Genomic DNA, 72089 nt, shown 5'->3' on the forward strand with positions numbered 1-72089 from the left:
CCAAATCTCCTCTCGCTTCCTCCCCTTCCTGAAGGTGGGGAAGTCGAGGAAAGGGCTATTGTCACCAACGACAACCAAGATGCTCCCTCGTTTGTGAATGAACCAGTGGATTCTCTAAAATCTGCGGGATCTTCTGAAAAGGAAGCTGCCTCCGAAGGCACTACATCGGCACAATCTCCTCCTCCTGCTGTTTCTCCAAGGCACAAAAGGAAGAGGAATAGTGTCGAAGATTCCGGCACCTCCAAAGCTGAAGGAGTTGGTCCTTCACGTCAAAAGCCAACTTATGATCCATACCTTGGATCCCTCATCAGCTCGTAAGTCGTCTTTATTTCCCCTTTTCTTTGTACTCGAAGGTTTTTGTCTATCTTGCTTTTTATGCTGTCGTCTTTTATTCGCAGTGATGATGAGGAAGAATTACCAACTCTTGATGTGGCTGCTCGAACGAGTACGTCACATACTTTAGTTGTTTCAGAGACGCCGGTCGAAGGAGAGGAATCCTCGCCTCCTCAACTAAATGTTGGCGCTCCCACTCCACCTTCAAGCCCTCTTGTCCCTTCACCAAAAAGGAGAGCTAGGCTCGTATCCACAACATCCTTGAGTTTACCTTGGTGATCTTCATCTTGAAGTGTGGGCGTCGAAGGCTTCTTGGTGGCTTGGGCTTGTAGCTCGTCGAAGTAGAGCGTCTTGGCGCTTGGCGTTGTGCATTGCCATGCCTCATGACCCTTGGCCTTACACACCTCACATAGGAGATTGGGACATTCCCGTGGAGGGTGGCCTTGTTGCTTGCACTTGTAGCATCGGAGTCCATAGGCATGTGATGAGGTAGAGGCCATTGTGGTGGTGGCACTAGAGGTGGAAGTCGCCGTATGAGGAAGGTATGCGCGATGTGCACTTGCCATCCTCGGAGTGGTAGACACCGTATGGTGGTGGTGGTCGTCTTCATGTCGAGGCTCTCGTCTTCGGGCATCATCACCATGGCTTGAGTGGTGTCGTCGAAGATCCGTGGAAGATGTTTGTCGATGGCGCTCATGGGGTGGCTCGTGTCGGTGAAGATCACGCGGTGACATGTGTTGATGGAATCCATGAGATGGTGGTTGGCGACGACGATCATGTGATGGTGTGCGTCGATAACGATCCTCAACATGCGTAGATGATGGCTCATGTGGCTTGGCATGTCGCTTGTGGCGCCTTGTGGGGCTTGGAGAAGAGTGTCGATGACGATCATGTTGGGGACGCTCTTGATGCTCCACATGACGTACTTGAAGTCGACGATCTTGTGCATAAGCACTCTCATGATGGCGCCTTGTGGAGCTCGTAGAAGTGTGTCGATGACGCTCATGATGTGGACGCTCTTGATGATGCATATGATGGTGCCATCGTGGAGGTCCTTGATCCTCATATGTAGCTCCAATGGCCAAGTGGTGGTACGTGGGAGCATCGTCGTTGCTCCTTGTGGAGACTAGGTGAGGCTCCGCCATGGTGTCGATGTCGTAGGCGTGGTGTTGCTCCACCAAGTCGTCCATGCTTGAGGAGCCATTGTCGATGTAGAGCTCCTCGATGTCGGTCATGTCGGTGATGCTCGCGGAGCCAAAGTCGGTGTAGAGCTCCTCGATGTCGGTCATGTTGGCGATGTTCGCGGAGCCATAGTCGGTGTCGAGCTCCACATGTTCCTCCACATCCGCGGTGCTTGAGGAGGTGTCCTCCTCGGAGTGCTCCGTGTACTCCTCCGTATCCTCATCTTCGCTATCCATGTTAGCACGATGGTATGTATATGGTGCATGTTAGTGGAAGAACACTACCTCGCAATCTTACCGTGGTATGATCGGGGCGATCCAACAAGCCGTGGTCAAAATCAATTGTATCGGGCACTCACACAAAGACACACGCAAAAGCTAGCAAATATGGTGTTAGGTGAGTGTGGTGGAAAGCCAAAAGACGAAATCCGAAATCAAGTTTGTTGTCAAGAGTGGGTGAAATCCAAAGTCAAATGTCAAAAGTGGTGATCTATGTCAAGGAAACACGGAAAAAGGTATGGAACTCACACACGAGATGAACGGGGTTAGTGCGACCAAGGAATGAGCGGAAAAGGTGTAAGAAGCCCGAAAGCAAGGGTGCTCGGTGTCACACTAACACAAGGAGAGGCAAAGCTTTGGTTGCAAACGAAGAGACAACAAGATTCACACGCGGCCTCTCTTCTCTTTTCTCTCTTTTGCTTAAAAGCTTTTTCTCTCTTGTATTTGGTGGCACTTGACACTCTTTTGTATATGCTATGTATGGGGCACTTGCACACTTTTGCTCTTTTTGTGTTTTGGCGGCTTTTTTCTCGCACTATGTTAGCGTTTGCTCGCTTTTGCTATCTTGCCACACGAGTTTTGCTTAGAAGCTTGACTCCACACGACACACACACCTCACAATCGGGGCCACGTGCAATGTCTCGCAACACTCAATAAGCAATGCTCGATAGGATAGATCGCAAAAGAAGAGGGGTTACAAGGTGGGGAGCAAGTTATACCTAGATGAAAAAGTTAGGCGGTGTCGGAACACACAACTTGCGATGATGGCGACGATGGTGTTGTAGTTGCGCCGGAGTCCGGGGTGCCGAAGGTGTCGCCGCGGTGTTGATGTAGACGCGGAAGCTTGATGGACAATCCTTGCACTCCAAAACGGAAACCGGGCAAAATAAATCAATGCCCGAAAATTTGGGTCAAAACGAGCGGTCGAAAGTTGGGCTCCAAAAATTTCGGAAAAGGTGTCAAAATTAGAGTCACGATATTGTGAGATGGCTGCAAAAGTTTGGAGTCAAACGGGCTCCGGAAAGTTGTCAAAATTTGGGGCAAAAAGTGGAGTCAAAATTGGACGAAAATTGAAATCCGGTCAGGCGATCGGTTTGGCCGGATCCTGGGCCGGACATCCGGCGTGCGGCCCGGTTTGGGCCCGGTCCGAGCAAGTTTTCCCGGTTGGCGCCCGGTTTGGATCCGGTTTCAACCGGGTGCGCCGGCGTGCCACCCGGTTTGCTCCGGTTGGTGAATTTCTTGCGCAGAACTGGGAAGTGGTCTGGGAATCTTGCGAAATCCTTGCGCGAGCGTGGCCTGCTGCTGGTGTGAGATATGAGGCAAGCTGGAACGTGGTTGCTGGTGGATTTGCTGCTGCGCGCAGATGGATGGAGAGGAACTGAGCGGAGCTAGCGCGCGGGGAGGCAGGGCCGTCCGGCCGGTGGGCACGACCGCGTGCGGGTAGTGATTTGGTAGCTGGTTGGCTTGCTCGCGTTGGTGGCTTGGGGCCCTGGCGAGGTGAGCGGCGGTGAGTAGGAGTTGGCCGTGGCCTAGAGCGGGGGCGGCGGCCGGGCCTGCAGGTGGAGTGCGGCGGGGGCGCAGGTGAGCAGGGCCTGTGTAGGGCGGAAGCTGGCGGCGTTTGGGCAGCTGGTGGTGGCGTGGAGGTAGGCGGAGCCAGGGGCAGGGCGCGCGCGGGCGTGTTGCTGTGCCCGCAGCAAGGAGGCGCTGCTTGCAAGCGAGGCCGGGCGGGCGTAGGCGCGCGTGCGTGGAGTCTGGCAGCGGGGCAGCTCGAGCGAGGGGCGGGTGGTGCGGGCGAGCGGCGGTGGGGCCAGGCGGCGCTGGGTGCACTGGTGGAAAAACAGGTTTCCGTCCAGCCCCATAAGTCGCGAAGGTGTAGGAACCGCGACTAATGGGACCTTTAGTCGCGATTCGGGAGGCGAACCGCGACCAAAAGCCTGGGCCCAGGGCGCTCGGTGGCCAGCTGGTGCACGTGAGGGGCTTTACAAACTTCACAAGTGGGTGTTAGGTTTGCTTTTGGTTCCTCTTATGCACATAAGGTGTTTGATGAAATGCCCCAAGAGAATGAAACAAACATGATATGAAGTGTTGGAGCCACACTTGAGCTTTCTCATTTATTTTTTCCTCCTCGATCGCGGTTAGCAACTTGAACCTTTGATGTGTCATTGATAAAATATGCATGTGTGTAGTTCATTGTTTAATTTATATTGTTTGTAGCTAGTTAGTTTAACAAATGCATGATGGTTAATTATATATTTTATATTATAATAATGCAGATGAATCGGCAATGGATGTACGGTAACCGACTCTCCGGCGAGTTCACTACGGGTTTGAAAGATTTCCTCGTAGTGGCTAATGCGAACAAGCGGGGGGGTTTTGTTATCTGTCCATGTGTTAACTGTAAGAATCAGAAGGATTACTCTTCCTCAAGAGATGTTCACATGCACCTGCTTCGGCACAGTTTCATGCCAAGCTATAATTGTTGGACCAAGCATGGAGAAAGAGAGGTTATAATGGAAGAAGATGAAGAAGGGGATGATTTCATCGATGAAAGCTATCTTGCTCATTTCGGTGATACTTTCATGGAGGATGCTGAAGGTGAAGGGGAAGGTGAAGAAGAGGCACGTGATGATCCCGTTGATGATCTTGGTCGGACCATTGCTGATGCACGAAGACGCTGCGAAACTGAAAAGGAGAGGGAGAATTTGGATCGCATGTTAGAGGATCACAGAAAGGCGCTATACCCCGGATACGATGATGGTCTGAAAAAGCTGGGCTGCACACTGGATTTGCTGAAATGGAAGGCACAGGCTGGTGTAGCTGACTCGGCATTTGAAAACTTGCTGAAAATGTTGAAGAATATGTTTCCAAAGAATAACGAGTTGCCCGCCAGTACTTACGAAGCAAAGAAGGTTGTCTGCCCTCTAGGTTTAGAGGTTCTGAAGATACATGCATGCATCAACGACTGCATCCTCTATCGCGGTGAATACGAGAATTTGAATGAATGCCCGGTATGCACTGCATTGCGTTATAAGATCAGAGGCGATGACCCTGGTGACGATATTGAGGGCTAGAAACCCAGGAAGAGGGTTCCCGCCAAGGTGATGTGGTATGCTCCTATAATACCACGGTTGAAACGTCTGTTCAGGAACAAAGAGCATGCCAAGTTGTTGCGATGGCACAAAGAGGACCGTAAGTCGGACGGGGAGTTGAGACACCCCGCAGATGGAACGCAATGGAGAAAGATCGACAGAGAGTTCAAAGATTTTGCAGCTGACGCAAGGAACATAAGATTTGGTCTAAGTACGGATGGCATGAATCCTTTTGGCGAGCAGAGCTCCAGCCATAACACCTGGCCCGTGACTCTATGCATCTACAACCTTCCTCCTTGGTTGTGCATGAAGCGGAAGTTCATTATGATGCCAATGCTCATCCAAGGTTCGAAGCAACCCGGCAACGACATCGATGTGTACCTAAGGCCATTAGTTGATGAACTTTTACAGCTGTGGGGCAGACCTGGTGTCCGTGTGTGGGATGAGCACAAAGAAGAGGAATTTGACCTACGAGCGTTGCTTTTCGTAACCATCAACGATTGGCATGCTCTTAGTAACCTTTCGGGACTGTCAAATAAGGGATACAATGCATGCACGCACTGCTTACATGAGACTGAAAGTGTACATTTGCCAAATTGTAAGAAGAACATGTACCTTGGGCATCGTCGATTTCTTCCGAAAATTCATCCAGTAAGAAAGAAAGGCAAGCATTACAACGGCAAGGCAGATCACCGGCCGAAGCCTGCGGAACGCACTGGTGCTGAGGTATTTGATATGGTCAAGGATTTGAAAGTCATCTTTGGAAAGGGTCCTGGCGGACAATCAGTTCCGAAGGGAGCTGACGGGCACGCAGCCATGTGGAAGAAGAAATCTATATTCTGGGAGCTAGAATATTGGAAAGTCCTAGATGTCCGCTCTGCAATCGACGTGATGCACGTTACGAAGAATATTTGCGTGAACCTCCTGAGCTTCTTGGGCGTGTATGGGAAGACAAATGATACAAAGGAAGCACGGCAGGACCAAACTTTATTGAATGGATCATGTGAATTATATTACCCGTGATGTGTTTGGTGTCCATTTTCGAATGATTGATTGATTCGAGAAACCACACTGATGATACATGAAATTTGGAGTGATTTAGTCATACTCCTGCCTAGGCGTATAATATGCATACTCGTAGCCTTCATAGCCGCCGCCATTGTACTGGTAGTCGTCGCCAGAGCTGGTCATCTAACCTTTAGTCCCGGCTGGTGGGTGCAACCGGGACTAAAGGTGGTTTTGTATCATCTAACAAAACTGTCGGTGGGATAAGGACGTCTGGGTAAGCTTTAGTCCCGGCTGGTGGGTGCAACCGGGACTAAATGTGGTTTTTATGTCATCTAAGAAAACTGTCGGTGGGATAAGGACGTTTGGGTAAGCTTTAGTCCCGGCTGGAGACTGCAACCGTGACTAAAGCTGTCGGCAGGATAAGGACGCGTGGGTGGACGCACTGCTCGATGAGATAAAGCATGTAGCGCACGACACCCTGTCGGAGGAACAAGACAAAGCAGCAGCGGCGCCGTGCCTATAAAAGGAGCATCGATACGCCTTGGCAAGCAGACCAACAAGCCAACCTAGCAGGTAGGGAGAGTTTCATCCCCATGGATGGAGTAAAGGGTTGGAAAATCTCTCGTGGCGCAACTTCTCGAAGATGTCGTCGGTGCACACGCCCTACGACATCTTCGGAAGTTGCTCCTCGGGAAAATTTTCCTGCAAACCCGTGAAAGACTACATCTCCTCTAACAGTGCTAGGTAAAGGGTTGGAAAATCTCCCGTGGCGCAGCTTCTCGAAGATGTCGTCGGTGCACACGCCCTACGACATCTTCGGAAGTTGCTCCTCGGGAAATTTTTCCCGCAAACCCGTGAAAGACTCCATCTTCTCTAACAGTGCTGGGTAAAGGGTTGGAAAATCTCCCGTGGCGCAGCTTCTCGAAGATGTCGTCGGTGCACATGCCCTACGACATCTTCGGAAGTTGCTCCTCGGGAAATTTTTCCTGCAAACCCGTGAAAGACTCCATCTCCTCTAACAGTGCTAGGTAAAGGGTTGGAAAATCACCCGTGGCCAGCTTCTCGAAGATGATACATGAAATTTGGAGTGATTTAGTCATACTCCTGCCTAGGCGTATAATATGCATACTCGTAGTCTTCATAGCCGCCGCCGTTGTACTGGTAGTCGTCGCCTTCTAAGTTGCCGCCGTCGTCGCCGCTGCTGTCGTCGCTGTCATCGGGCGGCGCTCGTGGCTCGAACTGAGGGTAGCGCAGGCGGGGGATATCGCCGGCCGTGATGTAGTCCATGACACTCTGCAGAGTCCGGCCGTACCACCATAGCCGACGGCCGGCCTCGTGGAAGTTCCCAGGAGGCAGACCGTCCTCCTCATACCTGGCGAGCGCCCTCTCACGCCGATTGATGAAGAAGGCGTCCCAAGTATGCTGGTTATCGGGATGCCAGCGGGGATTCATCCGCTGCTCCGGCGTGAGGTCGAGGTAGTAGTGGTTCGTGATGGTCGCCCGGCGCGCAGTACCCTGAGGGACGGGAGGGACCGGCACGCCGCCGACGCTTAGGCTCCAGCCGGCGGGGACGCGGTAGCCCGGTGGGCAAGGGTAGTTCGAGGCGCAAAGCTCCTCCACCTGCTGGTAGGTTAGAGTGGGTGCGGTGGAAGCCATGTGAGAGTGATGAGAGATTGTAGAGATGTGATAATGCTGGCCAAGCCGGGCGACATATATGTAGTGAGAAATGGCGGGAAAAATGGGAGCGGGAAGACAGGAGGCGGGAAGAAAGTGGCGGGAAGAAAGAGGCGGGAAGACAGGGAAGAAATGGCGGGAAGAAAGTGGCGGGAAGAAAGAGGCGGGAAGAAAGTGGCGGGAAGAAAGAGGCGGGAAAAAAGTGGCGGGAAGAAAGAGGCGGGAAGAAAGTGGCGGGAAGAAAGAGGCGGGAAGAAAGTGGCGGGAAGAAAGTGGCGGGAAGAAAGAATTTTTTGATATATTATTTTTCTGAATTTTTTGATATATTATTTGTATTTTTAAGAATTTGAATTGAATTAGTTTTATTTTTCTGATTTTTTGATATATTATTTGTATTTTTAAGATTTTGAAATGAATTAGTTTTATTTTTCTGAATTTTTTGATATATTATTTGTATTTTTAAGATTTTGAAATGAATTAGTTTTATTTTTCTGATTTTTTATATATATTATTTGTATTTTTTAGATTTTGAAATGAATTAGTTTTATTTTTCTGATTTTTTTTATATATTATTTGTATTTTTTAGATTTTGAACTGAATTAGTTTTATTTTTCTGAATTTTTTGATATATTATTTGTATTTTTAAGATTTTGAAATGAAAAGAATTTTGAAAAAGGCCTTTAGTCGCGGTTGGGGTCACCAACCGCGACTAAAGGTCATTTTCCGCGGGAACCACAAAAGGGGCGAAAAAAGGCTTTAGTCGCGGTTGGGGTCACCAACCGCGACTAAAGGCTACCCTTTAGTCGCGGTTGGTGACCCCAACCGCGACTAAAGCCCTCTCGCTATAAATATCGCGCGGCCCGAACGGCCGCGCGCGGTTCTTCTTCCTCCGCCGATTCTTCTTCCTCCGCCCAGTCTTGTGACGCTCTGCCGCGCCTCGACGACGCCGACGCCCTGCACGCCTCCGCCTCCCGCGAAGACCGCGCCGCCCGCCCCGTATGTCGTCGACGTCTCTCGCGCGCGCGCGCGCGACCTCCGTCTCCCGCGCCGCGGCTGCCTAGCTCACTGCGCGCCGCCAGACGCCGCCGCACACCACACGCGCGTGCCGCCGCACACCTCGCCGCCGCGCGCCCACACCCTTCCGCCGGCGCCGCCCACGTACCCTAACCGCGCCGCCCACACCCGTACCGCGCGCGCCGCGGGAGAGAGAGAGGGCGGGGCGCGCCACAGGCGCCCCTGCCTCTCTTGTTTTTTTTGTTTTTTTTGTTTTTGTTAATAAAAATTGTAAACTATAATTGACTTAAATTTGACTAAAAAAACTAAAATTTGACTAAAAAGAAACTCAAATTTGACTTAACAAAAAAACATGCATATGGCGTTCTCCTCTTTGCCACCCTCTCGAAGAAACGACTTTTGAGCTAGCCAACGAAACGAAACGAAACGAAACGCATTCCGCCTCTCGCGCCTCTCTCTTCCCGAAAAATCGAAATCAAAATCCGCGCGCGTGCCCACCCGGTTGGCGGTTGCCTTCTCTGTTTGCCAACCGGTTCACGTCGCCCTTCCCCCCCTCGCCACGGCACTTGTCCGATGAATCCGCACGTCACTGTCCAACGCTGGCATGAATGCGACCGATCCATCCATCCTCGCTAGCTTTAATTGGTGCGCGCGGGGAACGAAACGACGAATCCCTCCTTAATTAATTTGGTGATCGATTATCAAGGCGGAACCCTTTGAAGAAATGATCACTCTAACTGCAAAACTCGTTCGCTCGCTCCCATCCATGCGCTCGCGCGCGCTGCTTGGTCGACTTGAAACAAAGACGTCGCGACCCCCTCTCCCACCCCTTCCTCGCCCCCTCCTTTTGCCACCGCCCTTTCGCCACCGCCACCGCCCCCTTCTTCACTTAATTAATTTGTTTTTACTACATGTTTTCAAGACTGACATATGGCGGACGATAGAGCTGACCCGATTATGGACAACTATGATCCGGACGCTGAAGCCCATATGTTCGGCATCATAAAAGGCGATATTCTATATGTGCCGACCGGACAAGAAGAAGATGATATCTCTTCTTATCTGAACCTGTTATCACTAGATTTTGGCCAAATCAGGAGGTGGGCCGTAAGAGAGATGGGCTTGGAAGATTACGTGTGGAAGATCTCTGAAGCGGCCTTGCACGAAGAGTTTGGGCTAGACTGCCCGTGTATCTTTAATTATAGTAGATTGTATCTTAGATTAAAAGTTAGAGTTTATATCGTGCACGGTGGGGATTATTCCCACGTTAGAAAGTCCGCTGGACTATAAATATGTATCTAGGGTTTATGGAATAAACAACAACAAACGTTCAACCAATCAAATCAATCTCGGCGCATCGCCAACTCCTTCGTCTCGAGGGTTTCTACCGGTAAGCAACATGCTGCCTAGATCGCATCTTGTGATCTAGGCAGCACAAGCTCCACGTTGTTCATGCGTTGCTCGTACTGAAGCCTTTTTGATGGCGAGCAACGTAGTTATCATAGATGTGTTAGGGTTAGCATAGTTCTTCGTGTAACATGCTATCGTAGTGCAACCCTTGCATGTCTAGCCGCCCTTACACCTATCTTAGGTGTAGGGGCGGCACCCCGCTTGATCATTATTTAGTAGATCCGATCCGTTACGGTTGCTCCTTGTTCATCAAGGATTAGTTTAATATCTGCAATAGTTAGGCCTTACAAAGGGCGGGAGGATCCAGCGGCACGTAGGGTGTCGTTTGCTAGTCCTAGACAGGATGTTCCGGGGATCAACCTCGTGTTGGTTTTTAGGCCTTGTCTAGGATCGGCTTACGATCACCGTGCGTGGCCGCGAGGCCCAATCCTGAGTAGGATGATCCGATTATGCGGTGAAAACCCTAAATCGTCGTAGATCTCATTAGCTTTATCTTGATCAAGCAGGACCACCATATATTCGTGCACCCCGTACGAATCATGGGTGAATCGGCTCCTTGAGCCGATTCACAGGATAACCTGAGAGCCGATCGAGGCTCGTATTTAATGTTTACGTGTATGCCATGCAGGAAACTAAGCGAGGCATCTCCATCACCTTCCTGGCCAGGTATAGGTCAGGTGGCACGCCCTTGCAATCAGCATCGGACGTGTGACCAGAAGGCTTTGCGGGCCGTCGCTCGGAGGGACCTCGGCCAGCCGCAGCCCTAGGTTGTTCCCGGCTCTACGGTGTTGCCCGTCGCTGCCCGCCGGTGGGTTTCGGACGTCAACACATTCTGGCACGCCCGGTGGGACAGACTTCTACATCAACCACCTCGCCATCTACATCTGAGATGGCAGACGGCACGCCAGTCACGTACGAGGATCTGACCGACGAACTCAAGAAGAAGTATGACGAGATCAAAGTCATCCTCGAAGCCGACCTCATCGGCTCATATCACAGAACCCGTTCACATGGCGTCAGGTGGAAGGGGTTCTCACCGGAAGGCGCACTCGATGGGGTGGACCTATCTGTCCCGTCAGAAGAACGTACCAGGGCCGTGCGCCAGGAGATTAGTGGCATGGTGACTCACTCATTGCATCGCCATTCTGAGAGCCTGGTGAATACTCTGGAGCATGTCGCCGTTCGGATGATCAAGGAGGTCATGAAGAATCAGCACTCTCTATTAGAACCAGCTCTCGGGACCTACCGAGGAAAAGTGCCACTTCAGTCCCGTCCACCGTCGTCATTCACATTCGCGGCATCAGAAGTGCCTAATTCACCGTCGTGCGCCGTTGACAGGGTTAACGACACTTACCCTGGGAGGTGCCAACCAAGATACTCGTTCAACATCAACATGATAGAACTGGGGCACCCCCCTGATGAGGATAGAGGCGAGGGCAACTTCTCTCATAGCAAAGATAAGGAAGAGGCTGCTCCACGCGATCGGCCCCGACACTGCCGAAAGATCCTGGTGATGATCAAGATGGAAGCCGATTCTAGCGATCGGCCTGTATTATCTGTACCACCTGCTCTCCCAGTATATGGCGTCGACCTCACGGGGGACGGAAAGCTAGGGTATGGGTTTACATCGGCTGATGAGCTAGAGGAAGTCGACATCGGTCCTGGGGATAAGCCGCGACCGACTTTTATCAGCAAAAAGTTGGATCCACAGCTCAGGAGACAGATGATAGCTCTGTTAAAGGAATACCCAGATTGCTTTGCATGGGATTACACGGAGATGCCTGGGTTGGACAGGAGTATCATCGAACATCGGCTCCCCCTCAAGAAAGGATTTCGGCCATTCCAACAACGAGCACATCAAATGAGGGCCGAAATTCTGGAAGAAGTCAAGAAAGAGATCGAGAAAATGTTGGCCGCCGGGTTCATCAGGCCATGCAGGTATGCTGAGTGGATCTCCAGTATCGTTCCTGTGGAGAAGAAGGACGGCCGATGTCGGGTGGCCATCGATTTCCGAGATCTTAACAGAGCCACTCCAAAGGACGAATATCCAATGCCTGTGGCAGAGACGTTGATAAACGCCGCTGCCGGCCACAAGGTGTTGAGCTTCATGGATGGCAACGCCGGTTATAACCAGATCTTCATGGCTCCGGAAGATATACACAAGACCGCATTCAGAGTACCGGGGCGATAGGCTTGTTTGAGTATGTGGTCATGACCTTTGGGTTGAAGAATGCTGGTGCAACGTACCAACGAGCCATGAATTATATATTTCATGATCTGATCGGCAAGTTGGTGGAGATCTATATCGACGACGTGGTAGTCAAATCAGTCTCCATGGAGGGACACTTGGACGATCTACGGCGCGTCCTAGACCGAACTCGGAAATTCGGACTGAGAATGAATCCGAAGAAGTGCGCTTTTGGCGTAACGGCTGGTCAATTCCTAGGTTTTCTGGTTCATGAACGGGGAATTGAGATCGGCCTGAAAAGTCAGGAGGCGGTGCGTACCATGCAGCCGCCAACCACGAAAAAGGAGCTCCAACGCCTCATCGGCAAGATCAATTTTGTCCGACGATTCATCTCTAATCTGTCAGGACGAATCGAGCCGTTCATGGCGCTGGTGAAGACTAAATCTGATGACGAGTTTCGCAGGGGGCGGAGAACAGCAACAGGCGTTTGATGAGATTAAGCGGTATCTGACGACGCCGCCTGTGCTAGTTCCGCCCCAGCAAGACAGGCCGTTCTACATCTACTTGTCAGTAGCTGACACGTCCATCGCTTCGATGGTGGTGCAACTCTACGATGGCGTTGAGAAGGTCGTTTTCTACCTCAGCAGAAGGATGCTGGACGCGGAGACAAGATATCCTGAGGTCGAGAAACTTTGCCTCTGCCTGTTCTTTACCTGCACCAAGCTTCATCACATCCTTTTGACGGCAGAGATCATCGTCATATGCAAGTCAGATGTTGTCAAGCACATGTTGTCGGCCCCTGTTTTGAAAGGCCGACTTGGTAAGTGGATGTTTGCGTTGTCAGAATTTGATCTCCGGTATCAGCCTGCGAAAGCAGTCAAGGGACAAGCGTTGGCCAATCTTATCGCTGAACGGATCGGTACCAATATAGCAGCACTATCTATACGTGCATGGGCTATGTTCTTCGATGGATCGGTGTGTGACGATGGTTGTGGCATCGGCATTCTGCTCGTGTCGCCTCGGGGGGCAGAATACTCCTTCTCCATCAGATTGTCTACCCCTTGCACCAACAACGTAGCAGAATATGAGGCAATACGTAAGGGAATGGAGTTGCTACTGGAAGCCGGAGCTGAAGCAGTAGAGCTTTTTGGAGACTCAAAGTTGGTGATTAACCAGCTCACGGATGAATATAAGTGCGAGAGTGAATCGCTTTTCTCATATTGGGTGGAATGCCGTGAGTTGATGACACAGTTTCGGTACATCAACTTTAATTGGGTCCCAAGATCCCAGAATGCCGAGGCCAACAATCTCGCACAAATGGCGTCAGGCTACATAGATACAGCTGACGGATCAGAAGTTCAGATACAATTCCTGGAACAGGATGATTGGAGAGCCGAAATCTTCAATTATTTAAAAGATTCGGCTCGAGGGGCACCTAAACGGATAAGATACAAAGCCATGAAGTATGTCCTTATAGGAGACGACATGTTCTACAGGACGTTGGAAGGGTTGCTACTCAAGTGCCTGGGAGTAACTGAGTCTAATCGGCTCTTACATGAGGTGCATGAAGGCGCCTGTGGAACGCATCAATCGGCTCATAAGATGAAGTGGCTGATCAGACGATCAGGGTTTTATTGGCCCACCATGCTTGAAGATTGCTTCAATTATTACAAGGGGTGCCAAGCGTGTCAGATGTTCGGGAAGATTCAGATGGTACCAGCATCAGCAATGAACCCCATCATCAAGCCTTGGCCGTTTCGGGGGTGGGGCATGGATATGATCGGCAAAATCCATCCGGCGTCGAGCAAAAAACACGAATGGATTTTGGTTATCACAGATTACTTCACCAAGTGGGTGGAAGCCGTCCCTATGAAGAAGGTGAAATCAGAAGATGTGATCAAATTTGTGAAAGAACACGTCATTCATAGGTTCGGGATTCCCCAAACGATCACGACCGATGGAGGTTCGGTCATTGTTTCTAAAGAATTCAGGAAGTTCTGCGATGACATGGGGATTAAACTGATCCGATCATCCCCATACTATGCTCAAGCTAATGGGCAGGCTGAAGCGTCCAATCAGAGTCTAATCAAGCTGATCAAGAGGAAAATTGACGAGAACCCTAGGGATTGGCATGAGAAGTTGTCAGAAGCATTATGGGCCTACCGCATGTCGTGCCATGGAGCTATAAAGACTTTGCCGTACCAGCTCGTCTATGGACAGGAAGCCGTATTGCCTTGGGAAATTACGGCTGGATCAAGACGTGTCACGTTTCAGAATGATCTGACAGCTGAAGAATATGCAGCTTTGATGAGCGACACTATTGAGGACGCAACAGAACTTAGGCTTTGGTCGTTGGTGAAGATTAAGGAAAACAAAGCCAGGGTAGCTCGTGCCTACAATAAAAAGGTTAGACCAAAGGAGTTCCAAGTTGGTGATCTAGTATGGGAAGCTGTGTTGCCGTTGGGAACCAGGGACAAGGCATATGGCAAATGGTCTCCTAATTGGCACGGTCCGTACAAAGTTGTCCAGGCCTTGAAGGGTAATGCATACATGCTGGAGGAGTTGAGCGGCGAGAAGTTCCCAGTAGCTGTCAATGGTCAACACCTCAAGAAATATTTCCCAAGCATGTGGGATGATGGGCAGTAAGATGTGGGGGCCGATTTAAAATCGGCCAGTAAAAAAAAATCATCACAGCCGATGCGCAGACATCGACTTGAGAAAACGTATGGAGATAACAGTATGCAAATGCAGCCGATGCACGGGCATCGACTTCAGAATAACAAAGCCGATACACTGATATCGACTCTAGAGGAATAAGCTCAGATTAGCAAGTTAACGAAATCGGGTCAGACCAGAAATCATGATATGTGAGACGAATCTCCTAATGGTTGCTGAGGAGTTCAATTTGATGGTTTGGACGAGATTTAGGCCTACTGAGGCCTGTTGGACTGTGCGTTTAGGCAACAGTTTGGCCTCAGATCACCGTGCGAGCCGATGTTTCGCTATCGGATCTCTGTGCGACAACTCCATTCGACAATCGGCAAGGTTGACAAGGAAGCAAAGTTAATTAAAGGATATTCTCTTCATTAATAAGGGGATTTCTTACAAAGAAAGAGCCGATTGCTCAGGAAAAGAAAAGGGCAAAAGCCAACTACTACTACTGGCCCCTAATCTAGGGACCGTTGCTGCCCTCGTCGTCGCTGCCTCCGGCGCAGCTGCTGAAAGGCTCCTCATCAGAGCTTCCGTAGCCTTCTACGGGAGCCTCATCTTCCTCATCGTCGTCATCGCTGTCGTCGTCCCACCAGGTGCGGAGGCGCTTCGCTGGTGGGTAACCTTCGAGGGAGTCATCGTCGTCGTCCTCCTCCTCCGCCTCTTCCTCGGAGGAAGTGAGATCATCCCAGGAGAAGCGGTCGTCCTCGCTCTCCGCCTCCTCTTCCCCCTCGACGAGGAATTGGAGGTCGCCCTCTCCGTCGGTCAGGGATTTGTCATCCTCAGACCAGATGGAGGAATCGTGTTCCTCTTTGTCCCACGTCGTTGGGGCGAGAATGTCGTGCGCCGCCAACGAGCCCCACTCCGGTGTCGGCTCGCGGGATGAGGAGGAGTCAGAGAAGACCGATGAGGAAGAAGAGGAAGACATGGCTATGGGAGATTGGGGGTTTTTTGGGAGCCGATGGCCAGAGCAGAGCAAGGTGATGAAGTGGCAAACTGCTCAGACCGGTTAAATAAAGGGGCTATGGTAGAAATTCAATGCCACAGCAATTTCCGAGGAGGTGGTGCCCAAAGACAACGGTCAAATCACACGGAAAAGTTGAGAAGACAGGGCATCATGATGAAGGATGCTGCGACGGTTCTGCTCTGCCATGACATGACCCGACGAAGAAAAAACAGAGTGATTTTGGAATTATCAATTCCAAAACCAGGGGGGCATGTGTTATCACCAGATTTTGGCCAAATCAGGAGGTGGGCCGTAAGAGAGATGGGCTTGGAAGATTACGTGTGGAAGATCTCTGAAGCGGCCTTGCACGAAGAGTTTGGGCTAGACTGCCCGTGTATCTTTAATTATAGTAGATTGTATCTTAGATTAAAAGTTAGAGTTTATATCGTGCACGGTGGGGATTATTCCCACGTTAGAAAGTCCGCTGGACTATAAATATGTATCTAGGGTTTATGGAATAAACAACAACAAACGTTCAACCAATCAAATCAATCTCGGCGCATCGCCAACTCCTTCGTCTCGAGGGTTTCTACCGGTAAGCAACATGCTGCCTAGATCGCATCTTGCGATCTAGGCAGCACAAGCTCCACGTTGTTCATGCGTTGCTCGTACTGAAGCCTTTTTGATGGCGAGCAACGTAGTTATCATAGATGTGTTAGGGTTAGCATAGTTCTTCGTGTAACATGCTATCGTAGTGCAACCCTTGCATGTCTAGCCGCCCTTACACCTATCTTAGGTGTAGGGGCGGCACCCCGCTTGATCATTATTTAGTAGATCCGATCCGTTACGGTTGCTCCTTGTTCATCAAGGATTAGTTTAATATCTGCAATAGTTAGGCCTTACAAAGGGCGGGAGGATCCAGTGGCACGTAGGGTGTCGTTTGCTAGTCCTAGACAGGATGTTCCGGGGATCAACCTCGTGTTGGTTTTTAGGCCTTGTCTAGGATCGGCTTACGATCACCGTGCGTGGCCGCGAGGCCCAATCCTGAGTAGGATGATCCGATTATGCGGTGAAAACCCTAAATCGTCGTAGATCTCATTAGCTTTATCTTGATCAAGCAGGACCACCATATATTCGTGCACCCCGTACGAATCATGGGTGAATCGGCTCCTTGAGCCGATTCACAGGATAACCTGAGAGCCGATCGAGGCTCGTATTTAATGTTTACGTGTATGCCATGCAGGAAACTAAGCGAGGCATCTCCATCACCTTCCTGGCCAGGTATAGGTCAGGTGGCACGCCCTTGCAATCAGCATCGGACGTGTGACCAGAAGGCTTTGCGGGCCGTCGCTCGGAGGGACCTCGGCCAGCCGCAGCCCTAGGTTGTTCCCGGCTCTACGGTGTTGCCCGTCGCTGCCCGCCGGTGGGTTTCGGACGTCAACAGAACCTTGACGGTGAAGATGAAGGGCGCCGTCAGCAAGATGATTTTGAACAAACGTCGATAAACGACGATCTTCAAATGGAAGTAGCAACCACCTCCGGCGCCGAGGTATATATATACATTGAGCCTCTGGTGATACAAACTAACTGATTTGAATAAATATGTGTGTACTAACGCGCGCGACTCTCTTTCTTATTTTAGCCCTCGGCCGGATCATCGAAACAATCGAGTACGTCGTCAAAGCGTGGCGCAACCAAGACGATGAAACCAGGAGAAACATGCACCATCGAGGTTGTCGAGGAAGCAACCGGCAGGCCGCTGGAGCCCCGCAAGAACGCCACCAAGTTTGTCAGCCAATGCGGAGCCGTTGTTAGAGACAACGTCTCGATCACCGTCCAGGAGTGGAATGCGCCAAAGAAGGCACGTGTTGGTTTCACTTTTGTCGATAAGAGAACAAAAAAAGATTGCTTCAACAAGCTTATGGAACATTTCGTTCTACCTCCGGAATACAACAAATTCGATGAGGAGGGTAACAAGATTGAGGAAAACAAGGAGAGGAGGAGGCTAGTCAAACGGTTCGCTCTTCATAAGATGGCCGACGCATTCCGGAAATTCAAGCAAAATCTAGCCCATGACTTTGTCAAGCAGAACAAGACTCCGGATTTCAAAGGACAATATGAGAAACTGAAACATGATTGGCCAGAATTTGTGAAGCAAAAGAAATCAGAGCAGTTCATTCAAATATCGAAAAAAAATAAGGAAAATGCGGCTAAGAAGGAGTACAATCATATTATGGGGCCAGGAGGGTATCGCCTTTGGGAGCCTAGGTGGGAGAAGATGGAGACCGAGCTGAGGGCGCGAGGAATCCGTCCAGGTACGGAGGGATGGGACCCAAGGGCCAAAAGCTGGTGGTACGGGCATGGGGGAACGCTGAACCCGGACACAGGGGAGTGTGTTTACCGGGGCAAAATAATTAAACCCACCCAAGCCCTTATTGACGCAATGAGGGATGCTCAAGAGGGGAAGATCAAGTTCAACAGAGAGAACGACGCGCTGACAAAAGCCCTCGGGAATCCTGAACACACAGGACGTGTACGAGGCATGGGGCACATTCCGTGGAAAATAGGGTTCCCCCAGAACGATGACCCGTACGGTTACAGAAGCCGTAAGAGAAAGATGGATCGGGAAGCAGATGTTGTGGTGCGGTTGGCATCGGAAATGGATGTATTGAAGAAAACCGTGAATGTACTAGTAGCCGAAAGAGATGCAGCTCGAGCGCAGCATGAAGATCATCCAGTGGATCTCGGAAGCCAGCAGCGGAGAAGCAGCGTGGCTTCCACGGAGGCCCCACCGGGTGGTGCAGATGCACCGACGATCGAAATTACTACACCGGAGCCTCTGGCGGTCGAAATTACTGCACCGGAGCCTCCTCGCTACCCTGTGGACGATATAAAGGAGATGAAAGAATGTCATCTGTATTATCCTGTCGGGAACATGTCCATGAAGGTAGCCATCGGCAGTGCTTTACCATGTTTACCTGGAGCACTCCACCACAACAACCCCATTCAAGATGGCTATGCTCGTGTCACGGTGGAGGACATAGTCAAAGGGTTTGAGGACCTGGACATTGACATTGCTACACCTGAAGGGGAGAAAAGACTTGGAGATGTCAAGCGCCAGTTCATTCTATGGCAAAAGAAGTTTATCAAGTTTCCAGGCGAGGCGCCAAGGACAACAAGTCCACCCCCCTACGGTGGTGGTGGTGGTGGTGGTGGCGGTTCACCTACACCTCCGTCACGTCAGCCGACGCCGCCCCCAGTCCACAACGTCCGGCGGGTGATCAGCCGCCGCCCCCCAGTCCTCGTCCGGCGGGTGATCAGACGCCGCCCCCCAATCCACCTCCGGCAAAGAAGCAGAAGCAGTCCTGGATTATTAACCCGGACCCTTATGTACCTAAGACCACAAAGGTACCAGAGCCATCACTGAAGCCTCTCCCCACAAGGCCTTGGGAACGTACTGCCGAGGAAGTCGACGCGGCCGCGGCTGCTGATTTGGAGAAATGGAAGGCGGCCTGTAAGAAGAAAAGAGAGCCCGAGCCCAAGCCAGTATATTCTGATGAGCAAAAGAAGTGGGCTAAGTCATTTTTGAGCACACCGTCCCAAGCCGCGAAGAATCTGCCTGACGACTATGCACGTGAACTTCGCAGGCAGGCACTCATGTTCAAGGAGAACAAAGAGCGGGAGAAGGCCGAGAAAACGGAATTAGAAAGTAAAAAAAGCGGGAAACGAGTTGCCCAGCTCGTGGAACAAAGTAAACAATCGATTGCCCCGCTTATAGTGAAAGCCGCCGGTCCGGATGCCCCCGAGATCATAGAAGCTGCGGCGGCACAGGGATTGACTGTAACGAGTGCCAGAGAACAAGCGGCCAACTTAGGTATTACTCTTCGTGAACTGTTAGGCCTTGATGAGGCGCCAGTGAAGGAGGTAGTAATTACATATGTGAAGAATGGGCCTCTCGTCGAGCCTGCGCAGGAAGAGGATCTACCTCCACAAATGAAAGGTCTGCTGAAATGATACAAGGGTTACATACAAAATAAAAACGCCAAAGAATATATTTATGCGGAAGTTAGACATGAGCATCACTTCAAACATTACTATGTAACAATTCATCTGAGTGAATTGTTCCAGCTTTTCAATCTGCGCGAGCTCGACAAATCTATCATCAGTTGCTACGTTCTGTAAGTGATTTATTTCTACCCCATCTCGTTCATATTGCCTGCACTATATATATGTCCTAACTATATTGTTGTGTCCGCTATTATACATGCAGAATGAAGATTAAGGAATGCAGAGTAAGGAACATCCATGATGTTGGGTTCATTGACCCACACATCGTTAATGGATATGTGTTAGACCATCACCCCGACGATGTGGAGGCAGACCTGTGGCAGTTTCTTACAAAGCAGGAACTCAAAAGTGATATTCTATTTCCTTACCATTTTGGGTGAGTGTTTCTGTCTTGAGCACATTCTCTTTTGTTTACTCCATGCATGGTATGTGGCCGGCTAATCGATGAGTTATGCATGACGTACTGTGCATGTATCGTGTCCGCAGGTTCCACTGGATTCTGCTAGTAATTAAAATTGACACCTCAGAATGTCTTGTCCACGACTCTCTGAATATGGATCCAAAGCTTTGGGGCGGCATGAGAAAAACCCTGCAGAAGTAATTATTTTCATTCATTTGCGCTCTATATCGATCGGCCTATTTCGTTCATTTCCTAATATCAAGTAACTCTCTTGTTCATTTAATTTTCTTTGCCTCGTAGGGTTTGGAGACGGTTCGTAGATACAAAGGTCGGTGAATTCAAAAAAGAGCTAGAATTCAAAAGGTCAAAGGCTAAGAATGGTGGGGATATTCAGCCAGCGGGGACCAATCTATGTGGATACTATGTCTGTGAGATGATCCGGAGATACACCTCTGAGCGGGTTCCGAGTGATACCAATGCTCAGAGGAATAGCCTCCGGATGATGCTTAGTCCAGAAGCTCGCTTCCTACCAATTCAAGAGGAACTAGCTGGATGGTTCAGGAGGGATGTCCTCCATCCTAAAGGAGAACACCATTACGAGGACTTAGAACTTTATATGCGTTAAATTATGTATGGAAACTTGGTCAAAATTGTATATGGTCATCCGATGATATTGAATATATATTCCTCTTGAATTCTTTTTGGTTCTAATTTCAAATTTGTTTGAAATTGTACATTCATATGCATGTATGTAGTACCGTAGAATATGTGAAACTCCTTCAAAATTAAAATAAAGCACAAAAGAAATAAAACAATACAAATTACACAGAAAACAGGTTTAGGGGGGGCAGGTTTAGGGGGTTTAGGGAGGGGCAGGTTTAGGGGGGCTAAAACCCTAAACCTGCGCGGCCTTTAGTCGCGGTTGGCCAGAAGAACCGCGACTAAAGGTCCTCCGCCCCGACGGCCGCCTGGCGCCCACGTGGACGGGCCTTTAGTCGCGGTTCTTAAGAAACCGCGACTAAAGGGGGGGGCCTTTAGTCGCGCCTATTTGGTCGCGGTTGCGCAACCGCGACTAATGGCAGTTGCGAACCGCGACCAAATGCCCTTTTTCCACCAGTGGTGGAGGTGGCAGCACGGGGGAGTCGTTGGGGAAGAAGCTGTTCTTTATAGCTCTTGACAGAAAACGGACTGGAATCGCTCGAATTCGCACCAAATTGGAAGGAATTGATGGGAAAAAGATGGGAAAAAGGTAGATCAACCACTATAACACCCGATCCATGGACCAAAACCATTCAAAACGCAACGAAATCGCAGATCCATCAAGAGGCAATTTAGGGCTATTTCTGGGGATTTTTTGGGAAATTTTTTAGAGGGCAAATCCGGTGGGTGGAGGGTCAAATCCGCGGAAACCAAAGGCTGCTGATACCATATGATGAAGCCTACAGCCTGGTTTGTGGCTCTGATGCCATATGATGAGGCCTAAGGCCCCGTTTGTGGCCCGATCTCGCGGTTGACCCAAGGGAAAAGCGTGGGAGAGGAAGAACGCGAAGAACACAGTGAAGAACGCGAAGAACACACGCACGCAAACCCGATACAACCGATACTTACCCCCGTGGCTCGATGGACCACGCCGATAGAATCTCCTACGGAAGAGACCGCGGTAGAATTCCGAGGAGAGAGAGCGGTGTTGGAGACGGAGATCGGGGAGAAAGAGAGAGTGCTCACACTAGAATCTCACTCACAGATCTAGATCAACAACAAGGGTGGCCCTGGTTACAGAGGGATGAAACCCTAGGGAGACAAAGCTCAAAGTCATGTTTAAGCTATCATCTTGTCTAAGGGGTAAAGGAGGGGTCCAAGGCTACTTATATAGGCATACATGTCCAGCAAGGCGAAAAGGTACGCAAGTGGATAACTTAGGCAGTTTGGTGAGTCATTTCCGTCAAATCCGGTTTGGGTCCGGTCAGACCGAGCCTGTGACCGGGTGGTCCGGTCCTGGGTCCGGTCAACCGGGCGCCAACCGGACGGTCCGGTTGTGGGGCCGGTCCAACCGGGTTCTGGGCTGGCCAGCCTTCTTCTCCTCTTTCCTTCTTCTTCTTCTTCTCTTCTTCTTCTCTCTTCCTTGCACCGTGGGAGTGATAACCCACAAGTATAGGGGATCGCAGCAGTCTTCGAGGGAAGTAAAACCCAAATTTATTGATTCGACACAAGGGGAGGTAAAGAATACTTATAAGCCTTAACAACTGAGTTGTCAATTCAGCTGCACCTGGAAAAGCACTAGTAACAGGGGTGATGTGAAAGTAGCAGTAATATGAGAGCAGTAGTAACAGTAACACATCAGCAGTAATAGTAACACAGAGGTAATGGCACCAGAAGATAGTTGATACTACTTCTAATGACATGTAGAACGAGTATATGATGATGAAAGATGGACCGGGGTTCCCAGCTATCTACACTAGTGGTAACTCTCCTATAACAAGTGACAAGTGTTGGGTGAACAAATTACAGTTGGGCAATTGATAGGATTGATAAAGCATTAAGAAAGAACATCAATTCATTAATCATGTAGGCATGTTTTCCAATTATAGTCGTACGTGCTCGCAATGAGAAACTTGCACAACATCTATTGTCCTACCAGCCGGTGGCAGCCGGGCCTCAAGGGAAACTACTGGATATTAAGGTACTCCTTTTAATAGAGCACAGGAGCAAAGCATTAACACTCCGTGAAAACATGTGTCCCTCACATCACCGCCATCCCCTCCGGTTGTCCCGATTTCTGTCACTTCGGGGCCTTTGGTTCCGGACAGTGACATGTGCATACAACTTGTAGATACAATCTAAGCAATAAGTATAGAGCTCAAATCTAAGATCATGCCACTCAGGCCCTAGTGACAAGTATTAAACATAACAAGATTGCAGCAACAATAAATTCACAAACTTTATAGATAGACTAATCATAATGTATCATCCATCGGATCCCAACAAACACAACACCGATTACATCAGATGGATCTCAATCATGTAAGGCAGCTCATGAGATCATTGTATTGAAGTACATGGGATAGAGAGTACCAACTAGCTACAGCTAGAACCCGTAGTCCATGGGGGAACTACTCACGGAGCATGATGGAGGCGGTGGCGTTGATGGAGATGGCTTCCGGGGGCACTTCCCCGTCCCGGCAGGGTGCCGGAACAGAGACTTCTGTCCCCCGAATTGGAGTTTCGCGATGGTGGCGGCGCCCCTGGAGTCTTTCTGGAGTTTCGTCAATTGGTACTGAGTTTTTAGGTCGAAAGGGGTTTTATAGGCGAAGAGGCGGCGCAAGGGGGCACCTGAGGGCACCTCACCATAGGCTGGCACGGGCCCAGGCTAGGCCGCGCCGCCTTATGGTGTGGTGGCCCTCTGGCCCCTCTCCGACTCTTCTTCGGTGTTCTGGAGCCTTCCGGGAAAAATAGGAGGTTTGGCGTTGATTTCGTCCAATTCCGAGAATATTGCCCGAACAGCCTTTCTGGAACCAAAAACAGCAAAAAAAGGAACTGGCACTGTGGCATCTTGTTAATAGGTTAGTTCCGGAAAATGCATGAAATCATCATAAAGTGCAAGCAAAACATGTAAGTATTGTCATAAAACAAGCATGGAACATCAGAAATTATGGATACGTTGGAGACGTATCAGGGAGTTCCTTCTCTCTTGGTCCTTGTCGATGTCGGCACCTATGGACACCATGATGATAGGCATGAGGTAGCATACCATTCAAGTTGGTGTTGAGGTCAACCACAGAGAGGAAAGAGTTCACCTTGACATATATGGCGGGGGTTTGTGTTGTTGGTCCACTTGGGGGACTCCTTGGCCATGGTGTAGCGTCGACGATAGGCGGGGCTGCACTTGACGGTCTTGAGGTGGAGGTGTCCGAAGGCCACCCCGCATCGACAAGGACCAAGAGAAAAAGCACTTGCGAAGGGAAAACTCCAAGAGGCAATTGGCAAAATTGGGAACCAAAGTAGTGTTGGTGTATCCAAAGACACACGCAAAAGCTAGCAAATATGGTGTTAGGGAATACAGGGCGCAACGGAACCAAGGTTCTTTGTTGGCGTGTTGCGTAACAAGGGCAAGAGGGGGTGGAAGCGTTCGCTGACTTTGATAGGCAACGCATTGCAAGCAAATAGAGCAGAGAGCTGACCCTTTGTTTCTATTAGAGTCGCGAGCTTGTTGTAGTCGGTCCTAAAGGGAAAACCTTGCTGCTTACTCGCTATATCCCCGCGTCCTTACACGGCTCGTTTTCTTCGAGCCCTGCTTCTCCCTTCCCCCTCTCCCCTGGAACCGACCGTTTGGAGTATAGCCAAGTGGTAAGGCATCGGTTTTTGGTACCGGCATGCAAAGGTTCGAATCCTTTTACTCCAGATTATGAACACCCGATCGGATTTGTCAAGAACGAGCTGACAACTACAGGGGAAGCGGCTCGGGCTAGGGAAAATTTCTTCCCCGGCATGATGCTTCAATATTTCCATTTTGGAATCTTTTATTAGATTATTATGGCAGTCTTTATCAATTCATAGATGCCTCTTTCCGGTCCAGGTGAAATGGTCGCTGTAGGTCGGGACGTGACTCGAGATTTGAGTGCGTCTGTCCGTATGTACTTGGCAGGTAGTCCCGCATAAAACGCAATTCCCAATAAATTTCGGTATGGTTCGAGCGTGAACCCGATACAGAGGACCTCTGGAGTAGTTAAGCACTGACGAGTTCAGGCGAACTTCCTTGAAGGCGTCAACGATGACGGTGCAATACTCGAGTCACGTGGTAAAGCCAAGCACATGATTTAATCTCTGCTTCCCTCTGCGAAGGGCCTTTCTTCTACTTTATGTTGAGTCAGTTTACCTACTTCCTTCCATCTTAGAAGCAAACACTTGTGTGAACTGTGCATTGATTCTTACATATTTGCTTATTTTCATTCATCATATTACTTTGTGTTGACAATTATCCATGAGATATACATGTTGAAAGTTGAAAGCAACTGCTGAAACTTGTATCTTCCTTTGTGTTGTTTCAATGTCTTTACTTTGAATTTATTGCTTTATGAGTTAACTCTTATGCAAGACTTTTGATGCTTGTCTTGAAAGTACTATTCATGAAAAGTTTTGCTATATGTTATCTATTTGTTAAGCAAACTATAGATCGTTGCCTTGAGTCACTTCATTCATCTCATATGCTTTACAATAGTATGATCAAGGTTATGTAAGTAGCATGTCACTATAGAATTTATTCTTTTTATCGTTTACCTACTCGAGGGCGAGTAGGAACTAAGCTTGGGGATGCTGATACGTCTCCAACGTATCTATAATTTCTGATGTTCCATGCTTGTTTTATGATAATACCTACATGTTTTGCTCACACTTTATAATGATTTTATGCATTTTCCAGAACTAACCTATTAACAAGATGCCGAAGTGCCAGTTCCTGTTTTCTGCTGTTTTTGGTTCCAGAAAGGCTGTTCGGGCAATATTCTCGGAATTCGACGAAACGAAGACCAAACATCATAATTCACCGAGACGGACCAGGACACCGAAGGGGAGTCAGAGGGGAGGCCTGGGCCCCCCAGACCATAGGCCGGCGCGGCCTGGAAGGGGGGCGCGCCGCCCTATGGGGTGGGACCCCCAGGCGCCCTCCTGCGCCGCCTCTTCGCCTATATAACCCCTCACGACCTAAAACCTCGATACCAATTGACGAAACTCCAGAAAGACTCCAGGGGCGCCGCCGCCATCGCGAAACTCCAATTCGGGGGACAGAATCTCTGTTCCGGCACGCCGCCGGGACGAGGAAGTGCCCCCGGAAGCCATCTCCATCGACGCCACCGCCTCCATCATGCTCCGTGAGTAGTTCCCCCATGGACTACGGGTTCTAGCTGTAGCTAGTTGGTACTCTCTCTCCCATGTACTTCAATACAATGATCTCATGAGCTGCCTTACATGATTGAGATTCATCTGATGTAATCGGTGTTGTGTTTGTTGGGATCCGATAGATTGTTACATTATGATTAGTCTATCTATAAAGTTTGTGAAGTTATTGTTGCTGCAATCTTGTTGTGTTTAATGCTTGTCACTAGTGCACGAGTGGCATGATCTTAGATTTAAGCTCTATATATATTGCTTAGATTGTATCTACAAGTTGTTTACACATATTGCTGTCCGGAACCCGAGGCCCCAAAGTGAAAGAAATTGGGACAACCGGAGGGGAAGGCTGTGATATGAGGATCACATGTTTTCACCAAGTGTTAATGCTTTGCTCCGGTGCTCTATTAAAAGGAGTACCTTAATTGCCAGTAGATTCCCTTGAGGCCCGGCTGCCACCGGCTGGTAGGACAAAAGATGTTATGCAAGTTTCTCATTGCGAGCACGTATAACTATATATGGAAAACATGCCTACATAATTAATAATCTTGATGTTCTGTCTTAATGCTATTTCAATCATATCAATTGCCCAACCGTAATTTGTTCACCCAACACTTGTCATTTGTTATTGGAGAGTTACCACTAGTGTAGATAGTTGGGAACCCCGGTCCATCTTTCATCATCATATACTTGTTCTATATGTCATTGGAAGTAGTATCAACTATTTTCTGGTGCCATTGCCTCTGTGTTATCTTTGCTCTCTTTCTTTGTATTACTGTTACTATTGCTCTCATATTACTGCTGCTTTCACATCACCCTTGTTACTAGTGCTTTTCCAGGTGCAGCTGAATTGACAACTCAGTTGTTAAGGCTTATAAGTATTCTTTACCTCCCCTTGTGTCGAATCAATAAATTTGGGTTTTACTTCCCTCGAAGACTGTTGCGATCTCCTATACTTGTGGGTTATCAAGGCGGGCCTGCCCTTCCACTCTGTTGCGCGGCAGGTTTTTGGAGCGCCCCTTCACAGAGCCCCGGTGCTGCGGCCCCAGGTTAGAGGTGAACTCGTGGATCATGGAGGCCGCAGTAGTTGCCAAAGTCTGCGTCGACTGATCGGACTCCTCGTCGGAAGAGGAGTCGATGACCTCCGTGCGGAACTTGTCCAACATCTGCCACATGTCCATCTACGTGGGTACAAACTGCAGATCAATGGCCGCACACGATAGCACCGAAAACACGAGTAAGAAACCTACCGACGCAATTGACCGAACAGGTCGTGGACGGCGCGGAAGGGCGGCGCAACCGGGAGCATTTCGCCCGAAAACAGCCGGCAGGTACGCGGCGGAGCGAAGCCCGAGTACGCTCCTGCTCTCCCGCGCGGCAAGAGCGTAGCCGACAACGACTACTGCGGCGGTGCGGCCGGACGGCGGCGGGTGGGGTTGGGGTGGTGGCGTCGCACCAGGGCAGGAAAGAAGGGGAACAAGAAGCAAATCGAAGCGGTCGATTTCGCTGTCCGTGACATGCGGGACTGAGTAAGAAATGGAGGACGCTCGGCGCGACCGCCGAGCGTCCGCGGAGACGAAAACCTGACGTATATTTGGGCCAGGTTTGCGTGCGGCCCGATCACTTTGCGTCGCCCCGCTTGAGCAGATCCCAGATGCATTTCTGGTCACGGCGGACAAAGCCGTTAGAGATGCCCTTACGCGTATGTTTGGGTGATTCAGATCTGCTTGGAGATCGATGCTCGTGAGGTGAGGTGTCAATCAAACATATAAATATAATAAATATATATAAGGGGGGGCCTCCCAGAATTCTTTTTTGAGTGAAATGCATCAACAATCCTCGAAGTTGCCGGCTATGTTTAAAACTGTCCTCAAACTCAAGATTTGCCTCATTGCAGTCCTCTAACTTGCTACGAATGTTCATCTACAATCCAAAATACGTAGACCAACGTATAACGCTGAAGTCGCTGATGTGTCAGGGAATAAAGCGTACAGATTCGTCCTAGGCTGCCTAGAACAACATCTAATCTGTCTTACGTGTTGGTCCCACTTGTCACCCAGAACAACCCAAAAATAAGTTGGTCCCACTTGTCACCCAGAACAACCCAAAAATAAAACTACAGCGTTTCCGTGATTCGAACTCACGAACGTACACTCGAGCTCACAGTATCACTCAGGCCATCTCCAATGGAGCGATCCATTTCAGTGTGCGACAATGTACGGGCGCGTTCGTTTGCGTCGGTCGAAATAGTCGAAATCGACCGCGCGTTCGTTTGCGTCGGGTGGCTCTAGCGGAACGACACATTTTTGCTCGAATTTCTATTTTTTATAACATGAAAACATAATTTACATAGTAAAAGAAAGGAAAAACCCTAAGAACGTCTGCGCCTACTGGTTCTCCTCATCGCTGTTGATCACGACGAGCTCCAGAACCACCCACGGCCAGTTGGGAACCGGCGGAACGTACGCCGGGTGCGCCGGCGGTGCTGGAGGTGGAGGCACCCAGGGTTGTGGCTGTGGCGGAGGAGCCCAGGGCTGTGGCGGCGGTTGAGGAGCCCAGGGCTGAGGTGGGGACGCAAACGGGTTGTACGGTGGCGGTTGTGGCGTGGCCAAGTCCTGTAGCGCCAGCTGTCATTCCTGGAAGACGATCGCGACGTACTCGTCGTTGTCGTCCTTGACCTCCTCACTGTGGTACGCCAGCGCCTCGATGTAGTCGTCGTCATCGTTGTAGTCGTCGTCGTCGTACTGCGCACACGTCAGCGCCTGCTACGCACGCGTCGGCGCCTGCTGTCTTCGAGGACGAGGCGGCGGTGGACGGTCGAAGGGAAAGTCCCTGTCGCCCATGAAGCCCGCCCTCCTCCTCTGATCCCTCTCGGACACGAGATACGTGCGCCACTCGGAGTCGATGGCGTACACCGGATCGGCGCGGAGGTCCGGCGGCTGGTACCACCTCCTTCGCCGGATCTCGGCGCTCCTATCTGGCTCGCGCGCAGGCACAGGAGGGACGGGCACCCGGCGGTAGCCGAGCCGCCAGCCACCAGGCAATTGCACGGCCGACCAGGCATCACACGGCGTCCAGTTCCCGTGCATCAGCCTCCCCATGTTGATGGGCAACGACACCCTCTGCGTCTGCTCCCCCTTCTTGGTGCCGCTGCTGGACACCTCGAAGTCGTTCTTCTTCTTCCCCATGGTGCTGCGGCGGGGCGTGGCGGTGGATGTGGGAGTGGAGGTGTAGGCTAGGGCAGCAACGCAAACACGGCGCAAGTATGCGGGACGCGAAAGCGCTGACCGCGGAAGTGCTGGCCGCGAAAGCGATGCCTTTGATAGAGGCTCGCTGCCCGGCAGACCCGTGGGGGAAGCGAGCGGACGCTCGGCGCGACCGCACAGGTTCCGCAAAGACGCAAACGTGCCGCATACTTGCGCCGCGTTTGTGTTGCTGCGGACGCCCCGAATGATGCGTCGCCCTCCTGGAGCAGGGTGCAGACGCATTTCCGGTTCGCGCGAACGCAAACGATCACACAACGTCTATTTGCATCGTTCCGTTGGAGATGGCCTCACGTTAGCCACAAAGTTGAAGTTCGTTTGATGTGTTAAACAAGGACTCTGTTTTACTAAAAGGAAAATTCAATAAACTTCAATGCATTTGCCTATCGACTACAAGTTTCGAAAAATAATGGCGACAATAGTAATTACTGTGCATGAACAATAGATGACTTGTTCCATCCCATTTGGAATTTTACGTACTTCCATGTATTGATTTAAGGATAGGATGTTTGAAAATCTATGAAATACTCCAATCAGTACAAGATCTTCACATAAATTTAACTACTGAAGGAAATTTTATATGTGATAACCATTTCCTTGGTACTCAAACACGTGTATATTTTGTGTATAATCAAAACCTAGTGGATGTATGTTTCCGAGAGGGAAGTCACTTATTCTAGTTCCTAGACGTTAAACAGTTTTCGAAAAAGAATGGCTGGCAGTTGGTCAAACTAAATGAAAGATAATAGATAGGTAGCGTCCTTGCATTAAGCGGAAAGCAGATTAGGTTGCATTGGTTTGCTTGTTGGCCCCCAGTTGTATGAGACGTGAGTTCGAATCTTGCCCGTGTCATAATTTTTAAATTTTTCCACCATTTACAAGTGGACTCACACGTAAGGCAGATCAGCAGTATACGGTGGATCTTTGTATTTAGGACCGTAGATAAACATTCATAGCAAGTTAGAGGACTAAAGTAAGGCAAATTATGAGTTTAAGGACTGTTTTAGACATAGCCGGTAACTTCAGGGACTGCTGATGCATTTCACTCTTCTTTTTTCTCTCCACATGCTATCTCACATGCCCCGTGGGCCCCGTGAGGCAGACGCGCGCGATCTCAACGGACGGGAGCGCTCGACATACCTACATGCTGTCAACGGACAGGAGCGATCGACAAATGTAGTACAGGCTGTCAAAACAATAAGTGTATAAAAGAAAAAAACAATAAGTGTACGACGGCACGTGCCAAAAACCACTCCCCTGCATTTGCACCCTCCTGTGCAGGCTATAAATCGGGCCCGCTCGCTCCACCGTTGATCCATCCACCGCCCGCCCAGAATCCCACCCACCCTTTCTCGCCGCCGCCGGCGCGATGGAGTCCAGCGCCGTCGTCGCCCAAGGCACCACGTCGCCGCTGCTCCCGTACGCCTACGCGCCGCTGCCGTCCTCTGCCGACGACGCCCGTGAAAACCAGAGTAGCGGCGGCGGTGTCAGGTGGCGCGCGTGCGCGGCCTCGGCCCTGGTGGTGCTGCTGGTCGTCGTCGGCTTCTTCGCGGGTGGCAGGGTGGATCTGGGTCAGGACGGCGAGGTGTCTGCGACTTCTTCGGTTCCTGGGAGCAGCAGGGGCAAGGATTCCGGCGTGTCGGAGAAGGAGTCGCCCGCCGACGGCGGCTTCCCGTGGAGCAACGCCATGCTGCAGTGGCAGCACACCGGGTTCCATTTCCAGCCACTCAAGCACTACATGAACGGTACGTTCATTTGCGCTTCGATTTCAAGATTCAGATCTTCATCTTCTCCGACCGTGGCTGACGTAATTTGCTTCTTACTCTGTCTGCGGCGGCGTACCGGCTTACTCTGCTCGGCCGACATACACGTACGCAGATCCCAACGGTCAGTATACTACAGAATATCCTTGTTCCTTCTGAATATTCTTTGGGCTTTCAGAGGAGTCGTTCCATCATTCACATGCCTAAATAATACTGTAGCATACCCACTTCGTATATATAGTGATTCTTTGTGTATACAAAAATATTATAATATATACACACTACAGTACCAAAGGTATAATGTTCTGCAAAGTTCGAGTTTAGTGTGTATGTTGCGCTATTTTGAAAGAAACACCAATAGTATAATCTTATACCTTTTTAGATTTCTCAGTTGTAAATTATTAGCACTATCAAAAAGAAATCAAAAATTGTGGGCAATGCAGGCCTCATGATGCTCAATCTCTTAACTCAAACGCGTTGCCTCGCAGGTCCGGTCTACTATGGCGGATGGTACCACCTCTTCTACCAGCACAACCCCTATGGCGACTCGTGGGGAAACGTATCTTGGGGACATGCCGTGTCCAAGGACCTGGTGAACTGGCGCCACCTCCCGGTCGCCTTGGTGCCCGATCAGTGGTACGACATCAACGGCGTCCTGACGGGCTCTATCACAGTGCTCCCAGACGGGCGTGTCATCCTGCTATATACGGGGAACACCGACACCTTTTCGCAGGTCCAGTGCCTCGCAGTGCCCGCCGACCCATCTGACCCGCTCCTCCGTAGCTGGATCAAGCACCCCGCCAACCCCATCCTCTTCCCGCCACCTGGGATCGGGCTCAAGGACTTCCGTGACCCGCTCACAGCCTGGTTCGAACATTCCGACAACACGTGGCGCACCATCATCGGATCCAAGGATGACGACGGCCACGCCGGCATCGTCCTTAGCTACAAGACCACCGACTTTGTGAATTATGAGCTCATGCCAGGGAACATGCATCGTGGCCCCGACGGCACCGGCATGTACGAGTGCCTTGACATCTACCCTGTGGGCGGCAACTCATCCGAGATGTTGGGTGGCGACTCCTCACCTGAGGTGTTGTTCGTGCTCAAGGAGAGCGCCAACGACGAGTGGCACGACTACTACGCGCTTGGGTGGTTTGACGCTGCCGCCAACACGTGGACGCCACAGGACCCCGAGGCGGACCTTGGGATCGGCCTCAGGTACGACTGGGGCAAGTACTACGCGTCCAAGTCCTTCTACGACCCGATCAAGAACCGGCGTGTCGTTTGGGCTTTCGTCGGCGAGACCGACTCTGAGCAGGCCGACAAAGCCAAGGGATGGGCGTCCCTCATGGTAACTATCTACACCCCGACCTTAATTATTCTCGTACCTTGATTGAATTTTCGCATCATCATCATTAATTGGTTCATGAGTGTATCGCCGGACGTTGTCACGATCATGGATTATGACCTCTTGTACTACGTTTTGTTGTTTCTTTCTTTCTGTCTTGTTCACCTCTAGCTTTGTAGTAGGTTGCTATCATAGTTAGTAGCTGCGTGCCTGTTGACACACATGGCCGGTCCCTTGGCTGCATATAATTCCCAGATCTAATATGTATATACACAGCATATAATTTAGTTCTATTTTTACTAATGATCATGGTAGATGCATGATGCTGATTTGATCATTATTTACTTACCGATTCGTAGGCCTAGTTGTAGTTTTCCTTTGGGTCACTTTCATTATTGATCTCACTGCATCTCCCAAGAGACAACATGACTTGCAGTTTTTAAAGTTGTTTATCTGTAGTCTAAGATATCATTTGTGCTCTTGCCCGGGTCTCGTGTCTTCAATGGAGAAGTCACTGGATGGCACGGGCCCCTTTATTGACAGAACAATAGTCCTTTGCAGTCAAAGTTTTCCTTCATGCATGGTGTTTGTACCTGCCTAGTGTTTAATTATTGGACTAATTGATGGTGTATGTACGGTCGTGTGTGCAGTCGATTCCCAGGACGGTGGAGCTTGACAAGAAGACCCGGACGAACCTGATCCAATGGCCAGTGGAGGAGATCGAGACCCTTCGCAGGAACGTCACAGACCTCGGTGGCATCACCGTTGAAGCCGGCTCCGTCATTCACCTTCCCCTCCAACAAGGCGGGCAGCTTGACATCGAGGCCTCCTTCCGTCTCAACTCTTCGGACATCGATGCACTCAACGAGGCCGACGTCGGCTTCAACTGCAGTAGCAGCGATGGGGCAGCCGTGCGTGGTGCGCTCGGCCCCTTTGGCCTCCTCGTCTTCGCCGACGGTCGCCACGAACAGACGGCGGCGTACTTCTACGTGTCCAAGGGCCTCGACGGCAGCCTCCTGACGCACTACTGCCACGACGAGTCACGGTCGACGCGAGCAAAGGACGTCGTGAGCCGGGTGGTTGGCGGCACTGTGCCAGTGCTTGACGGTGAAACCTTTTCAGTGAGGGTGCTAGTGGACCACTCCATCGTGCAGAGCTTCGTGATGGGTGGGAGGACCACGGTGACATCGCGGGCATACCCGACGGAGGCCATCTACGCCGCGGCAGGGGTGTACCTGTTCAACAACGCAACGAGCGCCACCATCACCGCCGAAGGGCTCGTCGTGTACGAGATGGCCTCGGCCGAGAGTCGGGCCTTCTTGGCTGACGACATGTAGATGAAAACTAGTCAAGAACATGTCAATGGCGATCGTCAAGCTTGCTGGATGGGGATCGTGGTCACAGAGATCTTCATTCGCAAGTTCGCGGGTATGTTGTAGCTAGGGTGGTGCCATTGCATGCTGTGGAGGGGCTGACGGCTCTCTTTGGACTGGATTGCGATCTGGCCAAGACGGTAGATCGAGGAAGCCCTCGTCGCCCATGGCTGGGCAAAGCAGTCTGGACCAGAAGGTGTTGGTTCATGTCGTTGCACCTGATGACACGATGGTGCCCAACGAGGCATCCTGACTTCCACATCGTCTCTGCGCATGTCATGCTCCTTACTATCTACCTCTCCCCTTCTGTTAGTTTTGTTGGTCTGTCGTCCTACCTGATGTAGCTCCAATCTTTGTTGCCGGTGCTTTTTTGTCCCAGTTGTTCATCCGTATCTCGCCAAGGTACGGTTAGCTATATTGTTTCAAACATGCTTCGAGCTTGTAATGTTTATATTTTTTGCTGGAACCGGAGAGGCCTCAACGATACAGATATACAGTCTATTCGTGAAACCAACGCTGATTCCAAGTGACACATCGCATGTTTGCAGGAAATCAAACTGGATCATATTGACCAGTTTTTTTTTAGACAAAAGGCAACGATTTTGTCCAGCTTTAAATTAACTACGTAGTAGTAGCGATGGCACGTGCAACACACGTTTCCACCATGAAAAAAATAGTTAAATAAAATTAAAGTGAATCAGCCACCCTCTACCAGAAACATATATTATCCCAATATAAAACCACAAAGTAATCACCACCAGAAAGGAAAGGAGCTGCAAACCTGTCTCGAAACATGGAGAAAGAATTCATGTACAACACCAACAACACCTCTCTATTCCACGCCATGAAACAAATGACAAATGGTATACTGATTTCAGTTCGACATGCAAAAATTGAGAAGGGATCATTGTAGCCGGATCTCAATTGATCATGAAAAAATACAAGAGTAATTAAAATAGTATACTAATCATGACAGCGTACCAATCTAGCTTACATCAAAATCCAATCTTCGTACTTTGATTTGAACTGAAACAAGGAACATATTCTTTATACCTGATGAGGACATCTCTACCAAACTACTGCCTCCGTCATTATAAGATGAAGACGAGGAGGCCAAAGGGGCCGAGCGCAAGTGTGTGGAGTTGCGAATATCATCGTGTCAATATGATCCAGTGTGTGGAGTTACTCCTAGATGGTACTTTGATCGATGATAACTTTATACTGTCTAAGTCCTTTTACTTATGTATGATCGGGTATGAAGATAGAGCAAGCGTCGCACGAGGAGAAGAGAAGCAACTGGACATGGAGCTGGACATGAAGACTTCCCATAGACACGCGAGGGAGGAGAGGGAGGCATGCGCGAAGGAGGAAGAGGAAGTCCAGGCCGGCGCCACGCTCGGCGCAACCGGCCGCCACGCCGGCCAGCCCGGCCCCATGCCCGGCTGACAAGGTATCAACTTGTCAATGCCTATGGATTGTAGGCTAGGGTTTAGTTGGAAGTAGAGGGTAAGTAGATCTCGAAGGTTTCAGCCGGAAAGTACTCGACGAATATGAAAACTAGGGTTTGCAAACAATGATTCGATTGATTCTTCGTCCCTCGACTCCCCCTTTATATAGGAGGTGGAGCCGAGGGATTCATGCTATACAAGTTTACAGAGTCCGGGACGGTTTCTAACTCATCCCACCAGATTACAAACAACACTTCCTATTACAACTCTATCTTTCCTTAGTAAATCTTGGGCTTCCGAATCTTCTTACTCTTCGGGTATTGGGCCTCCAGTAAACCCCGGGTACCATCTTCGGCAGGCCCATTTGGGATGCCTATGTCAGTAGCCCCCGAGATTTTACTTGAATCGTAGAATCAGGGAAAATCTCCACTGTTTATTTTTATTCGGAAGCTTTAACTTTTTTATACTTCTTCACATAAAATTCTATATTGTACAGGGATAATGGTAGTTGGGGCTAGTTCATCTGACGGATCAGGTACTAGTTAACTGCTCTAGTGGCAATCCGCAAAAACCTACTTCAAAATCACGTCCCTGGACATGATCTCGGGATACTGGTGTAAACTTCGACAGATGCCGCTTAAGGTCTTACCATTCTGTCGAGTCCCAGTCGATTTTATCGGGTACCTAACGCGTCCGTTAGGATTTTTCTTCGTATCTGTTGATACGGATAAAGGTAGCAGAGCGCAGTCTTTGGCGATGCCACGCCCGGAGAACGGATCTGGGGTCTTACCTTCGCAAATTTGCGGCATTCAGAAATTGATCGCAACTTCGGCGTTCTGAGAATATATTGTCGAGTGCTTTTCCGGCTGTTGGAATGGCACATTTTATCGAGTCAAATATGACTTATACTACTCTCCCGATGGGAGTATATGTAGAGTTAATTATAACTCGAAATATACTCTCTTGCTTTTCTATTTTTCCTTTGTTAATTTCATCGGGCACGCGAACAGCGTTCCCGATGGGAGTAACTTGAGGCTACAACCAAGAACTTGTGCTTGGTTGTAGGCTCAACATTTTAGTCCACCTTGTCGCTATATTGTCATTATTTCCCAATATGATCTTTTTCTTCTTCTCTCTTTTTTATCTCTCGGGTGCGCGAACAGCGCTCCCGATGGGAGTAGCCCCCGAGGCTACAACCAAGAACTTGTGCTTGGTTGTAGGCTCCCGCAATTTCTATATTGCCATAGTCGAAATTGTACTTTTTGTCGGAGTAGCCCCCGAGCATTTGGGGAAAAATTGTTTTTGATCAAAGGCTCCCGAAGTATTGAATAATTCTTCCTGTCGCCACTCTTCTTTAACTTTTCTTGTCGACATGCTTCCCTTAACCAAATTTACTTCATCCTTCTCGAATAGCCGTGATTTTTCTGCCCTGTGGGTCCATTGCTTCCACCACGTTGACACGTCGTGCAAGTGGGGGACACACGTCCTCCGCTTTTTCTGGCGCACGTACAGTAACGCCTATCTCAGTAAAAATACCTTTTTACCCTTGTATCTAGAAGATCTATTCTCACCACACGATTTATTCATCCAACGGCACACTGCTTCACCCGATTCTTATATAAACCTTTCTTCAACTTCTCCTGCGCCCAATCTTTCTCTGATCTTCCGCACTCACATACATTGCTCTGTCATTGCCGTTGATGCCACCGCGCGCGCGTCTGACTCGCCACAGCACTCCAGAATCCAAGATGGCCGCCGAGGATCTTGAGTGGGAGAGATCCAAAATCTCCAACCAAGACACCAACATGCTGAAGAGGCTTGGCCTCATGAAGAAGGAAGACGCCATCCGCTTCCCTAGCGAAGAAAGCTACCCCAAGCCTCCAATGGAGTATCGGGTTAGTTTTGTTGATCATCTCATCCGCGGCCTCTCGACCCCAATCCACGATTTCCTCCGCGGTCTTCTTTTTGTTTATGGGATTCAATTGCACCAATTGACTCCCAATTCCATCCTTCACATTTCTATTTTCATCACACTTTGCGAATGCTTCCTCGGAATCCCTCCCAATTGGGCTCTGTGGAAACGCATCTTCTGCCTCCGCCGCAATGGCTCCCACAACGTCACTTATAACATAGGTGGCGTTGTTATCTGTGTTCGCACTGATGTCGACTATTTCGACGTCAAATTTCCTGATTCTGTCCAAGGATGGCGCAAAAAGTGGCTCTACATTCACGAAGAAAGCGCCAACTCCGTTGAGCACAACATAGTTCCTTTCGACGGAAGTGCCAAAATTCAGCGCCGCCGCTCCTGGGATGCCGAAGCTTCCGAGGAAGAGAAAAAGGCGACAGAGGCGCTCATGTCTCGTATTCGCCAACTTCAAAACACTCGAGGCAAAGAGCTGTCTGGTGTTCAAATCACTGCCTATTTCCTTAGGATTAGAGTGCAGCCTCTTCAGGCTCGCAAAAATCCCCTTTGGACGTATTCTGGTAAAAATGACGCCAACAGAATCTCCGGTGATCTTTCCACCAAGGATTTGGAGAAGTTGATTCGAAGACTTTCTCGCCTGGGTAAAGACCCAATTCCTTCCTCTTGTCGCGTGGAACCGTACAGCGCCGCCAATCCACTCCCCGAGGTATTTTGTCTTGCCGAGTTTTTACCTTGTTTTGCACTTTCTCTGCATCTCATTATATTGTCATCTCTTTTAATTTTCCTTCTGGTCACTATTTTTTACAGAACCATCCTACCATGACTTCCTTTCCTCCTCTTCCGGAGGGTGGAGAAGTCGAAGAACAGGCCATCGTTGCCGAAGATACTCAAGGTTCTTCTATTCGTGAAAGTGAAGTCGCGGGTTCTCACAAATCTGCGGCTTCTCATGAAAAAGAAGTTGAGTCTGAAGCCAGTGAATCGACGCAATCCCTTCCTCCTGCTGTTTCTCCAAAGAACAAAAGGAAAAGGACCGATGTTGAAGATTCTGGCACCTCTAAGGCTGAAGAAGTTGTTCCTTCTCATCCGAAGGCAGCTTACGATCCTTATATTGAATCCCTCGTCAGCTCGTAAGTCGTCTTTATTTCTCTCTATTTTTGTACTCGAAATATTTATCTTGTCTTGCTTTTTATGCTGCCGATTTTTTGATTAATAGTGATGACGAGGAAGAAGTTCCAACTACTGACGTGGCTCCTCGGACAAGCACGTCACGTACTGTACTTGCCTCAGACACGCTAGTTGAAGGAGAAGAAACCTCGCCTCCTCAACAAAACGTCGTCACCACTACTCCGCCATCAAGCCCCCTTGCTCCTTCACCAAAAAGGGCAAGGGTTGAAAAGATTATTGAACCTGCCCCTCAGTTGGGCAGTTAAATGACTCTGCTCCTAGATGATGTAAGCTTGTCGACATCTATATTTTCCTTATTTTGTTTTTCCACACCTTTTCTCTTTTTCATGCCGATGTTTTTCTTTCCGTGTTCACGTTGAACAGCCTATGATCAAGGATCTTCTCCGCATCGGTTCCCAATTTATTGGGTACCGTGAATATGCTAATAGAGCCGAAGGTAACGACTTTTGTACTTGCTGTTTTTCCTTGATTTTTTACTCCTGTTGCTTGTCGCGATTTTTGATCTTTCTTCTCTCTTTTTTTCATATCTCGACAGAGAAACTTGCAGAGGCTAACGAACGCGCCGATGCACTTTCTCGAAAACTTGAGCAAAGTGAGGCGGCTCGCAAGAAAGCGGACCTCGCTGCTAGCAAAGCCAAGACCGAAGCTAATGAAGCCAAGGCGAAAGCTGCTGGTGTCGAGGAACTTCAGAAAAAGCTTAAGGATGCTACAGCTGCTTTAGATGAGCACAAAGCTGCGCAAGCTTCTCGTGAAGAAGGAATCCTCAAGCGCCTGAAGACTCAGAGTCGCCGTACTTTCGGTAATTTTACTGCTCCCTTCTATTTTTAGGAAAATCTTTGTTTCTTGTCTTTTCACTAATACTTTATTTCCTTGACAGTCCAAACAAACCAGGATTTTGACCTGACAAATCCTGTCAATGATCCGGTCCTTGACGCACTTTCCTATCTGGAGCTTCATGGGTCCGAGATTCGTGAAGGTGTATCGAACGCTAACGCAGTATTGTCGGCATTGTTCCCCTACTTCTTCCCGAAGAAGGAAGAGCCTGCGACTTTCCTCAACCTTGCCAAGATGTTCAATACACCGGAAGACCTTGGACTGAAGATGCGCCAAGAGAATATAAAGGTTGCCGTTGAAAGCACTGTCGCCTTGGTTGCTGACAGTCGACAGACTATCGACTGGATGAAAGTTGGTGACACCGAGCAAATAGGACAATCAAGGTGGAAGTCGCTGATCAAGGCAGCCAAGCCCAACACGAAGAAGATCTTGGCCTATCTCGGGATTAAGCCAGCGTCGACTCCTAGCTCGTCAAGGCCGGAGGTCTAGTTGCATGCCTCTATTTTTCTTTGTTTCTTTTGCTTTTGTCGCCAAAGTAGTCGTTTAGCGACACGTATTTCCTTAGCTCCACTGTAATGCCCTTGTAATTATTCCAAGAGATTAATGAAAAATTCTATCTTTGCTTGTCGTTTGATTTTATCCTGTTTATATTTCAGTTGATATTTGATAACTATACTCCAACTTCCGCTCCTTCCAATGTGTCGCCTTCTTCTTCTCACGCGAGGAGAGCTTTTGCTGATCTTTTTGTCGACGATACCTTGTCGCAAGAACTGGACGAACTTCGATAGCAGCTTCAGTATGCAAAGAAGCAAACACTTGTGATGATGGAACAATCTCGCAAGTCATCTGAAGCCGAAAAAGTTGCTCTCCAGCAAGCTCGCGAGGCCGTGGCTGCCAAGGAATTTGCTGCTTCCGAGGCTGAAAAGGCGACTACTCGAGAAAATTTCATGCTCGAATTAATGAATGAAGCCAGTGCAGATATGTCGGGTATGCCTGTTTCATCCTCTGATATCTTTCATCTTCATGCTATTGTCTCTTAAAGGTTTCCACTTCTTTGTTTTGATAGGTGCCTTTACTGATGCTGCTGCCGAGGAAGAGAGAGTAAGTGCTAGGACAAACCTCCTTGTTAATCTTTCCCTGGACCATGGTTCTTTGTTTTGGGCTACCCCGGAGAGGACCCGCCAAATTGTCAGATTTCAAGATCGCACCTCTCAAACTCGCGATTTCCTTGACTTCTGTACCAAGACCTTGTCCATGGTTTACAACTCCATGTTTCCTCGGAACGTCCAACCAAAAACTCTTCCTGAATTGATGGAAAGGTTTAAGGATGCTCGCAGTATCCATGATTTTGTCAAAGCTCAACTAGTAGCTGGCGCCAGATTTGCTCTTATCATGCTCCAGATCTGCCACTCGAAACTTGACCTTACCCAGGTTGTCGAGAAGGTTCACCAAAAGGTAAAACGTCAGAGAGTTGGTGTTGACAGGATTAACACGAAGGTTACGCCCATAGCCGAAGAAATGATTGAGGACCTGCTTCGGATGGATGCCGACTTTTTTGCCGATGGCCATTATGCCGATTTTCTTGGTGCTGCTCCTGAGGAAAACAGAGTTACTCTTGATGACATACTGAATCAAGACTAGTTATTTTCTTCTTGTAGATATTTCTTCTTTGTAATCCATGACTATATTGTAAAGCAATCATTATATTTCTCTGTTTGTCTAGCCCCCGAGTGTTTCGGTGACTCTTTACTATATTTGTATATTTGCGAGGTTTTAAACCAAGGCATATATATATTTAAGGTGAATATGAGCCCCCGAGCTTTTTACTGAGTACTATTTTGTATTTTTATTGACTCACGAGGTATTTGAATACCAAGGCAAGGTTTTTCTTTTGTCGATGAACTATATTGAAATTCGTCGGAGCAAAGATTTTGGTCATGTCGATAAAGAAGAAAAGTTATATTGTCACTATCTTTATTATATTGCAGCACCGCGAGCCCGCCTCATTAAAAACCTTCTCCGGCGCCACTCGGTGCCCCGAAAAAGGAAAAGAGTGCGTCTGAAAACTCGCGGGCGTTTCAGTACATTGAAGTTTTACAAGGACTATATTTCGACTCTAGGCGTAGAACCGCCTAAGTTGCGCCACGTTCCAGGGGTTTGGCTCCTCCACCCCTGTCTTCTTGTCCTTTATCCTATATGCTCCTCCTCCGATTACTTCCGTGACGATGTAAGGGCCAAGCCATGGTGACTCGAGTTTTTCATGACTTTTTTGCGTGAGCCGAAGAACTAGGTCGCCCACCTGAAAAGATCTTGGCCGCAAACGTCGACTGTGGTAATTCTTCAAGTCCTGTTGATATTTGGTTACCCGAGATAATACTTCATCTCGAGCTTCATCAAGTGCGTCGACGTCGTCCTCTAGCGCTCTTCTCGATGTTTCTTCATCATATTCAGCGACACGTGGAGAGTTGTGCTCTATCTCGATTGGTAGTACTGCTTCTGCTCCATGAACCAGAAAAAACGGAGTTTCTGCGTTCTTTGTGTTTGGTGTTGTTCGGATGCTCCACAACACGCTTGGTAGTTCTTACGGCCAGGTATGTCGAGCTTTTTCCAGTGGTCCTAACAAGCGCTTCTTGATGCCATTGCAGATGATACCATTGGCTTTCTCGACTTGCCCATTGGTTTGAGGATGTGCAAGCGACGCAAAGTTCAGCTTGATACCCACCTCTTCGCAATAATCTTTGAATTCATGGGATGTGAAGTTCTGCCGTTGTACTGTGACGATGCTATGGGGCACTCCAAATCTGAAGACGAGGCCTTTTACGAATTTTACTGCGGATGCTCCATCTGGTGAATTTATCGGCTTCGCTTCTATCCACTTTGTAAACTTATCGACAGCTACTAGCATGTACTCCTTTCCTCCTGGCCAGGATTTGTGTAACTTACCCACCATATCAAGTCCCCATTGAGCAAAGGGCCATGACAATGGTATTGGTGCTAGCTCTGGCTCTTTGGAGAGTGAGGTTTTGCGGCAAACCTTTGACACGCGTCGCAAGTTCTTACTATGTCCTTGGCGTCCTCGATTGCTGTCAACCAGTAGAATCCTGCCCGAAAAACTTTGCTGCGATAGCTCGACTACTTGCGTGGTGGCCACATATTCCCTCGTGTACATCCTTCAGAATTATTCTTCCTTCTTCTGGTGTGACGCACCTTTGCAAGACGCCTGAAATACTTCGCTTATACAATTCTCCCTTGACCACCGTGAAAGCTTTGGAGCGTCGAATTACTCGCCTTGCCTCAACTGGATCGTCGGGTATTTCTTTCCTCAGGATGTATGATATGTACGGCTGCATCCACGGTATCTGTATCACCATGACCAGGTCCTGATCTTCTTCTTCGTCCTCTTGCTTTTCCTTGGTAGCCCCTGAGGGTTTCTTCTCCTTCTTTTTTGATTTTGTCGACTTAGTGGATCTCTCTGTTATTTCTTCCCAAAATACACCTGGCGGGACTGCAAGGCATTGCGACCCGATGTTTGCAAGAACATCGGCTTCGTCGTTGCTCAATCTGCTAATATGGTTTACTTCGCATCCATCGAACAACTTCTCGAGTTCGTTGTATACCTCTTTGTATGCCATCATGCTATCATTGACTGCGTCACATTGGTTCATAACTTGCTGTGCCACCAGCTGAGAGTCGCCAAAGATTTTTAGTCGAGTTGCTCCGCAGGCTTTCGCCATCTTCATTCCGTGTATGAGAGCCTCATATTCTGCTTCATTATTAGATGCGTTAGGGAACGTCATCCGAAGGATGTACTTCAACTTGTCGCCTTCAGGTGATATGAGTACTACTCCTGCGCCAGCTCCTTCCAGTCTTTTGGACCCGTCGAAGTTCATGGTCCAAGTTCTCGATAAATCTGGAGGTCCTGTATTTTGCAACTCCATCCACTCTGCGATGAAGTCCGGCAGTATTTGCGATTTTATTGCTTTTCTTTTTTCATACGTGATGTCCCGAGGGGAAAGTTCTATTCCCCAAAGGGAGACACGACCCGTAGCTTCTGGGTTGTTCAGTATATTTGACAAGGGAGCTTCATTGACCACTATGATCGGATGTGCCGAAAAATAGTGGCGCAATTTTCGTGCTGTCGTGAATACTCCATATGCTATCTTTTGGTACTGCGGATACCTTTGTTTAGATGGCGATAAAACTTCGCTGACGAAGTATACTGGCCTCTGCACGCCGTGGAGTTTTCCTTCTTCTTCCCTTTCGACAACTAGCACCGTGCTCACCACTTGGGGTGTGGCTGCGATATATAGCAGGAGGGGTTCCCTTTCTTTTGGTGCCACCAGAATTGGCGGTGTCGAAATTGTGCGCTTCAAATCCTCGAAAGCTCTGTCGGCTTCTTCGTTCCACTGAAATTTATCTCCTTGTTTTATCAAAGCGTAGAACGGCAGTGCCTTTTCTCCCAGCCTAGCGACGAATCTACTCAAAGCTGCGACTCGCCCCGTTAGCTGTTGTATCTCCTTCAACTTTGTTGGCTTCCTCATTGTTACGATAGCCTGTATTTTGTCGGGATTTGCTTCAATCCCTCTTGCTGAGACTAGAAACCCCAAAAGTTCTCCTGCTGGGACGCCAAAGGAACACTTCGTCGGGTTCAGTTTGAGGCAGAACTTATCAAGGTTGTCGAAGGTTTCCTTGAGATCCTCGATCAGCGTTGCCCCCTTTTTTGATGTTATGACGACATCATCAATGTATACTTGCACGTTCTTCCCAATCTGTGTCGCCAAACACTTCTGCATCATCCTTTGATATGTTGCTCCCGCATTTTTTAGACCAAAGGGCATTGTTCTGTAGCAAAACACGCCGTAAGGTGTAATAAACGCGGTCTTTACTTCATCTTCTTCTTTCAATCTGATCTGGTTATAACCAGAATATGCATCCAGGAAGGAAAGACGTTCACATCCAGCCGTGGAGTCGATAATTTGATCGATCCTCGGGAGGGGAAAGTGATCCTTTGGACAATGTTTATTGACACACGTAAAGTCGACGCACATGCGAAGGACCTTAGTGTTTTTCTTCGGCACCAGCACAGGATTTGCTACCCATGTGGCTTCTGTGAATATCTCTTTGATAAAACCAGCTTCTTGTAGTCGATTAATTTCTGACAGCATGGCTTTGCGGTTTGGTTCCGAAAAACGCCGCAAAGGTTGTTTGATTGGTCTCGCTAGTGGATCCAAGTTTAGGTGGTGCTCGGCAAGTTCCCTGGGTACTCCTGGCATGTCAGCTGGACACCATGCGAAGATTTTCCAGTGCTCACGGAGGAACTCGACGAGCACGCTTTCCTATGCGATATCCATGTCGTTTGCGATAGATGTCGTCTTTTTTGGGTCTGTCGGGTGAATCTGCACCTCTTTTGAATTTTTCTCGGTACTGAAAGTTGATTCTTTGTTTGGCCTTCCAACGTCTGGCAGTACGTCGTAATCAGTCATGCTTTTTGACGCCAAGTACTCAGCTTGCATCCCGAAGGTTTCTGACAACCGGTGGAAATCCTTGTCGCACTTATCGGCTAAAGCAAAGCTTCCTTTAACTGTGATTGGTCCCTTTGGTCCAGGCAACCTCCACAACAAGTATGTATAGTGTGGCACTGCCATAAATCTAGCATATGCTGGTCGTCCCAACAGAGCGTGATATTGCGACGGAAAATCCACGACTTCAAACTCGAGCCTCTCGATTCTATAATTTTCTCGGGTCCCAAACTGAACGTCGAGATTGATCTTTCCCAATGGATAACTTGGTTTCTCCGGTGTGATGCCGTGGAACCTTGTGTCTGTTGGTTTCAAGTTTGCTAAGGATATGTTCATCTTCCTCAATGTATCTGCATACATAAGGTTTAAGCTGCTGCCGCCGTCTATGAACACTCGAGAGACATCAAATCCCGCGATAACTGCTGGCAGAATAAGTGCTGACTGCCCTGGTCGAGGAACTTGCTGCGGATGATCTGCTATTGTGAAGCCGATATCTTGTCCTGACCAATTAAGGTACTCAACTGTTGGTGGAGGCATTTTCTCTGCCATAAACACCTGTCGTGAGATTACTTTCTGAGCTCTATTGGACGGCCTTCCCTTCTGAATCATCAACACTGCTCCATTGGAATTAGGATCAACATAAGGTGGTGGTGCAGGTGCTGCCGCTATTCTGAGCTGATGCCGATTGTCGTCTGTAATCGCGGGAGGAGGCGGCAAGTGAATCTCGCTTCTGGGTTCTCGAGGATTTCTCTGTGCTGCCCGCGCATTAGCGTTCTCTGCATACCGCAACATTGCTTGAAAATTTCGACAATCCTTCTGCAAGTGCCCTGACTGTCTTTTTCCGTTGCTGTCGAGGAAAAAATGCATCTGGCACGGTCCGTTCATCATCTCTTCAGGGGACACGAAAGGTCTTGGGAACCTAGGCCCGCTATTTTGCCTGTTGCGTGAATCATCCCTGTTATCACCTCGCTGCTCACTGCTTCTCTGGTAATCATCTCTGTTGCTTCCTCCTGTGTTTGTCCGAAAACCTGCCGAAATTTGTCCTGGAGCGTCGTAGTTCTGGTACGTCCGAGGAAATCTTCGCCTCGGTTGATAGTTTCGACCGCGGTCCTCCTCTGGCGACCTGTGTCGTTTGTTGTGGACGGCGTCTTCTCCATCTGCCCATTTATTTGCTATCTCCATTAACGCGGATACTGTCTTTGGATTGGTCCTTCCCAAGTCTTCGACGAAATCTCCACGCCTGACTCCTGCGACAAACGCATCTATTGCTCTCTCGTCAGATATATTTTCTGCTGAGTTTTTAATGATATTCCACCTCTGGATGTACTTCCTCATTGGCTCATCTGGCTTCTGTCGACACGCTCTCAACTCCTCTAACGACGCGGGTTTTTTGCACGTGGATCTAAAGTTCTTGACGAACACATCCTCGAAACTTTCCCAGCTGTCGATGGATCCTGGAGCGAGTTTCTTTATCCAAGATCGTGCGGCTCCACTCAAATGCACCTGGATACTTTGCATGGCTGTTGCCCTAGTTCCTCCTGTGAGCTTCACCGTCTCCAGATAGTCGACTAGCCAATCCTCTGGATCTTGAAGGCCGTCGAACTTCTTGAAATTATCGGGTAACTTGAATCCTGAGGGGACTCGAGTTTTCCGGACTCTCCTCGTAAAGCATGGCAAGCCACACATATCTTCGTCGGTCAATTCCGGAGATTGCCGATGATCCCTTCTGCTTTGCCGCGCTCTGTCGACTCTTGCCTGTGCTGCTGTGTCTCTTGCTCCACTTGGCCCTTCAGGTGCTGCCGCTGTTGCTGCTGCAGGTCGTGGACTATTTTGCCTTGCCGCTCCTTCGGGAGGCGTTGATACAAACGCTGTCCCCATAGCTCCAACTCCTGCTACCGCCATATTGTACAATGTTTCCCTTGGATCACCTGGAGGTGGTTTAGACGCAAGGATAAAAGCATGTGTCGCCATATACCCAGCCTCTGGTGTCTTAGGGATGATGTTTCCTCTTGTATCTATCGACATGAAGGACATGTCGAGGTTCTGGACCAAGTGCTCTCTTTCTGCTTCGGGTATGTGTTGCAGCCTTGATCTTGCTCTGTTCCGCGCCTCCCGATGGCTATCACCCGTAGTTCTAGATTGTCGACTTAAATCTGCCCTTCTCCTGCTGGATGCAGAAGCTGCCTCCTTTCTCCTGTTCAACTCAGCTGTCTGTTTTTCCAATTCCCTGGCAGCTCGTGCGAGCCTATATTGATATGCTTGCAGTTCTTCTGGTGTAGCCGTGGTAGCCATTGGTTCTGTGCCGTTCATAGCTCTCGCAGCTCTGTCCCACGCTGCTTGTGAAAGTTGAACTCTATCTCGCGGCTCTGGCCCGACGTACTTGTTGCCCAGGCCTTGCCGCAGATTAGAGGGATCGACGTATGGATTTCCCAGACTGTCGAAAGCCTCGGATGTCTCCTCTTGATCTTCAATGGCGTAAATCTGATGATACTTTGTACTCAGATCTACGTTGGGTTTGGTGACATCATCGTTGAGATTGATGAAGACCTTGCCCACTGTGATAGATTTGTCGATAAAGTCATAACTGTCGACATCGCTTGAGCCATCGCTTATATATGAGTCCGCAGATGACTCAAACGACATGTCGTTGAAGATCTTGGCGAGTTTCTCTCTTGTTCTGGTGCTGACGTAACGTGTCGCCGAGGTTTCTTCTTCTCCTGACTCGGTTAACGATGCATAGCTTGAAAAATCTGAATCGACCACCGACGATCCCGAGGAAATCGGAATCTCGACACGATACGATCCTTCCTTCTCGACGCGAAAGTGAAACCTTCCGAACGTCATCTCCATGGGCTCCGCCAGATACGCATATGCATCCAAACGGGAGGGTGGGTGAGGAACAAAATCGACAAGACCAGCAGCGATCTGTTTACCTCGATCCATTGTGTTGCTTGCGGTTGACGATGTCGAAGATCTTGAGCGTGCCATCGAGATCAGCTCCTTACGCCTCTAGTTCCCACAGACGGCGCCAATTGACAAGGTATCAACTTGTCAATGCCTATGGATTGTAGGCTAGGGTTTAGTTGGAAGTAGAGGGTAAGTAGATCTCGAAGGTTTCAGCCGGAAAGTACTCGACGAATATGAAAACTAGGGTTTGCAAAACAATGATTCGATTGATTCTTCGTCCCTCGACTCCCCCTTTATATAGGAGGTGGAGCCGAGGGATTCATGCTATACAAGTTTACAGAGTCCGGGACGGTTTCTAACTCATCCCACCAGATTACAAACAACACTTCCTATTACAACTCTATCTTTCCTTAGTAAATCTTGGGCTTCCGAATCTTCTTACTCTTCGGGTATTGGGCCTCCAGTAAACCCCGGGTACCATCTTCGGCAGGCCCATTTGGGATGCCTATGTCACCGGCCATACCGGCCCCTACGCCGGATGAGCTCGGCGCCCGCCGGCTCCTGCACTGGTGCCAACCGGACGCAGTCCAGGAACCCTGGCGATCCCGTCCGATTCCAGCCCGGTGCCTAGCCTGTCTAAACCGGACCGTCCATCCCCTGGCCTGGTCGTCCGGCCGCCAGGTCGGCCGTGTCCGAGACAGTCTCGACCAGATCCCGATCTGGGTCGGTTATTATTGTTATTTTTTGACTTCTGGTCGTCCTGAACTCCTATATAAGTGCCCAGGACGCCCCCATAATAGGTTTAGACCACGTTTTAGATAAACCCTAGTTCATACTTGATTGCGTTGCAACTCTACTGAATATATATAGCAATTTGCATTGATCTGGTGTTTTTCTACTGAAAGTTTGTGTGATCTGCTGTTCCAACATTCTTCACACTCTGTTATTTAATGATGCACAGAGTTTTGGATGTATTTACATAAAAACATGGTATTAACCTATATTTCAAAGAAGGAATCGCATCTCTCACTTATAGGACACGTATTTGTTTTCTTGTTCACGAAGAATTTTCCATGTGCACACGGTCAGTCAACGTATATATAATCTTAATCCGGACTTTGATCGTGGGCCCCAAGCAATTTAAGTTGAGTACAAAGTTTCTTGCCCGACAAGACGAAAAAAATCCGTAGAGATATATATCCATGCCTCGAAAACAAAGAGTCCATATGTGTCACTAATGAGTCATACGCACGCATACGTTCCGCCGTTCTGGCAATATATACCGACCGTACGTGCCACAACTATGCACCCACGTACGTGAAGCAACAAAAAAAAACTCCGACTCGATCAATGGCGGCAGCGATCCAGCACGCGGCCGGCGGCGCGGTCCTCGGTGCCGCGTCATCTCCAGCGGCGGCGGATTTCACCTGGCGGGCGATGGCAGCCGCGGCACCTCGCCTCCTTCGCCTGATGCAGCAGCGCCATGCCTCGTCTGCACCGCGAGCGCTCCACACCCTCCTGCACCGGCCATCGCTACGTTCATCTGCAAGTGCCTCCACCGGATCGTCCCGGCGGCTGTTCCACCGGCCTGCGGGCGCCATCGCCGGCGCCAACAGGCAGATGCCGGCCATGATGGGCGCGTCACGCAGCTTCTCGTCCCACGACAATTTCAACAACCAGCTTCAGGTTTGATTTTCACCAATCTACGTATTGATTAATCTAACTACTTTATGGATGACTAGATAACTCAACCTGCTTTAGCATATAGGAGTAAGTATTTATAATTACAGTAACATGATCTGTTCGATCTCCCTGCTAGGCTGCTAATCTACTCCGATCAGCCTAGTTTGTTTCTCCAAGGCTAGCTAGCCAGCAGACCGATCGCAATTGGATCAACTAATCCTATTTTCGTTTTCTCTTTACGTCGATCTCATGCCAGATTATTGAGAATTACAATGCATGGTCACGATTACCCGACCAATTAATTACATTAATCAACTGCAACGAATGCAGGAGGAGGATCCGGCGAGGACGAAGAGGAAGAAGGAACTAGCGATGGCCCTTATGAACGACCTCCCTACGGCCCCCAAGGGCGCCGCCGACCACGGCGAGGAGATCAAGGGCATCAACTACCTCTTCGGCCTCCTCGACGTGCCCGACGCCACCCCCAGCAGCGCCGTCAGCGACGCCGAGCAGGCCGCGCGGCTGCACGCGGAGCTCCGGAGCGCGGTGGAGAAGAGCAAGAACTCGTTTCTGATCGAGATGCTCAAGGACGGTGACGCCCGGGTGGAGCGGAAGGCCGAGCTCGTGGATGCCGGCCGCCGGTACCGCGATGCGCTCGTCGGGCACGACGAGCGCCGAGCCTTCCAGAACCTCCACACGTACGTCCTTCAGAAATATACATGATAGAGCGAGCAGTACATATACAGTATATTCTTGCATGCATTGCGAAAAAATTCCAACGTGCGTGGCTTTGACGGCCGGTGCAGGGAGCTGAAGAGCTTGCACGAGAGGGTGACGTCGGCGGAGAAGAACTGCAAGGTGCTGAAGGAGGCGGTCGATGTCGGCAGGATGGAGTTGCAGTCTGCCAGTGCCAACGCCAAGTCCATACAGGCGTACGTAGCATCATCTCCTCCTCGTCATAATGCTAGGCTAAACCTTGTTTTTTATGGAATGGTGTACTCCTACATCGAATTATATGATGATGTATCGGCGATGCAGGGACGTGAGACGGCTCGGAATTGAAGTGAAAACCGACATCAGGGAACAGCTCCAGGCAGAGGCCGAAGCCCAAGCCGAGTACGTATATATATATTATCGTCGTATCCATCCAGAATAGTATACATCGACAACGATTGCTGTCTCAATAATAATTGGATTTACTGAATGAATTGCAGGGAGACGATTAAGAGGGTGGCGGTGGTCAGGAAGGAGGCGGAGGCGGCGTACAACCTGGCGCTTTTCGTCGGCTGGACCACCGCCGCCGCCGGTGTATTAGCAGCGCTGCACATCTTCTGATGCATACTTCCGTCGATTATGCACTTTTACTACGGTGCCAGTTCATACTATTTGATTTCTCGGTTTTGTGTCCCGAGGATTACGGGGAACTATATTAATTGATTGCTCCGATGACAGACATATTTTGGGGTGGCTAGTGGCATACATATATTTGCATAGAAGAAAGTCTATTGTCCTTAAACTCTTGGAAACATTCACTTTTGGTACTCCCTCCGGTTCATATTAATTGACTTCAATATGGATGTATCTAGACACATTTTCGTTCTAGATACATCCATATTAGAGTCAATTAATATGAACCGGAGGGAGTACTAGAAATTAGTTTTAGTTTACTACTCTCAAAATAGTTCACTTTTCCATCTCTTTTTAGTTGAGTTAAGTGAATCACCGACGTGGAAAGAACAAAATAGTGAACCAACGGAATTGGTTTAGAACCAGACCAAACCCATACTAGTTGAGATGTTGAACCCAACGTCTTAATGTAAAAAAAAACGAAACCCTTGGGTCCCTCAATTAGTCTATTGCTTGATTTATCATCTTTCTAATTCACTTGAAGCGTTGCGCCACAAAGGCATGCTTGCTTGCCTATCAGCGTCGTCCCGCCTCTTTACCCTTCACCGTTTGCTTTCAGTTTTTGGCCACCGATGACTGATATTTGAATAGCTCAACCGGGATAAGAACTAAAAGTGAATGATTCTAAGAGTTTAAGATCTATTTTGAACCAAACGAAAGTTCTAAGACTAAAAGTTAACTTTCAGTAAAATTCAAGGACCAGAAGTAAACTTTCTTCATTCGCATATCAAGTTGAGATCTGGTGGTGCATATTATTAATTCGATCGCCTTCTCAATGATCTAGTGTGCATGTCCGCATGGGTGGTTGTCCGGTTGTGCTTACGCCACAATACATCCTATTCTTGATCCATCATCGGGGAAGCTGCTCTCAGTTTTTAAAATATTTAAAAACTGAATTTCTGCATTTTAAAAAATCATCACATTTATTTCATGAATACATACACATATTCTGAATAATCATGCAAAGTTTCGGTAGAAATTGCATTGTATTTTGAGCTACAGAAAAATAACAAATTTGTGGCTACGTATAGAGGTATATGTTTGTCAGAAATTTGTCTTTTTTGTATAGCTTAAAATATAACATATTTTTGTTCAAAATTTCTACCGTACCTTCATAATGTTTATATGTATGTGGGTATTTAATTTCATATTTTTTCAAATCCAAAAAAAATGATTTTTAAAAATCAGGAGCACTGGTGCTCATGTGCCAAATACACTTTTCGCATCATCGGCTAGTATCCTGGTGTATAAATTAATTTGATCCTGTTCGGTGTTGCCCCTGCGATCTTCGCCTTGCCAAAATATTATGTTTAGGTTTTTGCGCCCATATAAGAGGAAGTTTCAGATGAGAGACCTTTCTTTGCCTCGGCTGGAGTCTTTAATCCCCTGTTAATATATCAGCCAACCCAATCACACCCCCCGCCCCACCACTACCGGAACCCTAGATCGACCACACCTCCCTCCATGGCTGGATCCACCATCGACCGGCTCCTCGACCATTTTGATTGCCAAACCGTGGCTGCTCCCGCTATGGCACATCTTCCTCGCGGGTACGCATTAGCTGATCTTCCTCCGGGTCCCATGGCGCATCCTCCATCCCGCCATCACTGACCCATAAGTACCTCGGAGTGTCGCATCGCTCGTGCGGGATGTGGGTGGCGGAAATCACTAACCCCACCACCCACGAGGGTATTTGGATCGGCAGCTTTCCCTTCTTCAGGTTAGTCTAGCCCTATAAAAAATAGAAATCCAGGTGGTGATTTTGTGCCCCCTGTGAACTTATGAAAAAAATCCAAACAATTCCAACATCTTTCACCAACAAAATATCATTAAGAATCCGGGATCAAATTTGACATATTTTCAGATTTGTTCAGAACATGCATTTATTAGTCATTTATTAGCATTGACGAGGTAAACATCTGCATTTATTAGTCATTCACATAATAGAAAAGAAAAAATTCTAAATGAAATCAATTTTCTATGGAGCCTAAAATCTGATCTCACGCACCCAATGACAAGAATAGTATTTCCTCTCGAAGACTCCTCGTAAGGTTTTTAGAGACATATCATTGGGGGCATGTGTCGCCGGGAACAACATCCCGACATCGTGAGGACGTGAACCCCTGGCAAGCACGACACCGGCCTTGGCTGCATCGGCCTCTGCGCCCTTACCCCGCTCCCGTCGGATGCGGCCATGAGGACCAAGGGCCCGGCGAGATCTTGGACGGTGGTTGCCGCAGGTCTTGGAGCCGGAACTCGCTCCTGCGTGAGTCCTGGGGTATCCAGCACGTGAGCTCGCTTCTCTCGACCTACTCGAGCCGGAACTGGACCTCGTGCCGCCACCATCGACGCCGTGAAGGATGTGGCTGTGGCGGGTCTGGTGGGGGAGGCTACTGGGAGCTGTCGGCCGGGATCAAGGCGAGCGCGGGGGTAGGGAGCTTGAGGAGCGGAGGGCGGACGGTGGGAGCGGCGGGCGGCGGGGAAGATGTGGCGGCACCGATGACGGGGAAGATGCGGCGTCGGAGGGAAGTGGCCGGCAACGGGGACGAGCGACGGGAAAATACGAGGACGGGGATAGAAGATTAGTCGGTGGTCCACCGATTAGCAAAACGTGGATGAGGAGGTTCGACCAATTTTGCCGGATCATTTGATCCACCTTTTTGAGAAAATATTCCCTACTAGTGGATGGTACCATCCATCTCAGTTGCAACCAAACATAAGCAAAAAAAGGGACCATCCCATCTCATCCCTCTTCGAGTCAGCAACCAAACGCACGCTAAGTAACCTTGTCCTGTACTTTGTGCTCTTGAAGTTCTTCCACTCCACGCAGAAAGGAGCATGCCATCTGCTGCATGCTGATCTCGCAGGGAATACCTTTACCAGATGATAATTTCTTCATTAAAAGATAGGAATCAAATCAGGATGATTACCTAACATAATGAGAGTGTACACCTCTTCCACTCGTGCATAAGCTGACCGATGCAGAAAAAATCTTATATCTTATATCTTATATCTTATATCTTATATTTACTAATTGGAGACTCCCAACAAGCCTCCACGTTAATTCTAGAGATTAGCAGTTAATGACCATCAGATCGACTAATGCTACATCGTCTGCCGTTGGATGGCATCTATCCATACCGCGTCCGCCCGCCTAAATCGTTTCTCCTCTCTTTCCATCCACTTCCGTAATAGAGAAAAAACCTAACCATTGCCTCCAGGCTCCAGACTAATCCGGCCGCCGCCCCTCCTGCGTGCCTCCGATTTGGCCAAAACCATCAGTTCCACGCGTGTTAGACCTGGCAACACTATCTATTCTTTCTAATCAGATGATGTGATTGGTGGCGTCGCCCAGCTGTTCCACCTATGTGGTATTATTTTAGTCTCGATCGATTATGGCACGTACCGCGTGCAATGCATGTTTGTATGCTCACGTTTTGCTCTTCCTCCTAGCTCTTAATTAACATAGTGGTGAAAGTGTGAAACTAACTACGGGCAAAAGAAGGGTTGAAATTAAGATCCAATCTTGCATGCCCGCTACGTGCTACTATTTTCAGCTGCAACAATGGAAACTTTGGATCTTCTCATCTTTGAGAAAGCCACCACCTATTTTAATCGAACATATGAATTAATAGCCTGGAGGTTGATTCAGTACAGGAGGAAGGTATACCTACGCCGCCGACTGTTTGAAGGAGATCGATGTCGTCGGCAGCCGGATTAAAGAACAGTGGTGGAATGGGGCGCAGCCACGAGACACAGTTGAGTTTCGTTCGTCCGTGGCTAATGTGACGGTAATTACTCAATATGCTTTAAATCTCAGGCTTTAAATTATTACTCCCTCTATTTTTTAAAGAATTGTTCAATTTTTTTTAATACGGATGTATCAATAATTAAAATATATCTACATATATCCGTATTTAGATAAAGATGAGCAGTTCTTTAGAGGCGGAGGAAGTATTTTTTTTTTGAACATTATAATTAATACCCAGTCCAGTAGACACTAGGTAGCTCTGCAATTACGCCTAGCCATATTTGTCTGGGTACATTGAATGAATTATTCCACATGTTAGGAGTCACTCTTCAATTATTCAAGGTTTGAACAACCAATACTGCTTTTCTTCCGAAAAGTGTGTTTGACACATGGGCACCAATGTTCCCATCGCTTTTAGATTTTTGGAAATTTCAAAACTTAACACTTCTATGTCTTGAAAAATTATGACGTTGAAATATATATATATAGATATATACAGTAGAGGTGTATGCAAAAATTTCCCGTTAAAAAATACATTGTATTTTGGGAAATATAAAAAAGACAAATTTCTGACAGTAAATGGTGGTAAAATAGTATTAAAATACTATATCCTTCAAAAAAATTATATTTCTCAATATTTAAAGTATTTTTTACTGGAACTTTGTTGCGTAGACTTCTCCTCTACATATCTATCAATATATTTAACGCTATAATTTTTTAAGACATAGAATAGTGAGGTTTTGAAAATTTAAAAAATCTGAATGTGGAGGGAGCACTGGTGCCCATGTGCACCAAATCCTTTTTCTTTTTCTTTGTGTAAATAAGTTTTGGTAGTGTATTACAGAATATACTAACCTTTAATACTAAAAGCTTCTAATTATATGTTCCTTCGCAATTTCTCTTGAACCTGCTTCTTTCTGAACCCGCTATACAACTTGGTGTTAACTGATAATTGATTCAATCATAGCCATGAATCATTATACTACACATTCTCAAATTGAATGTGGCGATCAAACCAAACAAGCGTTATATCTATATTACTGCATATCCCGTTCATTTGGTACTCGGCAAACTGCAAGAGGTAGCTGTAAAAAAAAGCATGTTGCATATACTCTGTAACTCGGTAAAACCAGCTGTCAAAGATTTCACCAAAGAAAGACATAAACATTTGCCCGAGCTAAATGAAGTCCATCTGGTGTGCAATTATTTGTTACAGTGAAATTGGTGTTTCCAGGTCAAAATCATCACATTTTTCATATAACTATTAAAATTTCATATTTTCAGCTCCATTCTATCACAAACTAGGCTAAGAAAGGCATGATGACTTCCTTTGTGTGCTGTTACCGGGTTAGGTTTTGGCTAATACAACTTTGCTTTTTTTGTTTTCTATTGCATGTCAAAAAACAAAAGGTATGGTTATTTTGAATTGAGGCGGGGAGCTTGCTGGAGAGTTTTCCATAGTATTCAACCATGGAAACCATATGAGCGTGACCATTTTTGCACACATAGTTTCGAAGGTATTTTTCCGCTGTAAGCATATATGTTACTATGTGTATGTCTTGCACCAGTTCAAAATTCTACGTAATTATTTACCTATGACTTTTTCACATATTTTTGTGAAGAAAATATTTGTCACTATTTCATGAGAATAAATGAATTATACACGTACAAATTCCCATGCAAAAGAAAAAACTCATAGATGATGAAGACAAAGTTGAAACATGCATTTAACTACAATTTGTAGTTACTTGCATAAGCTCACGAAAGACAATTGAATATAAGGGAACTATCTAACAAACTAAGAGTTAAACTGAAGATGGAATAAATTTACTAAGGTTTTGTAGAAATAGTTGAATTGTCAAGGGTGTGCCATTAAACTATCCACAATGGTGAGAACCAATCTTATAACCAAATACCTTTAAGACATAGAAGTTTGACACATACTATATCATCCCCGTGCGATGCACGGGTTGATGACTATGCTATAATATGCATCGTGGTTAAAACTACAACATGGAGAGATTAAAAGCTGATGATGAGACGATTGTCGTCGCCGCGTCACGATCCTTTTTCCCTTACCCTCCGTATTTCGTTGTAAAATTCAAGCTGCAAACGCCGCCGTCAATCGAAGCCTGTGACCACACCTTGGTGCTTCCCTCCGTCAATCGAAGCCTGTGACCACACCTTGGTGCTCCCCTCGTGACGCGCTACTGATCCTCTTTCCTCGTAGACTCATTGGCATCATTAGAGTCTCAGTCCCACATGGAACTTAGCAGTAAAGTGCCCTGGAGCTCCTCGCTCAGGAAAATCCACCCTCTGCGATGCCGGTCAGGGACGAGGTCGAAGCCCCCACTACGCCCGCCATTGCAGTCCGCGCAGAAGAACGCGAACTCGCGTCTCCCGGCCGCCACACGTCGTCCTCGTGCTCCTCCCCCTTTGCTTCCTCAGGCCCTTCTCCTAGCCCCTTCTATACGAGTGGCAGGGACCTCCAACCCCGACCACCGCTGACTCTCATTATGTTAGGTAATCGGGGCGGCGGCATCTGGGAGCTCTGCTAGCTTCGGATCCGGCTTGAACTCAGCTTGGAGATTGGAGATTTTGCTTTGCAAAGAAGACAGTGCCCGGAGGAGCTCGCCTCTGCCTCGAATCGAATCTACAACTAAACATGGGGATCGGTCGGCAGAGAGCTTGATCTGGCCATCAGGTCCTTGATCTAGTCGCTGGAGTGCTCGATCTGGCGTTCCGGTCACCGGGAAAAAAACAAAAACTGTTCGTTCGCTCGCTCGCCCCCCCCGATGGGCGACGGGCGAACCCTAGCCGCCGCCAACTCCCAGTCCTCCTCCCCTTCCTCTCCCCGGCCGTCGCCGCCAGCGTGGGCCACCGGGCGTTGCCCGCGCGGTGCCGGCGGCGGCGGGGTTGACTCTACCCGCGGCGCGGCGGGGGCGCGGGGGCTCCTTGGCGGCTGATACGTCTCCGACGTATCGATAATTTCTTATGTTCCATGCCACATTATTGATGTTATCTACATGTTTTATGCACACTTTATGTCATATTCGTGTATTTTCTGGAACTAACCTATTAACAAGATGCCGAAGTGCCGTCTCTGTTTCTGCTGTTTTTGGTTTCAGAAATCCTAGTAACGAAATATTCTCGGAATCGGACGAAATCAACGCCAAAGATCTTAGAATCCCCGGAAGCATCCAGAACACACCAGAGAGGTCAGAGGGGGGCCACAGGCCCACCAAACCACACCCTGGCGCGGCCTAGGGGGGGCCCGCACCCCCCTATGGTGTGGCCACCCCAGAAGCCCTCCTGCGCCGCCTCTTCGCCTATATAAAGCCTCCGTCGCGAAAACCCTGATGGGATCGACGAAACCCACAGAAACCTTCCAGAGCCGCCGCCATCGCGAGGCCAAGATCTGGGGGACAGGAGTCTCTGTTCCGGCACGCTGCCGGGACGGGGAAGTGCCCCCGGAAGGCTTCTCCATCGACACCGCTGCCATCTTCACCGCCATCTTCATCACCGCTGCTGCTCCCATGAGGAGGGAGTAGTTCTCCATCGAGGCTCGGGGCTGTACCGGTAACTATGTGGTTCATCTCTCTCCTATGTGCTTCAATACAATAATCTCATGAGCTGCTTTACATGATTGAGATTCATATGATGATGCTTGTAATCTAGATGTCATTATGCTAGTCAAGTGAGTTTTACTTATGTGATCTCCGGAGACTCCTTGTCCCACGTGTGTAAAGGTGACAGTGTGTGCACCGTGTGGGTCTCTTAGGCTATATTTCACAGAATACTTATTCACTAATGAATGGCATAGTGAGGTGCTTATTTATATCTCTTTATGATTGCAATGTATTTGTATCACAATTTATCTATGTGCTACTCTAGCAATGTTATTAAAGTAGTCTATTCCTCCTGCACGATGTAATGGTGACAGTGTGTGCATCCGTGTTAGTACTTGGTTTATGCTATGATCATGATCTCTTGTAGATTGCGAAGTTAACTATTGCTATGATAGTATTGATGTGATCTATTCCTCCTACATATGCATGAAGGTGACAGTGTGCATGCTATGTTAGTACTTGGTTTAGTCTTTTGATCTATCTTACACTATAAGGTTACTAAAATATGAACATTAATTGTGGAGCTTGTTAACTCCGGCATTGAGGGTTCGTGTAATCCTACGCAATGTGTTCATCATCCAACAAGAGTGTAGAGTATGCATTTATCTATTCTGTTATGTGATCAATGTTGAGAGTGTCCACTAGTGAAAGTCTAATCCCTAGGCCTTGTTCCTAAATACTGCTGTGTTACTACTGCTTGTTTCTTTGTTTCACCGTGTTACTATCTTTGCAATACTACCACCATCAACTACACGCCAGCAAGCTATTTTTACGGCACCGTTGCTACTGCTCATACTTATTTATACCACCTGTATTTCACTATCTCTTCGCCGAACTAGTGCACCTATTAGGTGTGTTGGGGACACAAGAGACTTCTTGCTTTGTGGTTGCAGGGTTGCATGAGAGGGATATCTTTGACCTCTTCCTCCCTGAGTTCGATAAACCTTGGGTGATCCACTTAAGGGAAAACTTGCTGCTGTTCTACAAACCTCTGCTCTTGGAGGCCCAACACTGTCTACAGGAAAGGAGGGGGAACGTAGACATCAGCGGCGCGGTGCTGCTCGGCTGGCGGCGGTCCGGCGCGGCGGCGTGAGACCCGCGCGCTGGGTGGGAGGAGGGACGGCAGCGCTCCTGCTTGGCGGCGGAGTTGCGAAGGCGGGCGGCGCGGGCGATTCCTGCTCGGCCCAGATCTGGCCCAGGCGGGCCCTAGATGGGCTCGGCGGGCTGCCTGCGTCTACGGCGCGCCGGCGGTGCTCCCTGGCGGCGGAGATGCTGTGGTGGCGGTGGATGGGTGGTGGCGGCGCTGCGGCCGGCCTGCTGCAGCTTGGCAGCAGGGCTTTACGGGCCAGTTTGGGCCCGCCCGGGCCAGTTCGGGCCTGGTGTGCCCTCGTTGCCATGTCCGGCCGGCGACCGTGAAAGCGGTGGAGGTAGTTCCCTCCCGCCCGGTTGTGGTACTGTTACCCCCGTCCCTGCTGCTTGTCGCCTCTTCCTCTAGGCCCTGTCGCGGTGACCACAGTGCGACAGCGAGGGTGACTACAAGACCGTGGTGGCGTGTGCTGGTTGGTGGCTTGTTTGGTGGAGCACGTCGAGGCGTTCAGGGTGGTGGGTTTGGTGGTCAGGAGAAATCCGTGTCGGCATGCCCGACTCCGGCGCGGCGACGCCTGCGGGTGCCGCCTTCCTTCCTGAAGGGCATCGGATGTATCCCTCCCCAATCCCTTCCGCGTACCGGGGGAAACCTGTGGTGACCCTGCATACCACTGCATGTTGTAGTATGCCAGTCGTTGATATAACATTCACGAAGTACCAATCCGCAAATATTACATCCCTCAGAGTAGTACAACAGAACATAGCAGGTCCATAACTCATTCATTTATTATTACAAGCAACATGTACATATCATCTCGGAGTTCCTCTTGGGTCCTAAGAGGAATACTCCTGGGTTCGAGGTGAACCCGACTCAACTTACAATATAAGAGTCTTACTAGGTTATACATTTATTCTCAACGAGCAGTGGAGTACTAAGAGTTCGTACTGCTCGGATACTACTACTACTAGGTAGGTCTATGCTTGCTCTCCTCCGGAACCCTCCCCGGTTCCGTAGACGATGAGGTAGTCAACTCCTTCTATACCTCCGGAGAGGTCTGGTTCTTCTGCCAGCTCTGACCGAAATCTTTGGGGATGATTCTGTATTACAATTTGGTGGAGGAACTTTAGGACATCCTTGGGGAACCGCACCTGGTGCAGCAGCTAATCGAGTGGCTTTAGAAGCCTGTGTACAAGCTCGTAACGAAGGGCGTGATCTTGCTCGTGAAGGTAATGAAATTATCCGAGCAGCTTGCAAATGGAGTCCTGAACTAGCCGCGGCTTGTGAAGTATGGAAGGCGATCAAATTCGAGTTCGAGCCGGTAGAAGCCTCCCGCGTTCTTCAGAACGACGACTGATGTCTACGTTCCCCCTCCTTTCCTGTAGACAGTGTTGGGCCTCCAAGAGCAGAGGTTTGTAGAACAGCAGCAAGTTTTCCCTTAAGTGGATCACCCAAGGTTTATAGAACTCAGGGAGGAAGAGGTCAAAGATATCCCTCTCATGCAACCCTGCAACCACAAAGCAAGAAGTCTCTTGTGTCCCCAACACACCAAATAGGTGCACTAGTTCGGCGAAGAGATAGTGAAATACAGGTGGTATGAATATATATGAGCAGTAGCAACGGTGCCAGAAAATAGCTTGCTGGCGTGTAGTTGATGGTGGTAGTATTGCAGCAGTAGTAACGCAAGAAAACGATGAAACAAGCGTAGTAACGCAGCAGTATTTAGGAACAAGGCCTAGGGATTACACTTTCACTAGTGGACACTCTCAACATTGATCACATAACAGAATAGATAAATGCATACTCTACACTTTTGTTGGATGATGAACACATTGCGTAGGATTACACGAACCCTCAATGCCGGAGTTAACAAGCTCCACAATAATGCTCATATTTAAGTAACCTTATAGTGTAAGATAGATCAACAGACTAAACCAAGTACTAACATAGCATGCACACTGTCACCTTCATGCATATGTAGGAGGAATAGATCACATCAATATTATCATAGCAATAGTTAACTTCGCAATCTACAAGAGATCATGATCATAGCATAAACCAAGTACTAACACGGTGCACACACTGTCACCTTTACACACGTGCAGGAGGAATAGAACTACTTTAATAACTTTGCTAGAGTAGCACATAGATAGTAGTGATACAAAACTCATATGAATCTCAATCATGTAAAGCAGCTCATGAGATCATTGTATTGAGGTACATGGGAGAGAGATGAACCACATAGCTACAGCGGAGCCCTCAGCCTCGGGGGTGGATTACTCCCTCCTCATCATGGAAGCAGCGATGGCGGTGAAGATGGCGGTGAAGACGGCGGTGGAGATGGCTCCGGGGCAATTCCCCGTCCGGCAGAGTGCCGGAACAGAGTTCTGTCCCCTGAATTGGAGTTTCGCGATGGCGGCGGCGCCACTGGAGTCTTTCTGGAGTTTCGTCAATTGGTACTGCGTTTTTAGATCGAAAAGGGCTTTTATAGGCGAAGAGGCGGCGCGAGGGGCACACAGGGCGCCACACCCTAGGCCGGCGCGGCCTAGGCCTGGCCCGCGCCGCCATGTGGTGTGGTGGCCCCCTGGCCCCTCTCCGACTCTTCTTCGGTGTTACGGACGCTTCCGGGAAAAATAGGAGGTTTGGCGTTGATTTCGTCCACGTCCGAGAATATTGCCCGAACAACCTGTCTGGAACCAAAAACAGCAGAAAACAGGAACTGGCACTGTGGCATCTTGTTAATAGGTTAGTTCCGGAAAATGCATGAAAATGATATAAAGTGTGAACAAAACATGTTGGTATTGTCATAAAACAAGCATGGAACATCGGAAATTATAGATACGTTGGAGACGTATCAGCATCCCCAAGCTTAGTTCCTACTCGTCCTCGAGTAGGTAAACGATAAAAGATAATTTCTGAGGTGACATGCTACCAACATAATCTTAATCATACCATTGTAAAGCATATGAGATGAATGCAGCGATTCGAAACAATGTAAATGCAATGAGTAAACAAGTGAATCATATAGCAAAGACTTTTCATGAATAGTACTTTCGAGACAAGCATCAATAAGTCTTGCATAATAGTTACTCATAAAGCAATAAATTCATAGTAGAGACATTGAAGCAACACAATGGAAGATTAAGTTTCAGCGGTTGCTTTCAACTTGTAACATGTATATCTCATGGATAGTTGTCAATGCAAAGCAATATAACAAATGCAATAAGCAAGTATATAAGAATCAATGCACAGTTCACACAAATGTTTGCTTCTTGAGGTGGAGAAAGATAGGTGAACTGACTCAACAATAAAAGTAAAAGAATGGTCCTTCAAAGAGGAAAGCATCGATTGCTATATTTGTGCTAGAGCTTTTATTTTGAAAACATGAAACAATTTTGTCAACGGTAGTAATAAAGCATATGTATCATGTAAATTATATCTTACAAGTTGCAAGCCTCATGCATAGTATACTAATAGTGCCCGCACCTTGTCCTAATTAGCTTGGACTACCGGATCATCACAATGCACATGTTTTAACCAAGTGTCACAAAGGGGTACCTCTATGCCGCTTTGTACAAAGGTCTAAGGAGAAAGCTCGCATTGGATTTCTCGCTATTGATTATTCTCAACTTAGACATCCATACCGGGACAACATAGACAACAGATAATGGACTCCTCTTTTATGCATAAGCATGTAACAACAATTAATAATTCTTCTCATATGAGATTGAGGATATTTGTCCAAAACTGAAACTTCCACCATGGATCATGGCTTTAGTTAGCGGCCCAATGTTCTTCTCTAACAATATGCATGCTTAACCATAAGGTGGTAGATCGCTCTTACTTCAGACAAGACGAACATGCATAGCAACTCACATGAAATTCAACAAAGAGTAGTTGATGGCGTCCCCAGTGAACATGGTTATCGCACAACAAGCAACTTAATAAGAGATAAAGTGCATAAGTACATATTCAATACCACAATAGTTTTTAAGCTATTTGTCCCATGAGCTATATATTGCAAAGGCGAATGATGGAATTTTAAAGGTAGCACTCAAGCAATTTACTTTGGAATGGCGGAAAATACCATGTAGTAGGTAGGTATGGTGGACACAAATGGCATAGTGTTGTTTGGCTCAAGGATTTGGATGCATGAGAAGTATTCCCTCTCGATACAAGGTTTAGGCTAGCAAGGTTGTTTGAAGCAAACACAAGCACGAACTAGTACAGCAAAACTCACATAAAAGACATATTACAAGCATTATAAAACTATACATCGTCTTCCTTGTTGTTCAAACATCTTACTAGAAAATATCTAGACTCTAGAGAAACCACTCATGCAAACCCAAATTTTAACAAGCTCTATGTATTTCTTCACTAATGGGTGCAAGGTATATGATGCAAGAGCTTAAACAAGAGCACAACAATTGCCAAGTATCACATTATTCAAGACATCACACCAATTTCTACATGTAGCATTTTCCAATTCCAACCATATAATAATTTAACGAAGCAGTTTCAACCTTCGCCATGAATATTATGAGCTAAGAACACATGTGTTCATACGAACCAGCGGAGCGTGTCTCTCTCCCACACAAGCATTTATTCAAACACAAACAAAAACAAAAGCATACAGACGCTCCAAGTAAAGCACATAAGATGTGACCGAATAAAAATATAGTTTCAAGAGAAGGAACACTGATAATTTGTCGATGAAGAAGGGGATGCCTTGGGCATCCCCAAGCTTAGACGCTTGAGACTTCTTGCAATCTGCAGCGATGAACCACCGGGGCCTCCCCAAGCTTAGAGCTTACACACTTTGTGATCATCGTATCTCAGCCTCCTGTCTCGACCCTTGCAAACTTCCTCCACACCAAACTCAAACAACTCATTAGAGGGTTAGTGCACAATAAAAATTAACATATTCAGAGGTGACACAATCATTCTTAACACTTCTGGACATTGCATAATGCTACTGGACATTAGTGGATCTAAGAAATTCATCCAACATAGCAAAAGAGGCAATGCGAAATAAAAGGCAGAATCTGTCAAAACAGAACAGTTCGTATTGACGAATTTTAAAATGGCACCAGACTTGCTCAAATGAAAATGCTCAAATTGAATGAAAGTTGCGTACATATCTGAGGATCATGCACGTAAATTGGCTTAATTTTCTGAGCTACCTACAGGGAGGTGGACCCAGATTCGTGACAGCAAAGAAATCTGGAACTGTGCAGTAATCCAAATCTAGTACTTACTTTTCTATCAACGGCTTAACTTGGCACAACAAAACACAAAACTAAGATAAGGAGAGGTTGCTACAGTAGTAAACAACTTCCAAGACACAAATATAAAACAAAGTACTGTAGCAAAATAACACATGGGTTATCTCCCAAGAAGTTCTTTCTTTATAGCCATTAAGATGGGCTCAGCAGTTTTAATAATCCATTCGGGAAATAGTATTTGAAGCAAAAGAGAGCTTCAAGAGGCAAATTCAAAACAAATTTAAGTCTAACATGCTTCCTATGAAGAGGAATCTTGTACACAAATGAATTCATGAAGAACAAAGTGACAAGCATAAGAGGATAAAACACGAGTAACTTCAAGATTCTCAACATAAAGAGGGGAAACTTAATATTATTAAGATGCATATAACCATATTTCCCTCTCTCATAATAACTTTCAGTAGCATCATTGATGAAATCCACAATATACCCATCACTTAAAACATTCTTATCATGGTTCATATGCATAGAAGTATCATTAATTTTGGCATAAGAAGAGTTATTCTCATTATTAGTAATTGGAGCAAGATTATTATCAAGAATTTGAACATGGTAAACAAGTTGCATATTAAAAGAATTGTTTTTGGTAATCCAATCATGACTATGACAAGTTTCATAAGGATAATTATAACCTATATCATAGCATTCTTTATAATAATCATCAAAGATCGGAGGCACAGTGTCATCATAAGAAATAGAATAGTTATCTTTCACAGTCGGTTTATCTATAACCATACCATCATTGTTATTAGAAGGAGATGTATCAAACACATAATGATCAGTAGCAAAAGGATTTTCAAACACCTCTTCCCCAAGCTTACAGCTTTCTATATTATTATGGGAGGAAGCATGGATAGCACTGACACTATGGCAATTATTATCATCATTTTCAGAATTAGTTTCCCAGAGATTTGCAATATCAAAAGTAGTGTGTTCATTCAAATCATGATTGCTAATGTATGTAAAGGTCATAGGAAGATCATCGTATTCAGATTCAGTATCACAATAATCATTAGGAGCAACATACTTACGGTTACCTAGCGTTATCTCATTCACGCGGGGATACGCCGTTACCTCTTTCTTTTTATTCTCCTTCTTCTTCTTCTTCTTCGTTCCCTTCTTCTTCTTCTTCTCTTCCTTCTCCTCGTTCCCTTCTTTAGGAGGAAGAGGCTTGAAGGGTGGCTCGTCCGCATAACCTGATTTACTTTCAGAAACAATAGAAGAAACTTGGGAGGATCCCTCCTTTTCATTAATTAGTTGAAAACACACAGCGGTCCTATCATATTTTGGCAAGGTGTCATCTTCTAAAATATTTTGTATGTAAGTATTTGTATGGCTATTATCAATGCAATAAGAAAAACACCCATGCAGGACATCATCAATATCAAGATCACTCATATGTAACAAAGAGATTTTTCTCGACAGTTCTTCACACCCCAAAAATAAAGTAAGTTCATCATGCTGATTAGGAGTAATTTCATCATCACAATACAAATTTGCAGCACTCATTGGGTTCAAATTATCATTGGAGGAGCATTGAAAATTAAAATGACCCACTTCATGGCAAACTTCACAAATAAAAGGATAGAGGGCACAAACTTTTTTACCAAGATCATCTAGAGCCCTAAACCACTTTCTAGTTTTTTCATTAATATGATGGATGCAATATTCATCTTTGACTTGATTAATTCCGCAAGGCCTATGCATTCCACAAAAATTAACATGCTTGTAAGAAATAGCATTTTTAGGAGTTTGAGCATGCTTATTGCAATAATTAACAACAATTTCATTCTTCATGCAAGCCTCTTTAAAAGGTTCATGATACTTATCAAAATTATTTTTAGGCAATTCAAAATGAGAAGCAAAGGCTTTATAAAGATTTGCAGCAACTTGAGAGTCAAGACCATAAGTAGCACTCATATTTCGAAATTTATCGGTATCCATAAAAGCTTCAATGCATTCATAATCATAATTTATACTGACTCTTTACCTTAGTCGTTCACCCACCCTTCAGCGTGGTCCTCAATCCGATCAAGAAGATCCCACCTAGCTTCAACCTCTTTGCTTGTGAAAGATCCTTCCGAACACGCGTCCAGATAGTCCTTGTGTTGTCCTGAAAGCCTCGCATAAAAATTATTAACAATAACATTACGGGAGCTCATGAATGGGACATTTGAGCATTAGTGACTTCAATCTCCCCCACGCTTGAGAAATACTCTCTCCATCACGAGGATAAAAGTTATAAATATAATTCCTATCAATATGCACTTCATGAGGAGGATAAAATTTAGAATAAAAGAGAGATGCAATTTCCTCCCAACCAAGAGAATGTCTATTCTCCAACAATTTATACCAATGCGCCGCTTTACCGTACAATAAACAGAATATCTTCTTCCTCACTTCATCCATAGAGATACCTGCACACTTGAATAACCCGCATAATTCGTGCAAAAACAAGAATGATCTCTAGGATGGACAGTTCCATCCCCTTTATAGTGATTGTCCATAACACATTCGATAATTTTCATAGGTATTTTATACGGAATACTTTCAGCAGGTGGATTTAAAATATCAGAAACATCATTAGAGTTATCGCATATGGGAGATAAAGCATTATCAGAGCAAAATATTTCTTCCAAAGCTGAGGAGCAAAAAAGATTATTCTTATATAAACTAGCTTCCCCAAGCTTAGACTTATCCATAGTATTAGCAGTAATTGCATTCATACTAATAACATCGCTACTAGCATGCAAATAAGGTTCCATAGGTTTTTTAATTTTCGCATCAAACAATTCTAAATCAGGAAAAAGATTAAAAAGCTCACCAATTTTTTTGTTGTTTTCCATTATGCCTAACTAGTGTAAACAAGAAACAAAAAGATGCAATTGCAGGATCTAAAGGAAATAGCTTCGAGCACAAACACAATGGCGCCGGAAAAGTACTTTACACAGGAACCGGAGTATGAGTGCCTTTTACCTTTCCTCCCCGGCAACGGCGCCGGAAAAGTGCTTGATGTCTACGTTCCCCCTCCTTTCCTGTAGACAGTGTTGGGCCTCCAAGAGCAGAGGTTTGTAGAACAGCAGCAAGTTTTCCCTTAAGTGGATCACCCAAGGTTTATCGAACTCAGGGAGGAAGAGGTCAAAGATATCCCTCTCATGCAACCCTGCAACCACAAAGCAAGAAGTCTCTTGTGTCCCCAACACACCAAATAGGTGCACTAGTTCGGCGAAGAGATAGTGAAATACAGGTGGTATGAATATATATGAGCAGTAGCAACGGTGCCAGAAAATAGCTTGCTGGCGTGTAGTTGATGGTGGTAGTATTGCAGCAGTAGTAACGCAGTAAAACAGTAAACAAGCAGTAGTAACGCAGCAGTATTTAGGAACAAGGCCTAGGGATTACACTTTCACTAGTGGACACTCTCAACATTGATCACATAACAGAATAGATAAATGCATACTCTACACTTTTGTTGGATGATGAACACATTGCGTAGGATTACACGAACCCTCAATGCCGGAGTTAACAAGCTCCACAATAATGCTCATATTTAAGTAACCTTATAGTGTAAGATAGATCAACAGACTAAACCAAGTACTAACATAGCATGCACACTGTCACCTTCATGCATATGTAGGAGGAATAGATCACATCAATATTATCATAGCAATAGTTAACTTCGCAATCTACAAGAGATCATGATCATAGCATAAACCAAGTACTAACACGGTGCACACACTGTCACCTTTACACACGTGCAGGAGGAATAGAACTACTTTAATAACTTTGCTAGAGTAGCACATAGATAGTAGTGATACAAAACTCATATGAATCTCAATCATGTAAAGCAGCTCATGAGATCATTGTATTGAGGTACATGGGAGAGAGATGAACCACATAGCTACAGCGGAGCCCTCAGCCTCGGGGGTGGATTACTCCCTCCTCATCATGGAAGCAGCGATGGCGGTGAAGATGGCGGTGAAGACGGCGGTGGAGATGGCTCCGGGGGCAATTCCCCATCCGGCAGGGTGCCGGAACAGAGAGTTCTGTCCCCTGAATTGGAGTTTCGCGATGGCGGCGGCGCCCCTGGAGTCTTTCTGGAGTTTCGTCAATTGGTACTGCGTTTTTAGATCGAAAGGGCTTTTATAGGCGAAGAGGCGGCGCAGGGGGGCACCTGGGGGCGCCACACCCTAGGCCGGCGCGGCCTAGGCCTGGCCCGCGCCGCCATGTGGTGTGGTGGCCCCCTGGCCCCTCTCCGACTCTTCTTCGGTGTTCTGGACGCTTCCGGGAAAAATAGGAGGTTTGGCGTTGATTTCGTCCAATTCCGAGAATATTGCCCGAACAGCCTTTCTGGAACCAAAAACAGCGTAAAACAGAACTGCACTTTGTGGCATCTTGTTAATAGGTTAGTTCCAGAAAATGCATGAAAATGATATAAAGTGTGAACAAAACATGTTGGTATTGTCATAAAACAAGCATGGAACATCGGAAATTATAGATACGTTGGAGACGTATCAACGACCTGGTCAAACAATTTGTCGGCTATCACCCTCTCTTTGGGAGAAAGGGCGTTTCGCCAGGACTTCTTCTGGTGAGCTACCAGGACATCTTCAAAGGGAGGGAGATTCGAGCGCCGCCCAGGCACCGAGGGATCGTGCAGGTAAAACCATTTGTTGCGCCAGCCCTGGACGGATTCCTTCATCGGGTAGTAGAATTAGTCGACCTCCTTCCTGACAACAAAGCCCACGCCACCGACGATGGGGGGCCATTGCTATCGTTGTGACGCTTCACATAGAAGATCTTCCTCCAAAGACCCCAGTGGGGGTCAATGCCAAGGAAGGCCTCACAAACGGTGATGAAGATGGAGAGGTGGAGAATGGAGTTTGGGGTCAGCTGCCAGAGCTAAATCCCGTAGAAGAAAACAAGGGAGCGAAGGAACTCATGGGCAGGAAGAGAGAGACCACGGAACAAGAAGGCAATGAACATAACGGTGAAGCCCTTCGGAGGCCTTGGGCGAGAAACAGCACCTGGAAGACGAATGTCATCGTCAGATGCGGAGATGAAGCTGAGGGCTCGCAGCTTGTTCACATCGCGATTGGAAATGGCTGACAAGGTATCAACTTGTCAATGCCTATGGATTGTAGGCTAGGGTTTAGTTGGAAGTAGAGGGTAAGTAGATCTCGAAGGTTTCAGCCGGAAAGTACTCGACGAATATGAAGACTAGGGTTTGCAGACAATGATTCGATTCCCTTTTCGTCCCTCGCCTCCCCCTTTATATAGGAGGTGGAGCCGAGGGATTCGTGCTATACAAGTTACAGAGTCCGGGACGGTTTCTAACTCATCCCGCCAGATTACAAATAACACTTCCTATTACAACTCTTGACTTTCCTTGATATATCTTGGGCTCCCGAATCTTCTTATTCTTCGGGTAGTGGGCCTTGATAAACCCGGGTACTATCTTCGGCAGGCCCATTTGGGATGCCTATGTCGGTAGCCCGAGATTTTGCTTGAATCGTAGAATCGGGAAAATCTCCACCGTTTATTTTTATTCGAAAGCTTTAACTTTTTTATATTTCTTCACATAAGATTCTATATTGTACAGGGGATAATGGTAGTTGGGGCTAGTTCATCGACGGATCAGGTACTAGTTAAGCTTGCTCTAGTGGCAATCCGCAAAAACCTACTTCAAAATCACGTCCCTGGACATGATCTCGGGATACTGGTGTAAACTTCGACGGGTGCCGCTTAAGGTCTTACCATTACGTCGAGTCCCAGTCAAATTTATCGGGTACCTAACGCGTCCGTTAGGATTTTCTTCGTATCTGTTGATACGGATAAAAATATGACGCAGATCTTCGGCGATGCCACGCCCGAGAACGGATGCAGGGTCTTACCTTCGCAAATTTGCGGCATTCAGAAATTGATCGCAACTTCGGCGTTCTGAGAATATATTGTCGAGTGCTTTTCCGGCTGTTGGAATGGCACATTTTATCGAGTCAAATATGACTTATACTGCTCTCCCGATGGGAGTATATGTAGAGTTAACTACAACTCGAAATATACTCTCTTGCTTTTCTATTTTTCCTTTGTTAATTTCATCGGGCACGCGAACAGCGTTCCCGATGGGAGTAGCCCCCGAGGCTACAGCCAAGAACTTGTGCTTGGTTGTAGGCTCAACATTTTAGTCCACCTTGTCGCTATATTGCCATTATTTCTCAATATGATCTTTTTCTTCTTCTTCTTCTTCTTTTTTTTTACCCCTCGGGTGCGCGAACAGCGCTCCCGATGGGAGTAGCCCCCGAGGCTACAGCCAAGAACTTGTACTTGGTTGTAGGCTCCGCAATTTCTATATTGTCATAGTCGAATTTTTACTTTTTGTCGAAGTAGCCCCCGAGCATTTGGGGAAAAACTTGTTTTTGATCAAAGGCTCCCGAAGTATTGAATAATTCTTCCTGTCGCCAATCTTCTTTAACTTTTCTTATCGACATGCTTCCCTTAACCAAATTTACTTCATCCCTCTCGAATAGTCGTGATCTTTCTGCCCTGTGGGTCCATTGCTTCCACCACGTTAACACGTCGTGCAAGTGGGGGACACACGTCCTCCGCTTTTTCTGGCGCACGTACAGTAACGCCTATCTCAGTAAAAATACCTTTTTACCCTTGTATCTAGAAGATCTATTCTCACCACACGATTTCTTCATCCAACGGCACACTGCTTCACCCGATTCTTATATAAACCTTTCTTCAACCTCCGTTCATCCCCTCGCTTGCGCCGCTCACCTGTTCCTCTTCGCAAAACTTCTCCTGCGCGCAATCTCTCTCTGATTTTCCGCACTCACACACATTGCTCTGTCATTGCCATTGATGCCACCGCGCGCGCGTCTGACTCGCCACAGCACTCCGGAATCCAAGATGGCCGCCGAGGATCTTGAATGGGAGAGATCCAAAATCTCCAACCAAGACACCAACATGCTGAAGAGGCTTGGCCTCATGAAGAAGGAGGACGCCATCCGCTTCCCTAGCGAAGAAAGCTACCCCAAGCCTCCAATGGAGTATCGGGTTAGTTTTGTTGATCATCTCATCCGCGGCCTCTCGACCCCAATCCACGATTTCCTCCGCGGTCTTCTTATTGTTTATGGGATTCAATTGCACCAATTGACTCCCAATTCCATCCTTCACATTTCTATTTTCATCACACTTTGCGAATGCTTCCTCGGAATCCCTCCCAATTGGGCTCTGTGGAAACGCATCTTCTGCCTCCGCCGCAATGGCTCCCACAACGTCACTTATAACATAGGTGGCGTTGTTATCTGTGTTCGCACTGATGTCGACTATTTCGACATCAAATTTCCTGATTCTGTCCAAGGATGGCGCAAAAAGTGGCTCTACATTCACGAAGAAAGCGCCAACTCCGTTGAGCACAACATAGTTCCTTTCGACGGAAGTGCCAAAATTCAGCGCCGCCGCTCCTGGGATGCCGAAGCTTCCGAGGAAGAGAAAA

General features: G+C 47.8%; 3 protein-coding genes across 4 annotated transcripts in view; 2 read left to right on the plus strand and 1 right to left on the minus strand.

Moving 5' to 3' along the window:
* The first annotated feature begins 30750 nt into the window (after positions 1-30750).
* Positions 30751-34398, plus strand: LOC127340580 (sucrose:sucrose 1-fructosyltransferase). 2 transcript variants are annotated; one of them, XM_051366318.2, is made up of 4 exons: positions 30751-31190; positions 31324-31332; positions 31697-32562; positions 33210-34398. In XM_051366318.2, exons 1-4 carry the CDS (start codon positions 30815-30817, stop codon positions 33894-33896), a joined length of 1938 nt encoding a protein of 645 aa, XP_051222278.1. In that variant the 5' UTR covers positions 30751-30814; the 3' UTR covers positions 33897-34398. The 2 variants fall into 2 exon arrangements, with proteins under 2 accessions (XP_051222278.1, XP_051222279.1); XM_051366319.2 differs by lacking the exon at positions 31324-31332.
* A 14676-nt stretch (positions 34399-49074) lies between these two features.
* LOC127338000 (uncharacterized) lies at positions 49075-50948 on the plus strand. Its single transcript, XM_051364300.2, has 5 exons — positions 49075-49435; positions 49763-50130; positions 50239-50364; positions 50471-50548; positions 50647-50948. The coding sequence occupies exons 1-5, from the start codon at positions 49100-49102 to the stop codon at positions 50765-50767; spliced, it is 1029 nt and encodes a 342-aa protein (XP_051220260.1). The 5' UTR covers positions 49075-49099; the 3' UTR covers positions 50768-50948.
* An 8804-nt stretch (positions 50949-59752) lies between these two features.
* Positions 59753-72089, minus strand: part of LOC139838696 (uncharacterized) — a 33695-nt gene continuing 21358 nt past the window's right edge. The window contains exon 3 of the mRNA XM_071828816.1: positions 59753-59976. Coding sequence (XP_071684917.1) covers positions 59753-59976 — 224 coding nt within the window. The remainder of the gene's footprint in view (positions 59977-72089) is intronic.

Source organism: Lolium perenne, chromosome 3, assembly GCF_019359855.2.
Source record: "Lolium perenne isolate Kyuss_39 chromosome 3, Kyuss_2.0, whole genome shotgun sequence".
Lineage (NCBI taxonomy): Eukaryota > Viridiplantae > Streptophyta > Magnoliopsida > Poales > Poaceae > Lolium > Lolium perenne.

Bases quoted from the DNA above. Each gene is read 5' to 3' on its own strand.
- LOC127340580 (XM_051366318.2), top strand. From the start codon at position 30,815: ATGGAGTCCAGCGCCGTCGTCGCCCAAGGCACCACGTCGCCGCTGCTC. The intron at 32,563-33,209 runs GTAACTATCTAC...TCGTGTGTGCAG, and splicing joins AGGGATGGGCGTCCCTCATG to TCGATTCCCAGGACGGTGGA.
- LOC127338000 (XM_051364300.2), top strand. From the start codon at position 49,100: ATGGCGGCAGCGATCCAGCACGCGGCCGGCGGCGCGGTCCTCGGTGCC. The intron at 50,131-50,238 runs GTACGTCCTTCA...CGGCCGGTGCAG, and splicing joins GCCTTCCAGAACCTCCACAC to GGAGCTGAAGAGCTTGCACG. The intron at 50,365-50,470 runs GTACGTAGCATC...TCGGCGATGCAG, and splicing joins AACGCCAAGTCCATACAGGC to GGACGTGAGACGGCTCGGAA.